This window comes from Argopecten irradians, chromosome 2, assembly GCF_041381155.1.
Source record: "Argopecten irradians isolate NY chromosome 2, Ai_NY, whole genome shotgun sequence".
Lineage (NCBI taxonomy): Eukaryota > Metazoa > Mollusca > Bivalvia > Pectinida > Pectinidae > Argopecten > Argopecten irradians.
The window spans coordinates 8,101,801-8,173,889 of record NC_091135.1 but is presented as its reverse complement, the minus strand read 5'-3'; the positions used below and the strand labels follow the sequence as shown (position 1 = coordinate 8,173,889).

General features: G+C 34.4%; 6 protein-coding genes across 7 annotated transcripts in view; 4 read left to right on the top strand and 2 right to left on the bottom strand.

The window, feature by feature from the left end:
- Positions 1–4,140, bottom strand: part of LOC138314338 (ceramide synthase 5-like) — a 73,005-nt gene extending 68,865 nt beyond the window's left edge. The window contains exon 1 of the mRNA XM_069254631.1: positions 3,938–4,140. Coding sequence (XP_069110732.1) covers positions 3,938–4,131 — 194 coding nt within the window. The 5' untranslated portion in view covers positions 4,132–4,140. The remainder of the gene's footprint in view (positions 1–3,937) is intronic.
- Positions 4,141–9,013: 4,873 nt separating this feature from the next.
- On the top strand, positions 9,014–21,613 carry LOC138314337 (retinol dehydrogenase 12-like). The gene is made up of 8 exons (XM_069254627.1): positions 9,014–9,161; positions 10,325–10,523; positions 11,150–11,318; positions 12,237–12,371; positions 12,830–12,988; positions 15,162–15,326; positions 15,909–16,172; positions 16,851–21,613. Exons 2-8 carry the CDS (start codon positions 10,344–10,346, stop codon positions 17,255–17,257), a joined length of 1,479 nt encoding a protein of 492 aa, XP_069110728.1. The 5' UTR covers positions 9,014–9,161; positions 10,325–10,343; the 3' UTR covers positions 17,258–21,613.
- A 5,857-nt stretch (positions 21,614–27,470) lies between these two features.
- On the top strand, positions 27,471–37,894 carry LOC138316414 (caspase-1-like). Its single transcript, XM_069258108.1, has 8 exons — positions 27,471–28,177; positions 29,453–29,889; positions 30,620–30,691; positions 31,295–31,384; positions 31,781–31,974; positions 32,771–32,899; positions 35,126–35,294; positions 36,022–37,894. Exons 2-8 carry the CDS (start codon positions 29,478–29,480, stop codon positions 36,270–36,272), a joined length of 1,317 nt encoding a protein of 438 aa, XP_069114209.1. The 5' UTR covers positions 27,471–28,177; positions 29,453–29,477; the 3' UTR covers positions 36,273–37,894.
- Positions 37,895–40,879: 2,985 nt separating this feature from the next.
- Positions 40,880–55,983, bottom strand: LOC138314336 (WD repeat-containing protein 75-like). 2 transcript variants are annotated; one of them, XM_069254626.1, is made up of 19 exons: positions 55,774–55,983; positions 54,968–55,097; positions 54,462–54,527; positions 53,955–54,045; positions 53,506–53,618; positions 53,113–53,186; positions 52,107–52,196; positions 51,629–51,720; positions 51,297–51,452; positions 50,749–50,942; positions 50,080–50,267; positions 49,620–49,786; positions 49,048–49,228; positions 47,507–47,598; positions 47,233–47,319; positions 45,002–45,222; positions 44,537–44,674; positions 42,325–42,416; positions 40,880–41,905 (listed from the first exon to the last, which is right to left on the bottom strand). In XM_069254626.1, the coding sequence occupies exons 1-19, from the start codon at positions 55,875–55,877 to the stop codon at positions 41,653–41,655; spliced, it is 2,529 nt and encodes an 842-aa protein (XP_069110727.1). In that variant the 5' UTR covers positions 55,878–55,983; the 3' UTR covers positions 40,880–41,652. The 2 variants fall into 2 exon arrangements, with proteins under 2 accessions (XP_069110727.1, XP_069110726.1); XM_069254625.1 differs by having other exon boundaries at positions 40,880–41,908; positions 55,774–55,979.
- Positions 55,984–58,525: 2,542 nt separating this feature from the next.
- Positions 58,526–61,340, top strand: LOC138314334 (uncharacterized). Its single transcript, XM_069254624.1, has 5 exons — positions 58,526–58,812; positions 59,244–59,369; positions 59,881–60,034; positions 60,261–60,333; positions 60,761–61,340. The coding sequence occupies exons 1-5, from the start codon at positions 58,554–58,556 to the stop codon at positions 61,118–61,120; spliced, it is 972 nt and encodes a 323-aa protein (XP_069110725.1). The 5' UTR covers positions 58,526–58,553; the 3' UTR covers positions 61,121–61,340.
- Positions 61,341–63,549: 2,209 nt separating this feature from the next.
- LOC138316874 (uncharacterized) lies at positions 63,550–70,761 on the top strand. The gene is made up of 6 exons (XM_069258523.1): positions 63,550–63,658; positions 65,653–65,774; positions 66,361–66,486; positions 66,685–66,779; positions 67,240–67,305; positions 68,996–70,761. The coding sequence occupies exons 1-6, from the start codon at positions 63,632–63,634 to the stop codon at positions 69,907–69,909; spliced, it is 1,350 nt and encodes a 449-aa protein (XP_069114624.1). The 5' UTR covers positions 63,550–63,631; the 3' UTR covers positions 69,910–70,761.
- The last annotated feature ends 1,328 nt before the right edge of the window (positions 70,762–72,089 follow it).

Sequence of the window (72,089 nt, the reverse complement as noted above, 5' to 3'; positions counted from 1 at the left end):
TCAAGATCCGAAAAAGACTTACGACACTGTTATAGATCATATAAAAGAGTATTAGATGACCTTTAAGACACAAAAACCTTGACCTAGAGCTTGTCTGTGTGTTGTCAGCTGTTTCAATACCATATACTATATATACAATCGGTCACTAAATATCTACTTAAACAACAAGACTTAGGACATCTCCATAGCCTTTGGCCGACCCTGACAGGGATTACCTGGTAAATCCTATATCAACAGGATGTTCATCCACAAATATTTGAAAAGAATAATCTAAAAGAAAACCTAACTTTTTTTATAAAAGCCTCATGAATGAAATTCATCTAAAAAGAAACCAGTCAGTGCATCATTTAAAGAGCTATATATATACAGAGCTTCTCAAAGTTTCATTAGTTGTACTTGGTATATTTTTGCAGACTGCTATATATAGGCCATGGTTCGCTAAGGTATATCCCGTCTGTACTCTGACAAAATAGCATGGCTTTAAATTTAAAGCATATCTCCGATAAGAAGTGTAGCAAGCTTAAGGTGTATGCCTGTATGGGATTAGGAACAAAAGCTTCTATAAAAATATTGCTAGAAGAAAGCTTATCACTCTCTTCAGTTGTTTCAACACTTTATTTTTATAAAAATGTTTATTAAAGAGAACTTTTATTAGCTTTGCCATTTTTCACAGAGTTCTATAGATATATTTTCAATTTTCAAGAAAATCGTACAATCTACAAAAACAATGTAAATACCAATAAAGCATAAACAACCTGTCTTATGCCAAGAACATATGATTGATTGATGGGGCTTATAACTGAGCCTAGGACAATAAGAGCATATGAAAATCTGGTTATTTTAAGTTTGTAATTTTTAACTAGAAAAAGTTGACTTTTCAATATAACTCTGTAATATGCAAAAACAGACATTATCAAAGACCTTTTGACAAGGACAGTACTAGTGGTAACAATGTTAAAGTTCTGACCGACCAGATGTGACCAGCTGAGTGAGTTTACATACATTAGCAGATACTCCATAAATGCCATTATGACATACAACTTGATATGAATAATGTAATACAATGATGGCTGTATCAGAATAACAATACATTGTATTTGATAAAATGACACAAGTTATAGACTATATCCTGTATATCAGAAGTGATTTAGGGGAAGTTTGTACTTTTCTCTCATCTTACTATACTTTGATGTTATTTGATCAAGTAAAAGACAAACCATATGCAGTTTTCACTTGTATTTGGACCTGCCTCATATTTTACTATAGCATTTACATACACTACACATATGTAATGGAGCCTTAATTGAATATAGTGTGCTCTCAAAATTAGTTTCAAAATAATCATTTACCATTATAATTCAACAATTATTTGGAAACTAATTTTGAGAGAACACTGCATCACTCTAAATTAAAGATTATATCAAAATCTGTTGGTTTTTTTTTTTAACTTTTTTTTGTCCATATACCAACAATTAAATTTGAACACTATATATGACCAAGTTCTTTGAACTTCGAAGCCAAAGTAGATCTAGTTAACTGTTCCCAGCTGTACAAATGTTTTACAAAGTCTGGTGTACAGTGTCCTGGTGAGCTCTGTATCAGGACCCTGGACCTTATATATATTATTAGTATGGAAGCAGGATAAACATTAAATGTAGGTCAACTACCAACAAAAAGCAGAATGTTTCAAAACCTGGGGAATGTATTAGTACTATGTAGCGTTATGCCATATGGTAACCTCTTTTATGAGTATGGAAGGGCTAACAAGCAGACTTTTTAGCCATTCTTATATAATTAAATGTTATTCCCAAGCTATTAGGAAAGGATAGACAAAATGGCAAAATCTTAAAAGCAAGCAAGCATTGAAGAATGTCTTGGGGGGGATTGCTGAAGGATAATCATCATGATCAGCAACTTTCCATTTTTGACATCGCATTGAATTTACTGCCCAATGCTTTTCCTCTGATCTGTACTAAGGGCAAAATTAATATTATATAACCGTCAGAACCAATTGCATGCTAGCATTGATTATGAGATTGATCAAAACTTAAGATTAATCAAGGCTAAAGTTTGCAAAAATTAAAAAAACATATGTGTCTCATAATTACCAGGTAGGAATGACACTTTTTAAAATTTGCATAAATTTATATGTTTTTAGTATTCTTCATTTTCCTAAGGTCATACTGATCTTGCTGACGACTAGATCAGTGATAAATCTACGTGCGCATCCCGAGTCCTGGACTCACAGAATTTTAAAAGGAACCATGAAATTTCTGGGAATGGGTATCTATAACACTGTGGGACCCATTGTTTTCACGAAAACCATTGAAAAGGACCCACGAGAAATAATCGTAGATTGAACAGTGCTAGATTTGTTTCTGTAATTACACACATTATGTATATTTCATAGATCTATAAAAAGCATTACTATATAATTCTAGACAGTGAAAGGAAAACATCTCTTATTAATTATTTTTGATCCAGGTGTTAATATCAGCTGTTGAATGTTCAGCAGGTTTATATGGCTAATTGATTTACACAATACATTGTACATACCAAGGCAGATGGGCACACTTATCAAGATACAAGTTTACCACAAACATGCTGATGTGTAAAATAAACAAAAGATTAAGCCTAAATCTGATCATATGACATTATATGACCCCAACACGTTATAGGAGGATGAACTAGGATGGGGTCAAAAGGGTCAAATTATATTAAAGTTTGGAATTTCAAAATTAATTTGCATACAGTGACAATCTTTAAACTACTTTTCATGGGTCTTTTTTATCTATATCGCCAAAGACACATGTGCTAGTGGGTCCTACATTGTTCAAAAGACACATTTCCAGAAATTCTGCAAGTCCTTTCAAAATTCTATTACATTACAATATGTTGTGTACGAAACTGCATATATTACATTTATCACTTTAGGCCTACGTACTCATCTGACAATTTTAATCAAATATTTTCAGGATTTCAATTTATTTATCCATATTTTTACCAGTTCCACAGATATTCCATGTGTTTTCTTCAAAAAATTATCTCTTAATACAGATTAGTACAGTTGCTAATGATAAATGAAATTTAGGATTTCATAGTCATCATTCTCAAGGCCTTTGTATGCATAACAATAGAATGATGCTGTTATGTAGATAAATGTCATACGTACATGTAACAACTATTGAATGAAAAATCAACAAAGTAAAACAATGAGAACATGTTAATGATAAATAAAGAATACAAACAAAAATATGCACGTTTAATTAAATCAATTGGTGAAATGCTGTTTGATAAACAAAGAAACGTCCCAGTCAGGACAGGTGTGTGTACAGTACACAATACCCCTTCACAAAAGGCTAGTTATATAAATATAATTACGACCCAACACGAAAAATGTCTGATATTTAAAAACCTCTATCTGGCCTACTAATTGATTTGGTCTCATATAATTTTACAATGTAGCTCCAATATACCTAATCACTGGGTCATATGAATATTAAATAGATCTATGCACTTAAAATACCTTTGACTTTGTCAGATATAAATTTTAGATAAAAAGCAAAAACAAAAGATCCCGTTCTCTGTAAACATGTGTAAACTAAGATGGAAACAGAATGATAGATGATAAAGTTCTCCCATTGGTGATTGATTCTGAGTCGCGGGAATGAATCATGCAGTAGCTAGAGGGATGGTGAGGCATTTATAAACGAGGCGCTGCCAGTTTTTAAATGGCTCCATCGAATGTATCAACTAAATGAATGTAAACAGATCTATTACATCTAAGATTTGATGAAACTAAGTTTAACTTAACAATTTTATCCTTTATATATTCATAGCAAAAATATACATTTGTAATATTCAGATATATGAGTAAACTTTATCGAAACAATGCGTATTCAGTCAGTACCGGTGAAATGGAAATCCGGTCACTCACCTTTCATACAGCTTCCGAAAGGCGAAAAGCAAACAACCACACAATATCACGTATTTTAAATCTGACACAACAGGGTGATAAAAATCGTCACTGACATTTTCAAAGTCTTTCCATGTTACACTCTCTGGTAACCAAAATTTTTCATCCCAAAAGAAGGCATGAAATGCCTGAAACGCTTCGCGAAGAAACGCCATCTTGTCTGGGTCCTGATCTAATGAGAAACTCGGCAGGCTGGTTAATATATCCGGATTGTAACAATGGTTGCCTCCCCATCGATAATCATATTTGTACTAAAAATCTCGAAAAGTACTATATAAAGCATAGGCCTATAGATAAATAAAGAAAAAATGAACAGTTAATAATTAATAGAATAAATAAATAAATAAATAAATAAATAAATAAATAAATAAAATAAATAAATAAATAAATAAATAAATAAATAAATAAATAAATAAATAAATAAATAAATAAATAAATAAATATAAAGAAATAAAAAATAAATAAATATCTTTTCTTTTATCGCTTTCTTCGTCGACATCATCATCATCAGCAGCAGTCTTAAAGTCAACTAGCCGGAAAAAATTATCGCAACTGAAAATATTTTTTTACATTTTTAAAGCAAAACATGATTTTTCATTTGTTTGTACGTTTAAAGGGACGTACCTCAACCGAAACGACTTTTAATCTAAAATTGCTATTTATTTAAGATATAAATATAAATCATACCTTTAAAGCGTTTCGGGAACCAAACAGGAACTATTCAGGAAGCCTGTAATACAAGTTTTAAACTTTTTTTTAATGAATGCTTTTAAATGACTCAGATCATCAAATGCTCAGTCAATGATTTTTCTGATATTTATGTGGGCACTCCTTGTTTGTATCGAAATCCTATCCTTAATATTCCAGCGTGCTTGCTGATTTTTTTTGCCGTATCTAAACATTTATTATTTGTTATATACTCATTATTTTATTTGATTCTTGCGTATTGCCAACACATAGTAAATTGAAAGGAACACACCATAACCCAAACGTAATTTCAAAATGTAAATAAAAAAATGTGGGCTTTCTAATTTTCTAAGGGTCGCAAAGTTATAAGCTAATCTTTATTGCTACCACTTATCATCGCTTCATGAACAATGAAAACTATGTTAATTTCCACAAGAATTTATAAGTGATACGTCATCAACTTCATTAATTTCCATAACGCGGGTCGTCTTGTGTTTACATGTATGGTCCACAACTAGTTGATTATCACCGCATCACGCGGCAAAAAAAAAGTGAAATTATCCTTCCAGCTTTACTATTAGAGTTTGAAACCTCATCTTAGGCATTCGATTAAGACGTTTTCATGTCTCTTTCTCTCTCTCTCTCTCTCTCCCTCCCTCTCTCTCTCCCTTTCTCTCTCTCTCTCTCTTTCTTGTTATTTTTTTCCTTTGCCAATTGCATTTTTGTTTGGTGAGGGTTATGACACTCAATGTGTATCTAATCCACATTATTGCAAAGTTCGTCAAGCGCACAAGATAAGCACAAGGACCTGAGAAGTAGATCTACATTTTATTTGTAATTCAGGGATCAATCTAGCTCTGATTTATTACCGTTTATGGGTAAATTTCCCCTCAAGGAATGAATTCCCCTCAGGCCTAAAATTCCGCTGAAGTTTAAAAATTCCCCATTTGAAGCTAAAAATGACTGTTTTTGTAACACAGTTTCCCCTGTGACTTATTTTTCATTAATTTTTCATACTTTTTTTTTTTGCAAATTTCTTCATATTTATCATATAGCTATTGCATATTTTATGATAAACTCAAATTTTTCATTATTGAGCTTAAAATTTTGCTTTACTAAATCTAAAAATAAAATTAGTTGTTTTACAGTACTTTTTCGTCAAAATGAATCTAATTTTGGACATAAATTTTGGCCAAACTTTTCCCCTATTTTGAAAAAAAGGGTAGTTTCCCCCAAAACCTAGATTGATCCCTGAATATTTACTGATGGTTGGGCCCGCCTGAGTGTGCATGGATCATTAACATGGATTCAGGGGTCTGTGTTTACTGATCTTTGTCCTAGCCCCCTAAAACCTCTAACCATGGTCTTAGGAATTCTGTTCAAATATATATGTATATGAATAAACTGTAACTTATTCTCTCAGATCCATGTATACATTGTAAATTGTACTTACAAGTTTATTGTCCTCTTCGAGAACACAGGTGATGTTTGGAGTAATTATATGGTGTTACAAAAAGATATACTTGTATACTATTGTAATTTAATCAGCAGACGGGTGATACGCGCGAATATAACTGTTTCCAAATGATATACAACTGTAGTGAAATTCCAACACACCTCAAACATGTTGATGCGAGCGAATATTTCAGACAGATTTTTGGTCAGTTTTAGTATGGTCATAGGTACCTGGCTCGTTTTTTTAAAATAAAATGACATGTTGTAATACATAACATATGGGATATGGTCTGGTTAAGAGTCTAAATTCATTCCAAAAGGTGTTAAGACGTCTTATCGACAAGAAGCAAATAAAAACTACCGCCAATAATGATACGCAATTTCACATAACTTAGCTACATACATAGTTCTGTTTACCTATCTGTGCTCGATTATATTGTATTCATTCGATAAGTGAAGGAACTGATGCGATTGTAATTTAAATAATTATATTTATCTAGACACCGACTATTGAATACGATCGTGAGAACCACAGAAAGAGTGACTTCTGGCTAACACAAATATATGTATCACGATACGCAATGAGAGCATCCGGTTCTATTATACTTGTATAAGCATTGGGAGGAACCCTATAATCTTCTGTTGGAGTCTATTGTCCTGTATATTTATACTAATCATTATCCTGTTGTCAGTTCAGCTTTAAAAAAAATAGATTTTTATATTTGCCCCAAATTTCGAAAACGGTGTCAATATCTTCAGATAATGTTTAAAGCATTTTCATATATGTATGAAATTAATCAAATTACCCTTTTCACCTACATTTTGTACTTTATTTTAAAAATCATAATACATAAAGCACAACGGATACTATCCAAGCCTTCAATGTCTACACTATCTACAAAGTACCGAGTTTGATGTTTTCATTCGCACAGGGATCTGAGAATTAGTAACAGATTATATAATGGACCCACAAGAGTGCACTAAGACTATTTTATGCGTTTTAAGGGTCTAGATAGATTGGGGGTCTAGAAAAATTGACCTAGACCCCTTAAATGTGTAAAAATAGACCCCTGTTTTCATTCGCCCATAAATAAAATCATGAATGATACGAACAATAGAATCAATAATTTATTATCTATTTGCATCAACAGCATACTGACCAAATAAAAATCCTTTCTTATAATCTCAAAACATCTTACTCTACTGTCGCTTATTAAAGTTATTTGACCCAATTCTAAAACTATGATGGCTGGGAAAGGACATGAAAAATAAAATCTTAATGCGTGTGAACGTAATAGTATTGCGTGTATTGCGTTACACAAAATATTTTGCTTTCGCACGCAAAAGTATTGCGTTCACACGCAAAACCTTTCTATTTTCTGTGTCCTTTCCCAGCCATCGCAAAAAAAGTAAAGTGTGAGAGGTTCACCTTGACGACAGCCATGTCCAAGTGTAGAGAAAGATCGCTGTATATGATCACTGTTATATTAACTTATATTGTAACGTTTGGATAATTTTTTTTTTTTTTTTTTTTTTTTTACTTTACAATAGATTGAAAAGCTTTCCCGAAGCCTTCTAATATTTTCATCAAGGTATCATTTTATTATTATCAAACCACCAATTTCTACTTTTTTTCGTGTCTCCTTTCTTCTTGTATTTTAAGTCAATCAAAAACATAAGCTCTCATAACAGGAAAATAATGATTATGGAACTCAACTCCATACAAAATTTCTTGGTCATTTGGGGCGAACGTGAACTGTTTCGGTAACAGATCTATCTCAACAACAGTGATCAGTGGCGTATTTTGTAGTTAGTTATATTAGAAACATGAGACGTCTAAAGATCTGAACGCGATCTGAATGAGGGTTTAGGACAATAAACATTTACATACATGTGCTTGTGTCATTTTGGATTATAGAAAGATTTCGAAAGCTTTATTTGAGCTAAATAAGAAGGTTGCTGTACGTACATTGATCGAATTTAAATAATGGGTGATCAGACCGAGATTTAATGTCTTGTCTGAATTCGAATTATAGGAGAGATTGCAATTGAAGATATCATTGTAATTTATTTATCGGAATGCGCACAACGTATACATTACTATGAAATTGGCCTGGCCCGTAATACAAATAAACGATTGCTTCTGTATGAACTATGTATAATCTTGTATTATAACAGAACTCTAACTTGAATGCTAAAATGTGTAAATATATATATATATGAAATTAAAAAAAAAAAAAAAAAAAAAAAAAAAACATTTGAATATCTTATTGTTGTGTTCAAGAACGCGTCGTTATGTTAACTCTACTAAATGTAAAATAAGAGTGATGTGGCCAACAGTATTGTAAGAACTTCGATGTTATAGATAAATAACTTATATTAATTTCATAACTTAAATTGAAAGATGAATCTACTGAAAGAAGTATTACCCTATCGTTCAGTGATTTGAAAATTAAAAAAAAAATAGAAGAAAAATGTGGAACAAAATAATTGAAAAATACTATTTCCTTTTTGAAAACTGTCGTTCAAAAATATAGGGAAAAACCAATGTATACCAAATCATTTGTCTCTTTAACTGAATCCCTAGTAATATTTTATTTTATATGCTCTTTTTAAATTAGCATAAATAAATGTTGTCTAAAATCAATGTGATATAACCTTTGATGGAAGGGAAGTAACTTGATATACAACGGAGAACAAGAGCACCTGTTGACCAGGGGAAATAACTCTGATATGATCAGTGACGCGTGAAACCCACCCGGAAGTGTCTTGCTTTATAACCTAATCACGACTTCACGTGTAATATAGTTCCATTTAAATATATGTTTTGTAATCAAATTAAGGATTATGTTTTTACATGATATGACTTGGATATATTTTTATTTTGAATAGGCCATGTGAAGCGTAAATACTGTAAAAACAGTGGTGCGATTCTATTGTTTTAGTGTAGTAATATTGGATCGTCGCGGGTCAGTCATCGCCCTTTTCACTTCCTGTGTCGCGCCAAAACCGAAAAGAAAAAAAAATCACAGATTTTCTTCAGGTAACGATGCATGCAATTATGATTGTGTTGCAACATGTGTTCATTGAATTAACATAATCAGGATCAGCTGTCGTTGCATGCTCTGTTTAACACTTTAGTACGGATAGGGCTGTATATTTATCGATAACGTTGATGCTTAGCTGGACTCGAAATAATTTCACTTTTTTTATTGCACGACGCAGTTTTGTAAATCATTGTTTATTTTACTGTGTTCAGCTTTTTTCTACATTGATTCATTGCTGTTCAACAATAATCTATGTATTTTAGATTTGAATATTACTTTAGTAAATGTTTGACTTAAAAATGTGTTGATTTGTCAATAAAAAACGCCAAAACAGAAGTCGAAGAGAGATGGGCGGGGTCGAAATGGTAATCCGATCGCAAATGAATGAAGCCATACTGTTCACTTGATACATTATCGTCATATTGCTATTAACATAAACTTACATTGTGCACATGTATTTTTGTAATCTCAGTTATTGTTAAAAAGTAGTATTTATTTAAATTTCTACAATAACCCTAAATTGGTAGCATTTTCAAATTTATAATTGGGTAGTAATCTTTACTAATATTTGCATGAATGGAGCTTGTTTTAATATCAATAATCAAGAATTCAGACTCTAGACTCTAGACTTAATATTAATATACTTGCAAGACCGTCACAGACCTTTGAGTGCATATGATTTAATATTCACATAAATTTTATTAATAGAGCAATAAGCAAAAATTTCAATATTGTTTCTATATATAAAATAGTAGAAATGCAGTTCAGATTTTATGTTTCCCCTTCAAAATATGAAAACAAACTTGTGACATTGTGCATTGATTGTGATGTCACAATACATATCTTTATGTAATTTATGATACTTCTAATAATTATAACATGACTGTATGACATTGCTGAACAGACCAGTTATATGATACTTGAGTTTATCATATATTTATTTAACATCAATGCAACCTCCAGGGTCTACTTATTCCTGGTTTTCACTCAGAAAATGGAGGACTTCATTTCCAGAAAGGCAAATTAAGTCATGATTAAATATATAGTTAATCATCAAGCGTAAAATGAATATTGATTGATATAAACACATAGTGATTCGCTTTGTAACAGTTAAAACAAGTTTTTATTTTTAAATAAGAAAAACCTTGTTTTTTAACAGACTTAAAACTGAAATAGCCATGACGGGGCGAGTGATTATTATAACTGGAGCAAACTCTGGCATAGGATACCGTGCTGCAGAGCAGCTGTGTGAAGCTGGGAATGATGTTATCCTGGCGTGTCGTAGTGAAGAACGGGCCAAGGCTGCCATAGAGAAGATCTTCAAACGCTCACCAAATGCACTGGCCACATTTATGCAGGTAATAAATTATGTGTATCTGATAAAACATGAGAAGCATTATCATGTGTCAAGCACCTTGAAGACCTCCACAAAACCTTGACTATTGATCTATAAAATGAAATGGGATTCAGAATATGGATTATTAAGGATTTCAGTCCAAATGATAACTCATTGAAAAGTAATTAATTACAATGTTTCTTCTGTTTATACATTTATATGTTGTATTAATTTATTTTTGAAGTGGAATTGTCAGCAAGCATTAAGAATATGTTTTGCAGATTTCTACTTATACTAAATTTACATTGGAAAATCTTATATACCAGCTGGTAATAAGGACCAGTTTGAATGTAAAATGTGCATGCCTTCTGCATATGGGGCTAAAACAGAGTAACTATGAAATTTTGCAAACTTTATAAACACTACGTAACTATATCATGGAACGCCAAATAACTTCAATACAATAGTGTTTTATGACTTGTGGAGAAGTTTTCCATACTGATAAAGTATTTAATTAGAGAACTCTATAGAAAGAATCAGAGTCAAATGCTCTCAACACTTTGAGCCTGAATCTTGATCTGGAAGAAGAAAGAAGAAACTAAGAACTTGGTTATTTTGTTTGACCTTTAAACCTATCTTGTCTTGCAGTGTGACGTGAGCGACCTTGCCTCAATAAGGAAATTTGTCGACGATTTCCATGCCACAGGGAAGAAATTACATGTTTTGGTGAACAATGCTGGTGTATATCTCTCCAAAGACAACCGCAGACAATTCTCAGCCGATAACTTTGAGCTCACCATGGGAACTAATCACCTTGGTATGGTTATCTAATCTTACCATCTTATTGATGAGATGATTGACAAACAATCCACTGATAAATCTATTTTTTTATATCTATGAATTCTGTGAAATTCAGAAATGGAGAAAAAAATTCTTTATTACATTTGGTAACAATTATACACAATATTATATCATAAAAAAATAGAAATATTCAAAATATGTATATACATTTCTGAGATGTCCCTACTATACCTTGAATATAACAAGGAACTTACTTTTGCTATCTTCAATAAAAGTGATCTTCTCAGAATAATATAAAAAGTCTAAAAAGTTAACACGTATATGGAACTGATGTGTTAAATGATACGGTCGAAATTGATGCTGTATGATAAAATCAAAGCATCAGAGTATCAAGTTAAACAGTTTATTAAGAATATTAAAGTGAATAGTTGGGCAAAGAAAACCAGTCTAAATGCGTTCATTGGCCTTCCAAAAGTTCTCACATATTAATACGACGGTCAAGTTCTGTTTAGTTTCCCAGTTCTGACCATTAAAGTAAAGAAAAGTTGAAAGCATTGAAAGCGAGGCTGCGTGGGAATGTAACCACGGACATAGTGAGCCGGGAGGATGTTTTAGAATTTCCATACTTTAAATTAATTTCTTCGTACGCAGACAGATTTTGACGAGAGATTTTATTTTTCCATTTCATAAGAAGTTATACTGGATACATTCACACCATTTTTACCGACTTTAGCCATTCTTGCCCGACTGTTCACTTTAAGTTTAAGGTTTTGCTAGTAATATATATCATAAGGGAATGTATCTAGATTCATTTTGTCTCCTGTTATTCCTGAGATTACTACAATCAGTTCTGGTACATTTGGGCACATACCGTCCCTATAGAATAGACAAAAAAAGAAGTACATGTAAATAATCGTGTCTTGTCATGTTTTAGGGCCATTTCTGTTGACACATCTATTACTGGAGGATCTGAAGAAGACCGCAGCAGAGGGCGAGGCTGATTGCCGTATCATCAACGTAACATCGTCCCTTCATGATCCAGCATCTCCCCCAAAGAATGCTGCAAGGAGTAAGTTGATATCACAAGAATAAAATCACAGTTAATTCAACGATAAAGATTCACCCATACACATTCTGTGTGATAAAATGATGTTACGATGTATTTTATTGCTCAGTTGAAACTTGTTATAAAGTGATTTTAATTGGTTGTCTCTTAGAAAGCCCAAGGTTGTTTGAAAGGTCTACTAAATCTGAAACATTGATACCACTGATTGCAGTTTTGTTGAGTTGACCATCATGAGCAAACTGATTGATGATTTCTGAAAGTTTTAATATGCTCTAAATCTCGTTCAGAGGCAAGAACATTCAGTCACAGATTTAACAGATCTTGATACCAAATTTCATATGAAATATTTAACAATTCTCTCGTGCCGCCACCATAAAATGGGAATTTGACATTAATTAGTTGAACTGAATGTTAGTCCACGTTTTACTTTATATTAACAAATTGCTTATTTTGGTAATCAGGGCAGGCATTTGACGTGGAGAATTTTTTTATGGAGAAGGAAGGTACCTACAACAACCAGTTGGGATACAAGAACTCTAAAGCTGCCATGGTAATGACTACATACGAGTTAGCTAAGCGGCTACAGGACACAGGTGTAACGGTCAACACAGTCTGTCCAGGTAAGTCATCAACAAACATATCAGATATTGAATTGATGGTTCTGATTCTTACAAAGTTTCTATTGGCTGAGAGGCCATCATAAGAAGCTAGTGTTCCCAGTAATATCATGGCATCTAGTCTGAATTATTCTGTCGTTCTATTATCTTTTTTATATAGGTTCTATTATCTTTTTATATAGGCCTTGAACAGATGAATCAGAACTCTATATAATCTGTTGGAAATATGTGATTAAAACTGTTCATTAGGCCAAAAAAATAATTTGTCTGTTTAGGGTTACATTGGCAAAAAAAAGGGTCGGTAGGTTGGCATGTTTTTTTTTTTTTTTTTTTTTTTTAGTGTCTTTCACTCTAAAATAATGGCCGGAACCGGAGTTTGATATTGAAATCGCGACTTTTAAATTTTTTTCATAAAAAAAGTGGGGGGGGGGAATTAGGGTTGGTCGGTTAACCCTAAACAGATATATTTTTTGTTTGGCCTTGAATAAAAACAAAAAGGTATGTTAATAATCTATACAGTGATTATCATAGATATTAACTTATCTCGTAAGTAATTGAAATTGAAAATTACATGTCATTAACTCATTTATGGCTACATTCAGATACGAGCAGGAATGATATATAATGGATTTCTATATATGTTTAGTTAGATATTAATACTATACATCATTAGTACTTGCTACTATCATGCAGATAAGAAGCTGAAGTTTTGATTTCATAAGCATAGTTTTAAAGCCTATCAGTATGCAAATCCCTTATCTCTCAGTTATCATAAGGACACAGTTCTGACGTTCTTCAGGCCCATGAAGATAATGGAACAGCAGAATAAACTTTACAGTGCTCATACCAAGATATTTGCTTGATAACAAAATAAATAATTATCAGTCATTTATTTTTAACAAACATCCTTGGGGGAGGGGAAACAGAACTTGTATAAAATTTTGGCTTGACCCCCCGGGGCAGGAGGGGCGGGGCCCAATAGGGGTAATAGAGGTAAATCCTTTAAATCGCTACTTGTCATAGAGCTCTGAATGGAATGTAACAAAATTTGGCCACAAACATCCTTTGGGGAAGGGGAACAGAACTTGTATAAATTTTGGCTCTGGTCCCCCCGGGGCAGGAGGGGCGGGGCCCAATAGGGGAAATAGAGGTAAATCCTTTAAATCGCTACTAGTCATAGAGTTCTACATAAATTGTAACCAAATTCGGCTTCAAACATCCTTGGGGGAAGGGGAACAGAACTTGTACAAATTTTGACTCTGGTCCCCTGGGGGCAGGAGGGGCGGGGCCCAATAGGGGAAATAGAGGTAAATCCTTTAAATCGCTACTAGTCATAGAGTTCTGAATGGAATGTAACAAAATTTGGCCACAAACATCCTTGGGGGAAAGGGGAACAGAACTTGCATAAATTTTGGCTCTGACCCCCCGGGGGCAGGAGGGGCGGGGCCCAATAGGGGTAATAGAGGTAAATCCTTTAAATCGCTTCTTGTCATAGAGCTTTGAATGGAATGTAACCAAATTTGGCCACAAGCATCCTTTGGGGAAGGGGAACAGAACTTGTATAAATTTTGGCTCTGACCCCCCGGAGGCAGGAGGGGCGGGGCCCAATAGGGGAAATAGAGGTAAATCCTTTAAATCGCTACTAGTCATAGAGTTCTGCATTGATTGTAACCAAATTTGGCCACAAACATCCTTGGGGGAAGGGGAACAGAACTTGTATAAATTTTGACTCTGGCCCCCCGAGGGCAGGACGGGTGGGGCCTCCCCCCCCCCCCCCCCCCCCAAATAGGGGAAATAGAGTAAATCCTATAAATCACTTCTTGTCCTAGAGTTTTGCTTGGATTGTGACCAAATTTGGCCATAAACATCCTTGGGGGAAGGGGAACAGAACTTGTATAAATTTTGGCTCTGACCCCCTGGGGGCGGGAGGGGTGGGGCCAAATAGGGGATTTAGAGGTTAATATTAAAATTCCTTCAGAAAAGAAACAATGAGACCTGTATTCAGAACATTACTTGGCATTTTAAACCAGGTGAGCGATACAGGCCCTCTGGGCCTCTGTTATCATTTATGACAATATTTTATCCATCATTGAACTTCAATGGGGGGAAAAAAACAACATAAATTACATCTTACAATGAAGAAGAAGTCTATAAATAATAAGTAAATTGGTTTCAGGTTTCATACCGAGTACAGAGCTATGTCGACATGCTGGCAGTGGCCAGAAGTTTTTTATACGATACATTCTTGGTACCATGCTGCGCCCAGTGTTTAAACCTGTCAGGACCCTAGAGGACGGTGCTAAAGCTGTGGTGGACCTGATTGTAAACGAAGAGTTTAAAGGTCAGTTATGTAGATGTATATTACTGTGTTTCTCGCAGACTTTACGATTTCAGCAAATTCAGAAATTGATTATCACTATTATTCAGAATTATTTTCCGTATTAAAGGCCCAAACTATCTGTGTCTGTCTGATTTTCTTCTTGATTCAGAAGAATTTTGAAAAAAAAATCCTGTTGTAAATCTTGCAGAGATAGGACTAAATTGAAGTCAAGATGGACAGTAGCGATTCTGAAATTTTGATAAAAAAAATCAAAATGAATATTGAACAAGGCTAAGTGGGTCCCACTTTTCAAACAAAGCGAAGGTAGCAGACATTGTATCATTGTTGCCGAGAACACCAGGTGTCTACCTTAACTACGTAATGTCTTTTCAAACTCTTCCAAGAATGGATCATGTTTACATGCATCGACTTTCAAATGCTGTATCAAATTAATTGAGAAATCATTATCAATATTCTTTGATATAGCTCAATTTTAACTACATCTACAAATGCCAACAATATCAGGGTCAAATCTAACTTGACATTTTGCTGCTAGTTAGGTATAGTGTGAATTTAATCACTTCTTTACGTAATTAATTTCAGGTGTGACAGGTAAATATTACAAGGATATGGTAGAGACCGTATCCTCGGAGGAGTCGAGAAATGAAGAGCTACAGGCGGCAGTTTACGAGCTGAGTGCCCGCTACTGTCACTTGGAAGGTTATGAACCTCTTGATGCACCTGTCCCTCCCCCTGAGGAACCCAAACCAAGCCCTAAAAAGTCAAAGAAGGGAAAGAAAGCTGTGGTTCCAGAGGAAACAGCTGGCCCAAGTGGAGACAATGAGGCAGCGACGGAGGAGAACAAAGGTGAGATATATAGATAAACATTAACTTACTATTGATCAGCCTTTTTTCAGGTATTTAAAATGAAATCACCTAGCTTGACTTTGAAATCAATAGATATTGAAACCATAAAATCTGAGGTATCAATTTTAGAGGATTCGGCAAAGTTTACCTCAGAAGTTCAGCTACTTTTTTTCTTTATGCCAAACTATATCTGGAAAGGGTATCTAGAAAAAAAATCACCAACCTTTGCTCCAGTTTGGTTTCAAACCTTCATTCCGGAATAAAATAAAACATCTGACATTTCAACCTCTCGGCCACTAAGACCCATGATAGGCAGAAGCTTGAATTCATCTACACAATAATTCAATAGTTGGTATTCATGAAGTAACTAACCTAATGACCTCAATAGCTAGAACTCATCACTTTTAATTTTATAAAAAAAGCTCAAGCATGTGTTCAAACCAAGTTCATATACTATTCTTCATATGAATGATGTATTCGACCCAATAAGTACCCAGGGCGTTTGGCGTAGGCACTTATTGGGTTGAATAAAGTACCACTTTTAAAAATGATATACTGTTGTAAATTTTAACTAAATGATGATGTGACTTTATGACAGTTCTGAAAGGGAATCGGTACACAGGCATTCAAGGATATTCGTTTAAAACTTCAATATTTGATATTTGATTTCTTTTCTAGAACCAGAAGATAAAACTGATGATGAAATTAAATTTGCTGACGAGGACGACAAACCAGAAGAAGTTACTGAAAACAAGACAGAAGAATCAAAGGAAGAAGTGAAGGATTCTGGGAATGAGGAAGACGTCAAGGATACAGGGAAAGAAGAAGAGGTGAAGGACACAAAGATAGAAGAGGAAGTGAAAGAAGAGGTAAAGGAGGTGAGTGATGCTGTCAAAGAGGACGTAAAGGAATCTGAGAAAGAAGAGGAGAAAGAAGTGGAGAAAGTAGTTGAGAAAGGTGAGGAGAAAGAAGTAGAGAAAGAAGTGGAGAAAGAAGTAGAGACAACAAAGGAAATGGAACCTACAGAGGAAGGGAAGAAAATAGCAGAATCGTCTCCCATCACAGCGGAAATTACTGTAGCTTAGGTATCAACTAGGTGACTCTAGTTATCAATGTTTATAGGGGAATAGGGGTGTCATGGTTTGTGCAATACTTGATGCAGTGAACCAAAAAATTTCATTTCGCAATATTTTGATATTAATGAAATATCAGTTAACCAAAAGTTGTTTCCTGGATTGTTATATAGCTGTTGACCAAAAATCTGGCATTTAGTTATTGCCTTTAATATTGTTTCATAACCAACTACCTGAATGAAAATTGGAAAATTTTGATAATGAAATGTTGCAATTAACAAAAATATGTGAATTTAAGCAATGTCTGATATTGTATTATTTTTACAAACAAAATATTAACATGTTTGATGAATCATGATGCAACTTAAATGTAACATTTTGTTGTTTGATTGTACCATTTCTTTAAGAGATTTACTAAATATTGCAAAATATTGATGATTGAACAATAAAAATGAACACTGTTTTTATGGACATATAAATGCAGCTTTTGTGGACAATTAAAAAGTTTCTGTATGCAGTCCCATGCTACTTATAAACTATGATTCTGAAAAATATCAGAATATGAATTAGAATCCACACCAGTTGCAGGTTTAGAACTTTAGTGCATTGCTTGTAAAACTGTAGTGTCTGGTATGAGGTAGCTATAACTAGTCAACATTTATTTTTCTTCAACAAGCAAATATGATAATGTCTCGGTGAAATACCAATGTTAGATTTAGGCTCAGTGAAATAGCCTTCAAGGTTTTTGATTTCAATTTTGACATCAATACAGGGAACCTGTCTAAAAATAGATTTTTGATTAACATAAATTGAGATATACCCATTTAGCACAGAAAGATATGATCATCTTAGATGAACTGGGTTTTGTCACAGACACTTTCTTTATATGATTTAAAACGATATTGAAGTTGGATATGGGTTCCGTGAAGCGTATTGTATACGGTTGAGTGGTTAGTGAAATATAGTGTCTAAAGGAATGAAATCTTATATTTTGATGAAGAGACCGGACCTTTAATATGTTGTCTGGTCAAAAAAATACCAAATTTTTATATGATTTTATTTTGTAATGTAATATTTTGCTTTGCTACATGTATTTTAACACAGCAAAGATATTTATATATGGTGTTGTTCAGTGCCTATATACAGTTGTACTGTGGAATTGATGTAGATGATATTTATATACATGTCCAACATTAATTTACATGCAAATTCAAATGCTGAAGAAAAATTGGGCTTCAATAACTACTTTCAATATTTACCCTTTTTTTTGGAAAGTATATCATCTTTCGCTTCTGAAGTCATATGTCATACATAAATATAGAATATTATACACAAAATGTAACCATTTTTATACACGAAAAGCATTGATTTAAAAACATTTTACACATTGTATGCTATTCACAAGTATATTCCACTTTTATTTGTATTTTTTATATTTAAGCCATTTACCTTTATACAGTTGATATTTTGTTGCAAAGTCTACCATTATTTTACAATGCATAATGTTTTGTTAATGGACTATATATCATCATTTCACCCTTATATTATCAACATCATTTCACTAGGCTGCACTGGTAAATCAGACGTTAGAGAAATGTTTGATAACTTAATCTGGAATATTTAATTTCTCACTTGACACATAGAGTGAATCTGGAATTCATGAACAAAGGTAGATTTAGTAATCATATCTGCATTCCTGAAGAAAGATATTTCTTTATTATGTGAACAGAATTAAGCTACATAATTTGACTAGGGTACTATAATGTAATCTCATTTTGCCAGTGCAGCCTTCACCATAAAGCTACAGTATTATTTTTGTACGCAGACTTTGAGAATTTACTGCTTGTTCAGAGACAATCTTAACTAAGATTAGACTTGTAATTACGGTACTCTATGTTACGCTCCAATACAAGATCTAACAACTCGCTGTTCGGGGTCACCTCGGCATGACCCCTATGGTTAGCCAATCTTTGTGTCTCCTATGAAATCTTCAGTGTGGTTGCTTCTCTTTGAAGTATAAACAGCTATTAGCTATATATTCCGTCTTTGCATATTACAGAGTTAGCTCCCTTGCGGGTAGGTGTCGATTGTTACGTCATTATTTTGTGAACGCAACTCACATCGTTTTCTCCGAAAAGTATAACTTTACGCTCGCAAACACATGACGTCACAATCAATACCTACCCGCAAGGGCAGATAATTCAGTAATATGCAATTACGGAATAAGGATGTTCCGATTCTTGGCCAGGGGTCATGCTGAGATGACCCCGGTCATGCTGAGATGACCCCAAATGGGGTGTTGTTAGATCTTGTATTGGAGGTTTATGTAGAGTATCGTAGTGGAGTGGAGTTACAAGTCTGATTCTAATTAGATTGGTTCAGCGATATACCCAGACTGTCCAAAATGGTCTTTACTTCTTTAAATATCAAGTATTAAAGAAAAAAAATGAGATTTTATTCATGTTTATACTTCAAAAAACTTTTGGCTCCTATTTCTGAACAAGAAAAACTATGGTTCAACTACTGCACGATGAATACCTGGTAAACACCTATTTCCATGACATAGAAGTTTAAATGCTAAAAGTTTGTGGGACTATATTGTATTATATACTTTTTTCATAATTAACACATGTAATTTTTATCAATTAATGCAATTTTTATGTTACACTTTTGTTCAAAACAATATACTCATTTATTGATAAACCAAAATTTTTATTTGTTTTATCTGTTTTTGTTGTTGTTGTAATATGTATTGTTCAATAATCAACAAAAATGTATGCTTGTAATTCATACAGGGTTTTAGTATAAGGTTGTATTATCTTGAAATATTTTTTTTAAGATAATGTTAATAACATGAATTTTCACATGAATGTGTACTCTTTATTTGGGAGGCAGTTAAGGTCCGGGTTTACTTGTGACCACTATTTCTACCTGTACTTAATTAACAACTTATTAATTAAAGCAGACTCATGATGCATTATTATTTTGAAGAAAACAGCTTTTAGGACCTCCAGGAAATTCTGTTTTCTATTTCATTGCACTACAAAGGCTTGGAACATATACAGCTTCTAAAAGGGCAAAATCAAGTAAATCTTACAAATATACTTAGGATTAGTTCCAATAAAAGTATGACGTTTTTATAATATTTGCTGTTTGTACGCAAGTACATGTTCTGTATACATGTACACATGTTGTCTTTATTTTACAGAGTTGGGAGTATCTTAGGATTGTTACAGCATTTGTAAATGAGAAGAAATTGTGCTACTTCTCAGAGAGATAAATGATACAATAGTCAGTACAAAAAAAATGTCCTGAAATACATGTTACTGTTAAGATAATCAATAAATGCAAATTTAAACATTTTTGTTCTAAATATATTACAGATTAGGCAGAAAAAAAATTGTCTGTTTAAGGTTACATTGGCAAAAAAATAGGGTCGGTAGGTCGTGATTTTTTCTTATTTTTGTGTGTGTCTTTCACCCTAAAGTAATGGCCGAAACCAGAGTCTGAGATCGAAATCCCGACTTGTAATTAAATTTTTTAATAGAAACGTGGGGAAAAATTGTGGTCGTGTGTAAAAAATGAGGGTCCGTCAGGTAACACTAAACAGACATTTTATGTTTTTTTTGGCCTTATAGAGAATTGTTTTCTAGTCCCATCTGGATTTAGTGCCCAGGGTTGATTTGAAATGTTTTCTATAATAAACAGGATGAAATAATTGATATTATTGTTAAACAAAGTATACTGTTATCAGATGATATTGGGAGTTATTCATTGACTTTCTTGTTATGTAAGATGGTTGTTGATTGGTTGCATTGATTTAAAAGGACATTCCTGATTGGTTGTGGGTTGAGAATGATCTGTTCATGATGGTTACCTTTTGAATGTTTTTCTTGTTGACGCCTAGAATCAATTTTCTGTGATTTTCTGAACATGCACAGCTCAATCACAGCAACTACATGGTTTGTTACCAGATCCGTTTTAATTCAGATGGAGCTCAAGTCTGTTTAACTCGTCCACTCCTGTAATTCCACAATGGACTGTTCCAGTATTTGTACTAGAAGAGTCTAAATGATTGTTTCAGGTTAAATAGGGTAGATCAGTATTTTAAGTACTATATTCCATCCATAGGATTGGAATCAACATGTTCAGTGGTGAATAACTTAGTAAACACATGATGAAGATGGTGTAACTTGTTATTGAAAAAGACATAATTATATTTACAGTTCAATATCACATTTGTGTTCAACTGAAGCTTCAGTCAAGGATGATGAGCACATGCTTTGGTCATGGTTGATTTGTTGTCAATGCAATGTACTATTTTGTAATATACTTTTACCAAAATTTTAATAAAATGTGTATAGTTAGCCATTTGTGTTCTGTTATCACTTACAGCTGATTGATTTGACCTTTTCAGATCATCTGTCCTGAAGGGTCAGGATGATGACCTATTGACCCCGTCGCCCGCCATTTGTAAACCTTTCACTTATTCTGAATAACTGAAAGATCCATGGTTCTGATATGGGGTCTGTGCTTGGGTGAAGGGCAACCAAGTCTATTCAATAAATTTACTTGACCCCATTTAAGGTCTAGGGTGAAAGGAGAATAGGCTTGTTCCAATGAATTATTTGACATTCAATCAACGTCACACGGTCAAATAAGCGAACCTAATGCTGGGGTAAAGGGATACCAAGTTTGTTCAAATAAATTATCTTGACCTCTGTTAAAGATCGCAGTTTAATTAATTAGGCCAAGTCTAAACTTCTCAATAACTAAGAGGCTTAGAGACCTGTTATTGGGCTGGTAGAATTCTGATAAAAGGCTAGCCTGTGACATTAAATAGACTAAAATAGTTACAGGTCTTCCTGTCGATAATTAATGAAACGTAATATTTGACCTGTTCCATGCTGGGGTGAAAGACTATCCTACTTCTGAAAGGTACAGTGGGGAATCAACATCTCTATAGTTTAACGGCCTAACATACTCAGACATTGGGTCTTTTGCATTCTTGATAAAGCACTTCCAAGATTGTTCATTTTATCGACATTAGTAGTCAATTGTATCAGAAACGAAACTAACATTTTTGATGAAGAGTTCTTGATATAACGTTACAATCTCTGAATTATTAGTAAAAGGAATGCGAGTATCTTTAGCGTATTTGGTCTTTTGGATTTTGTTACAAGGCATACTTCTACGTTGTTGCATGTACCAACAACATCATCAGATAACCGAGAAGGCCCATGGACCTCTTGTTTAGATCTGGCCTGGACATCAGTATTGTTTAGATTAAGAGGACATGCGATAGAAGAGTGTAGAGATAGTAAGTGATCGGAACCCATGGAGTCTCAAGGATGCATCCGGTCACATTATACTGACAACGGGCAAACCAGCCGTCCCACTCACAGGGACCTGGCACGAAAATTTTTAACCAATAGTATACATGTATATATTATAGATACTATTTTTTAATTTTATCGGGGTATGAAAAAAAAATTTGTTTGCAAACTGTGTGAATCCGCGTAGCGGATTCTCACAAAAGTTTGCAAACAATTTTTTTTTCATAACCCGATAAAATAAAAAAATAGTGACATCAATACTTATAATTAATTTTATACTCTATTTGATAAAATGAAGTATGTTTAAATGTAACATTATAGTGTTTTTTCAAGGGATTCTTTTTTCCGAATCAATACGCAACGTCAATGTCTCTATTGTGACGTCACGTTAACGTCGGGGTTTCGCGCCATTCTCGGATTTTTTTTTCATAGTGGTATGCAAAAAAAATATTGGCCAATCAGAAAGCCAGATTTGGTATGAAAACAAAGAAAAATTAATTATATGTATATATTATAGATACTATAATATATATATATGTATACTGTTAGTTTAAAAAAAATCGTGCCAGGTCCCTGTGGTCCCACTCCCTTTATGATGAAAGCTAAGCAAGAGTAGAGTAACTATTGTAGACAATGGTGTGTCTTGGCCATGGTACAGAAATCATAGCCTTCTTCAAAGGGGCGAGCGCTCAACTGAAGACCAGAATTGAGGCGATGTCAATGGAGACGTTAGGAAGAGAAAAGGTAAGCTCCTAAATATAATCGCCTTTTACGAACAGGCACAATTCAGTTATTGGATCCTTGAAAATACCTGCCAATTACTATAGCTTCTAAAATAATGTTAACATCATTGACAAAGGTCTGGTCTTAACAAGCGACTTGCTAAAAAGGCATTAATCCCTAAAGGCTAATACCATATCACAGGACCATTTATATCTGTATCTCTATTCAGTGCTTAATACTTATATGGGTACTACAAGGATTTCTCATTGGTCCATATTTTTCGGGACCCCCATGCTATGTCACAGGGTCTAGCAAATGCCTGTCCGCTTATTACAAGTTTCTCTCCTTGGTCCATGCTTCCCGGGACCCCCATGTCACAATTAGGCTCTATTTCTCGTATGATTTTTATCGTTTTTTAATCTAGACCTCTTAAACGTCTAAAAATGGTCTTAGGGCACTCTGGTGGGTCCATATGATTATATAATCTACTAATTCTCATATCCCTATGGATTGAATTCTTTTTAGTGCGACTGTTATGATTTTATGTTTATTCAGATTGAATGCTACTTTAACCAATCTTTACTCGATTGTTCTAATACTTATAAGCTATATACAGTATAGTATTGATGTGGTGTTTTTGGTGGACGTTCATATGGCTATTTAGAGAAATGGAAAATTCAATCTTTAAGGCAGACAGCCACGACAGAGCCTTGTGGATGTCGATGGATCCTATCGTTGATGATAAATTAAAAAGATTTATGTTTCGCTCTTGTGTTTAAAACAATTCCATATTAAAGAGGGGTCATAAGGTAACGTTGGATAATAAACATCTCTTGAAAATAATGTAAAATACTTGCATGCTCAGGGCACGCGCTGAAGGTTGTTTTGACGCTTGTTGAACGTCTCTATTGATTTTTCATTAGCGATAACAGAGATATAGATATTTAAATCTATGATGATGATATAAATACACTGTCCACACCAAACCCATGTATCTCATTGAAATAGTCTACCTATCATTTGAGCCCAGCCTGGTCATTTTTAGACAAAATCTGGTAAATCGGCAAAAAGATTTGACCGAAATTTGAATACATATTGTATGTTATATACTTGCATTGAATCGTATTTAATCAGTGCAACCAATTTATATATTTATTTATCTGTTTTTTAGATGTTACGTACGTTTCTGAATTTTGAATCAAGTCGAATGAAATATTTCACAAAGTTTTACCGAAGCTTTCAGAGTGTTACACTGTACAGAGTGTACATTATACAAAAATGTACAATATTATGTAACATAGTTGACAAATTATAATTATTATGTACAATCCCAGTGGGCACATAACGTCCGGACAACATTTTGGCAACGTTTTATTTAGGTTGCGACGTCGGGGACATTCTGAAAATGTTGTGAGAACGTTTTTCTCCAAACGTCCTCACGACATTAGCACTTGACGTCCTGAGAATGTTTTTATATGGTTAGGAAAAAAACTTTGACAATAATTTAATATATTTCAAAAAGTATTATTGTTGGGAACAACTTTTAAAGGAAGCGAATGAATCTATTCAAATAATGATACATACAAGTAGGCCTTATATTTTTTTTCAATAATCATTAACTAATGAAAAAATAATTAATCATTTTTTGTACTTTTAAATAGTTTTATTTTTTTAATTACAGATACTATAGGTATTAATTGAATAGATGAAAACAAAACAAAAAGTATAATTATAAATACCAAGTTTACATACCGATTATTACGTCAAATATGTAAACTACTACCGAGTTATGATAAAAGAGTTGTGTTACCTCCCTTTCATTTTAAAGTTTATCCGCTAGGGGTCGGTATTAACTATTTAAAACAAAAAATTAAAATCATTAGAATAAAGCGTCTTTTTATACCAATAAATTGTGATTTTATTTATATGACATTTTACATATTTTCCCCGCACACTACAGAAACTAGGAGTGGAAACTCGTAAAGATTTGTTTGGTGTTTGCGCGGTTATTTTCACTTCCGGTTCTTTGTTCATTCAAACTTTGTGTACACACGTGCTTCACACCGATAACATTTCTTAGCCTCGACAGCATCCAAACAGGATATATAACTTCCAGATATCGACAGATATTTCAAGGTAAGTATTTGTTGATTCGTATACAAACTTGTTTTTAAAAGAATGTGTTTATTATATTATATCGCGGTAAGTTATTTTATCTATGTGTGTAGTCAGTATTATGAGTATGTATACACATATACATGTAACTTATACAAATTCCCTGATGTGCCTGTATCCTATTTGTGTTTTTATTTATGTAATAACTTACCGGCATATGAAAAATATATCGTCTTTATCATTATATGGACGTTTAATGTTTAATTCTGTTTTTCTTTTACAGATGAAAATGCTTAAATGCTTACATAAGTACACACGGAAGTACGTGAAATGGCTCCTACACAAACAGTCTGGGTGGAAGTTGATGTGCCTCATTCATGCAGGATGAGCAGAAGACATTAAAATAATATATAAACACTATATTTTGTTGTTATTGTACTTCAAAATACTAGAATAATGAACATTAACAACGTAACACACAAACGTTGTGAAAACATTATATGAAAAAATCCGGCGGACGTTGTCAAAAAACGTTTCCCCAAACTTTCATTTGCAACCTTTTTGCAACCTAAATGCAACGTTGCGATCGGACCTATTAAAAACGTCCTCCGGATGTTGTGTGCCCACTGGGATGAGTAGGCCTCATATTATACACGTGAAATGAATATTATTATTGAATGTATTTTTACATAAAAGTTGTCCAAAACATTCATAAGAGGTCATTAGAATCCACACCGGTTGCTACGGGAAATCAGACACCCCAGCTATTGCTTTTTGAAAACGTTAAAGTTATTTTTAACTCGGTGTCGGCCCAATTTACAACCCTAATTCAAATGCCCTACAGGCTTAAGATCAATCTCTCCAAGAGTGCATTGCGGTTACCCTTCATAAATGAAGGTAACCGCAATGCACTCTGGGAGAGATTGGCTTAAGATACGGTTTCTCGGAAGCACAGGCGTCTGCTTCTGGTTTGATAAAAAATATAATAACCTACCCCTACTATATGAACATATAGGTGGGGTTAGAAATTGTATTTTTCCAAAACCAAATGCAGACGCCTGTGCTCGGAAGTGAGGTAATACCGGACTGAATTCAAACTGTAGTACATATGTGTATTCTTCAAAAATCGGTTAAAACGTGTGACATTTTGGCAACACCTACCAGGTAAACTTTCACATTCTAATAAGAGGTTGGCCTACATGTCTGTTATGGTTTTGAACGTAATTGTTGTTCAACGCGGGACTACTGTAATGTATATATAATTATGAGTTATGAAAATTACCCCCATATATACTATATAAATAATATAGAAGTAGGGATACTAGATATGTATACTATAAATGTATTATTGTCAGATCGTCAAGCTGCTGTAGTATTTCTAAATACTATAAACAAAACATTCATAAGAGGTCATTAGAATCCACACCGGTTGCTACGGGAAATCAGACACCCCAGTTATTGCTTTTTGAAAACGTTAAAGTTATTTTTAACTCGGTGTCGGCCCAATTTACAACCCTAATTCAAATGCCCTACAGGCTTAAGATCAATCTCTCCAAGAGTGCATTGCGGTTACCCTTCATATGTTTATGTTAAACCAAGGACGTATATGAGAAGGATAAGTCACACTGAGTTTTGGGCAAAGACAGCGCAGGCGCTTTTGTGTTTGTGCACTGACCGTGACGTTGGGCGACGACTGATTTCCTTTGATATCCGCCGCCGCAGCCTTTGATGTAGCATGGGGGTGCGAGGGTTACCGTCTTACTTTCTGAAGCGTGCTGCCATTTCATGAGCGGTCGTATTTTTTTAACGATAGTTTAAGACATTTCTTCTAAATCTTCCGTCTTTAAAGCAAGTTATAAACGTTGTGAAATTTAATTTACTTTACATTGACGTTTCGTTTGACTCGATAAGACAAGTATTTGTTGAGAAAAACGGTTTCTATTCCCGGTTCATAAGCGTCTCGCGTGGTGTTTAGTAGTGTAAAGAGACAGACACGAATCCTTCTCACTTATAAATCCTTGGTAAGGTAACCGCAATGCACTCTGGGAGAGATTGGCTTAAGATACGGTTTCTCGGAAGCACAGGCGTCTGCTTCTGGTTTGATAAAAAATATAATAACCTACCCCTACTATATGAACATATAGTAGGGGTAGGACATTGTATTTTTCCAAAACCAAATGCAGACGCCTGTGCTCGGAAGTGAGGTAATACCGGACTGAATTCAAACTGTTCGTACATATGTGTATTCTTCAAAAATCGGTTAAAACGTGTGACATTTTGGCAACACCTACCAGGTAAACTTTCACATTCTAATAAGAAGTTGGCCTACATGTCTGTTATGGTTTTGAACGTAATTGTTGTTCAACGCGGGACTACTGTAATGTATCTATAATTATGAGTTATGAAAATTACCCCCATATATACTATATAAATAATATAGTAGTAGGGGTACTAGATATGTATACTATAAATGTATTATTGTCAGATCGTCAAGCTGCTGTAGTATTTCTAAATACTATAAACAAAACATTCATAAGAGGTCATTAGAATCCACACCGGTTGCTACGAGAAATCAGACACCCCAGTTATTTTTAACTCGGTGTCGGCCCAATTTACAACCCTAATTCAAATGCCCTACAGGCTTAAGATACGATTTCTCGGAAGTGAGGTAATACCGGACTGAATTCAAACTGTTCGTACATATGTGTATTCTTCAAAAATCGGTTAAAACGTGTGACATTTTGGCAACACCTACCAGGTAAACTTTCACATTCTAATAAGAGGTTGGCCTACATATTACTCCCATAACATGAGAGTCGACTGGTCAGCTGTTTTTTTTATCGGACGTTACTTTGCTTAGACACGACGTAATGTTCCAAAAGTGTCTCGTCGTGCTATACCTCTAACATTGTTGGAGTAGCCTACATGTCTGTAATGGTTTTGAACGTAATTGTTGTTCAACGCGGGACTACTGTAATGTATCTATAATTATGAGTTATGAAAATTACCCCCATATATACTATATAAATAATATAGTAGTAGGGGTACTAGATATGTATAGTATAAATGTATTATTGTCAGACCGTCAAGCTGCTGTAGTATTTCTAAATACTATGTAAATAATGATTTAATGCAACAAGGAAGAGGTATGGACTCGTTATATGGATTATAAATATGTGTCTCAAGAAGTAACAATACTTGGATAGTATGCACATGTACAGATTCACGATAAGTCAACCTAAATGTACTGTGGCCTAGATATGTACAGATATGATTTATAGATACCAGAGAGTGTGGTTTTCACCTGAGACTGAGGATGCTTAAAATGAGAGGGACCCGTTTATAGTGTGAATAATGGGTAAAATATCATATATTTTAATAAGAGTATTAACAAAATTTACAAAATTATATGTTAGCACAGGGACCTGACACGAATTTCTAACAAATGGTATATACATGTATATGTGTATACATGTAGATACAATACTTTATACTGTTGGTTAGAAATTTGTGCCAAGTCCCTGTGTATATCAGCATACAATGATGTGTGCAGAATCATAGTAAGACTGGCCACCAGTCTCTAGAATATTGAAAAAAAACCACTAAAATATGGCTTGATTATTTTTGTCTCTACTACTTGTCTGGAACCTAAGTTTCAAACTAAGGGGAGATAATCTAGTAAAGAACACTGCCGAGAAAGCCTTATCAACAACTTAGGGTCAGGTGACCAGTCAAAATCATAGAGAATTTTAGAAAATGTTTGAAAAAGAGAAAGATTTAAAACACTTCCATGATAATACATTTATATCCAAGTACTATTAAACAAAATCAAAGAAGAAAGGGATTACTAACTATTGTAAATTAATGTGAAGATCTATAACACAGGGACCTGTCACGAAAATTTTTAACCCACGGTATACATATACCATATATTATAGTATATATATGTATACTGTCGGTTAAAAATTTTCGTGCCAGGTCCCTGTGATCTATATCTACTGACTTACGTTTCTTTACAATATTTGTTTCAAAGGTCATCTTGATTGACACACATCACCATGGCAACACGCATCCCGAGTGAAGACGAGAAACGAATCCATACAAAACTTCTCAATGACCTGTCCGACCATTTTGATGCCGTCGTGAACAAAAAAGAATTTGAACAGTTCTTGAACTCTTGTCGGGCCTTAGATGTTAAACCAATTGTTATCAAAGAAGCTATTAATGCATTATCAGTGTTTCAGAGTTTAGAAAAAAAAGGTAAAATTAGAATAGGAAATTATGATGCTTTGAAGAAAATTATAAAAGAATTTAACGTTCCATTGCTGGCTATAATCGAAGAAGCTGAAAGAGACATAGACAATATAAAACCAAAATCTGCCAATCAATCGCCCGAGGAAGAGACCCACAGTGATTCTCACCCGCCCAGCAGCCGTAAACGAAACCTTAATGTACCCGCCACTATCACAGGTAAAAAATTCTTATATCAGAAGTAGAAATGATAATTTTAAAAAATACTCTAATTAATTGTTACAAAACTATCAAGCTGGGCATTTTCAACCTTTCAAATAATTTAGTTTGTTTATAAATAAATTACATTTTTTCAAGTGTTTTCCTTAGTACTGTAGAATTCCTCTTAATGTCATAAAATGTGATATTAAGCAGAGTGTAACATTAAAAGTTGAAAGTATTTTCAGTCCCTTTTCATGCACCAAAAAGTGACTTTTTTACTATCATACATAATCAATTTGAATGTTAGATAACAATGTTCTGGTAACTTAAAAAATCTATTTTTTGAACAATGTCTCAGTTATAAATGTTGATAGGATGACATATTGATTATATAGGTCAGACATATCAACTAATGCCCTAGGGTATGGTTTTAGGAACTTACAACATTATAGTAAGTCAGATAAAGTGATATTTAGTAGTTTTATGAAAGAAGTAAGTGATAATGTCACTTGTGACAATACAAAGAATTAATATATTTAAATACACCAAATGGGTACATCAAAAAATGTGATATTAAAGAAAATGTGATATTAACCAATGTGACTTAAAGCAGATTCCATTGTAAAATGTACTCCACATCTTCTACAATGTATCTTACTCATGAACACCTGTATGTTTGTAACTTATGCCATCTATGTTATAATGATTTATGATATGTTGTTGTCACTATGGTTACATGATTTGACAGGTGGACAGTCTGGATCCTCTACAGGTATACCTGACTCACCTCAACCTCCAAAACGTGGGAGAGGAGTTCAAGGTGTGTATGTAACCAATCTGATGTGGCAATAGAACATTAGAATTTATCTCATGTTGAAAATGAGCAATTTTGGTGAAAAGCATGCTGGAACAAAATTTGCTTTCAGTTCATTTAGCCAGGTGCAAGAGCTAAAGGTTACCAAAATGTTACCCCAGATGGGAAATTTTCAGATCCTCTATAAAATCAAATGGAGTGTAGCGGACATTGATGACCAGGTAGCTCAAATGGTAGAGCATGGGGCTGGTGTTTGGAGGTCCTGGTTCGAGCCCTGGTCTGGCTGCTATATTATCATGAGTTAGTAAGAATATCAATCTACATATATTTTAATCAGGGTAGAAAATTTTTAAAAGCAACCATCATCGCTAATCTTTGAAAAACGGGATTGCAGAAGTGTGGTTGGATATTTTTAGAAAGGAGTCATTTACAAATCGGGTATTAATTATTGTTCTGTTATTAGTTTTCATTTTATTGACGAGAACAAATAGCGTAAGATAAAGCGTTTGATAAAAAAGTTTAGGACTTACCTCACCACACAGTCTCTGATATACTTGGTTAACTGTGTGATGAATAAGAAGGTATCACATCCTTTTTTTTCTTTTGAAGGTAACGAAAGTGATGACAGCACTTACCAGTACAAAAGTGACGGTAAAAAAGGGTTATTGGTGATTCTCAACTTCACACAGAAAAGAGCAGGTAATGTGACAACTAGTCTAGGATTCCTCTCAGAATTTAAATCCAGGTCCCACTTGTTTTCCTTATTATGTAAATCCTTTTTTTGGGGTGATCAGAAAGAACAAGCCATCATGATCAGGACACCAATGTTTATTTTGACAAATGTAGACTGTTACTGTTTTTCAGGGAATGCTGAATGAATATTAAATTTTATATGTAGCTATGGTTCTTAATTGAATATACTAAAGACTAATAGTACATTGTATATCTAAATTTCTGAAATTTTTACAGATTTGGTCAGCACTTATGTGTACAACTGGTATCATCAACTGTTTCAATGGAATTCATGGTGGCAGTATCTAAATTTTTCTGTGATTTTTTTTTGTTCAAATGTTATTCTCTGTTGAAATTGTTTAGGTACATTGGAAGATGAGAGGCAGTTGAAGGGATTTTTCAAAGACAATCTACATTGGGAAGTGGAAACTCGACAAGATTTGACATACGACAAACTAGACCGATATTTGGGAGGCTTGCAGGAACGTCTCTGTGATAGTGAAACAGCTGACAAGTATTACTGTCTGGTGGTGACAGTTATGAGCCATGGAAATAAGGTATCTTCTCAACTGTATCTTGTGAAGGATTCTTCTTTTTTCTTTTTGGCACACAAATAAACAATGTGTTGCCATAGCAGTTGTGGTGGCCGTTACGTAGAATTATCCAATCACAATTTTCCAATGACAGACCTATTTAAGACTTCTTATTAAGTTCCACTTTCTGGAATAATACTGGAATAGTCAAGCAGAGGAAGGCTTAAGTCAGTAAAAATGGCATAAAGATATCTACTATAATTTCTTATGAAATAGAAAAAAAAAAATCCCATCAAAATTGCTCTGCATGTGAAGAAACTCATTTCTATTATTCCTTCTTTGCATATTACAGAGTTTGCTCCCTTTTGGGTAGGTATCGATTGTTATGTCATTATTTTGTGAGCACAATTCACATTGTTTTCTCCGAAACGTATGACGTTATGATCACAAACACATGACTCACAATCAATACCTACCCGCAAGTGCAGATAACTCTGTAATATGCAAATTCGGAATAGGAATCCTAAAATACCTTCTCGGCTGGCTATGTCCTTGCTGACATTTCAACGCAGCCTTGCTTTTAAAGAGTTGTACAAATTTATAGTTATAACTGTGCTTAAATCACACGGGGCTTTTACATGATTTCAATGGTCAAAAGGAATATTCACTTTAAATGACCTAGGCTAGGATGTTAAAGTAATCAAATCAAACCATATCTTGTTTTATTATAAGGTAATGATGTTCTAGTATGATGACATTAGAACTTGTATAGACTGGCAGAAAATGTTATTCAGTTTGTTATCTCACTGTTCTGTTACAGGAAGGGATATACCCACATGATTCCATGAATGAAAAGGAGGAAAAACAAACATACCCATACGACAGGATTTTCAGCTTTTTTAAAAATGATGAAATAAATACATTTGCAGGTAAGTTTCATACAATGGGAGTATAATCACAAGAAAATTACGGTATGTTCCAAATAACAAGAGGCCCATGGGCCTTAACGGTCATCTGACTATTGGCACAATACAACATAGTCATTTAAAGATTTTAGCCATTTTGGCCCCTGTGACTTTGAATGAAGGTCAAGGTCATTCATTTGAACAAACTTGGTAGCCCTTCATCCCAGCATGTCAAGGGCCTAATATCAGTAACCTGGGCCGTCTGGTTCTGGAGAAGAAGTTGTTTAAAGATTTTAGTCTTTTTGACCCCTGCGACCTTGAATAAAGGTCAAAGTCATTCATTTGAACAGACTTGGTAGCCCTTCATCCTAGCATGCTACAGGCCCAATATGAGTACCCTGGGCCTTCTGGTTGTTGAGAGAAGTTGCTTAAAGAATTTAGCCTATTGGACCCCTGTGACCTTGAATGAAGGTCAAGGTCATTCATTTGAACAAACTTGGTAGCCCTTCATCCCATCATGTTGCAGGCCCAATATGAGTATCCTTGGCCTTCTAGTTCTTAAGAAGTTGTTTTTAAAGATTTTAGCTTTTTTGACCCCTGTGACCTTGAATGAAGATCAAGGTCATTCCTTTGAACAAACTTGATAGCCCTTCATCCAAGGATGTCAAGGGCCCAATATCAGGTCTCTAGGCCTCTTAGTTATTCAAAAGAAGTTGTTTAAACGATTTTTGCCTATTTGAACCCTGTGACCTTAAATGAAGGTCAATGTCATTCATTTGAACAAACTTGGTAGCCCTTCATCCCAGCATGCCATAGGCCCAATATCAGTGCCCTGGGCCTTCTGGTTATTGAGAAGAAGTCGTTTAAAGATTTTAGCCTTTTTGACCACTGCGACCTTGAATGAAGGTCAAGGTCATTCATTTGAACAAACGTGGTAGCCTTTCATCCCAGCATGCTACAGGCCCAATATCAGTGCCCTGGGCCTTCTGGTTCTTGAGAAGAAGTTGCTTAAAGATTTTAGCCTATTTGACCTATGATGTAGTTTCGTAGGTTGTTGCGTGTGTAGATGTAGAACTCCAACGCAGATTAAGTGAATGGTACGATACGTTTATTGGAGTCTTAGGAATCGATTCTGTACAGAGATTATTGGCGAGTTAATATAGCAGTACATCGGGATAAGATATGTCAATATTTGGGTATGATACCCAATACCTGGAACAGTTGATACCAATGTAGCTGCTGTATAACATAGTGAAACATGGTTAATCATTAGGACTTATCCTGTATCATAATTAACAACATGGCTATGTAATTAGTAGTTATACAATGACCCTAACAGAAGGTGGTTTCCAATAGACTTTACATGTACGTACATATACTATTGTAAATATGAAACACATGTGCTTGACCTACACTATGTAACATATTCACTTGAAAGCCGCACATGTAAATAATAATATATGAGTCCAAATTTCAAACTCTAAAATTCTTATCATTTATATATATTATACCACAGACCCTGTGACCTTAAATGAAGGTCAAGGTCATTCATTTGAACAAACTTGGTACCCCTTCATCCTAGCATACTACAGGCCAAATATCAGTACCCTTGGCCTTCTGGTTATTGGGAAGAAGTTGTTAGAATGAAAAGTTACCGCACGGTGGACGGCAGACGGCGCACGACGACGGACGGTGCATGATGAAAATAACTACTGAATGTGTATGAGAATTATGAATATTTTGATTTTATTTGAGACAGCACCATGGGGTTTCTGGTACAGGCTCTTAGAGGCAAACAAATAATCAAATAAAATCAATTTAATTAAATTAAAAGATAAATAAAAAGATTAAAGTATTGATGTGTATGGTTCAAAGAATCTGTACCATAGATGAAGTTATTTCTTTGCGTATGTTTCAATATCACAGTTCTTCCTATAACATGGTTCGTACAGTTGCTGGAGTTTGGGGTCCTAAAGTGCTTGAATGGGTCATTAAAAGTGCTTTTTTTATTTGTTGTCACAATCCAGTAAGTTTTTGACTTGTTGTTTGATAAGAATGTGTAATTGAATCTAATTACTCTTACAAATTGTACTAACAATTGCTTGCAAAATTGTAGCATGTTTTCTGAAATTCTGATTTCAAGTCCAATGTAGAAGAAAAAGTAGTGCTTGAAAATCTAGAAAAGGTGCTGGAAAAGTGCTTGAAAAGTGCTGAATTTGGTTTGAAAATCTGTGCGAACCATGTATAATGGATTATGTTGTTTTATTTAGACAAACCAAAGGGTACAGGCTTGTAGAGGCAAACAAACCCAAGGGGAAGTAGTTCCGGACGACGATCCTATGGAGGTAGAGCCCCAGGGAACAACCATTCCTCCTGCTTCTGTGAGAATATCCATCCCAGTAGATGCTGAGTTACTCATCATGTGGGCTACTACTCCTGGTCAGATCATATTCTACAATTGGCTATTCTATCTGTCAGATAAAAAGCCTTAAAATACATTATCATTGGCTTTTCTATATGTTGGACCAAAAATCCAAAAACCTTATAATATTCTAGAGTATTGCTCTTACAATCAAAATCCGATTCCAAGGGTAGGTAACTCTCTCACAAATACTGAACTTAAATCAAATTCCAATTCTAAGGGTAGGTAACTCTCTCACAAATATTGAACTTACAATCAAAATCCGATTCCAAGGGTAGGTAACTCTCTCACAAATATTGACCTTATTATCAAATTCCAATTCCAAGGGTAGGTAACTCTATCACAAATATTGTACTTACAATCAAAACCGTCCTCGATACTCCAGGGGTTCTGATCACTTACAATCTCTACACCCCTGAACTATTTCATAGTAAAACTGGAGGCAACAGAACAGGTAATTGAGTCTTTTGATGTACATCAAAAGAGTCGTATAATGGAACCCCTAGAGTATCGAGGATGAATCAAAACCTGATTCCAAGGGTAGGTAACTCTATCACAATCTGTTCCAGAGAGTAGGTTATACACTGTAAAACAAGAAGTGTAAGCCAATGACTCACTTAAATTTAATATGCCCATTACTTCTCGTTTCAGTCTAGGACAACTAAATGATGTTATTTTTAACAAAATTCTAACCAAGGATCAATTCTAAAATCAAAATTGATAGCAATGGTACTCTCTTTCCAGGTTTCCTGTCATTCAGAGACCAGTCCTCTGGCTCACATTTCCTCCAGGAAGTGGTCAGTCAATTCCAAGACAACTACCGGTCAGATTCTGTGGAGACAATGCTTATGAAGGTTAGATACACATTCGCTCACACAAACAAGTATCGTATGCCGAGATTATTGAGAGATAAAGATGGCAGTATGGTAAGAGAAACCTCCGTACAGATGCCATGTACATGGACAACTTTGACTAAATCTCTTTATCTTGAATGACTGCAGTTTTAAAATATACATTCAGATAAAAAGTCTGCTTTAAACAAACTTATTTTCGTGTAATATCAAATTTTGCATATACAATCTGATTAAAATACAGATTCTTATAACCACTCCGTTCAATAGAGCACATATTGCGGGCGATTAGAATTCGTGAAAATCTATCATTGCAAAACATATATTTCAGCTGTAAGGACAATGGAATTATTAAGCTGTAAATTGCGAAGTTAAATCAATTTTGAAAAATATTTAGTATACATGAAAATAAGTTTGTATACAATCTGTCTCCTTAGAGTGCTATGATATAAATGTACTGCTGATGTAAATAATCTACAATAATGATTTTATTCAAACGTTTACTGCTAACTTAAACATCCAGTTTACTCATCCAGAGGATGAAAAAGAATTTGATGTTTGATGTTAATGTTTGATGAAATCACTTGAATTCTGTTTGCTGAAGGCTTTTATGTTTTTCTTGTAAATATTCATAACTATTCTTAGGTAGTTAGAAAATTTCTCAAATCTTTAATGAGCAGGAAAAAATGAGATTGATTTTTTCAGCTTAGACTTGCAATGTTTTCTGAATTCTGGTCATGTGTTCTTTTTTTAACTACTTTTGTACTAGACATAGAACAATGAAAAACCAATTATTGTTAGTGCTAATAAAACTCCTTGTAGGTGTTGATTTTTTATTTTCGGTTTATTTTTTTAAGTAAAAATATATTTTTATGCTACTTTTTGGGGTTTCAATCATGTTAGTGAGATTCGAAATATTTTTTGAACAAAAGTGCTTGAATTATAATTTGCTTGTTGTGAGAATTATGTACAAATCAAGTCATAGACTTTTGTCAAGTTATGTTTTAATATATCATTGTTACAAAAATGAAATATTTCTACTCTTTTATCAATTTTTTATACATTTTTATATGGTGGAAATTTTAAGAATTTTGGAGTTTTTAGAAAATAAATCATTGTGTTTATCGTAGTCACGCGTATTAACATTTTCATCCAGACATTATATGTGGTTGCTCAAGATTAAGAGTTATGGCAGCTAGTGTTTACATTGTAACGGTGTAGGAAGCCAAACTTCCAAGACAAAAACACATTCCAATAGTCAGAGGCAAGCAATTTACATAAGCTTTAAAATATGTAAACACCCAGAATTTGCCACTTTGAGCAAGGAGGGCTAGGGGTACAAATGTAGCATGTCAAACAACTGTACCATTCAGACAGTCACTTATAGGTCAGTTGTATGAGTATTGTAATGTTTTTTGTTAAAATATTATATGTGTAAACATATTGAAGTTGGTACCTGGTAAATTACATTAATTAATATCTAAATCACTATTTCCTATTTTTTGTTCTTTTAAAAGTGTCAAAATTAAATTTAAAGGAACAATTCAGTCTAAGAGTACATTGAAATTTGCACATATTTCGGAAACAAACCAGTTCTAATAGAAATTAGATTAGTTGGTTTTTACTTTGATATGCCAGAAAAGCCCATTGTAGTGAAATGTATGTGAAATGTTCAAACTTGCTCGCTGTCCGCCATTACACATGGTGATCGGATGTCTTGTATGCCAAACCTTGACCCTTGCTAGCTATATATATAGTGTAGTAAAGGAATTTATGTCTTGAACAGCTCATATCGCTCTTATAGTATTGCGTTTACCTCATGTTTTAGTCTAAAAAATAATTTCATCAACTCCTTAGTGGTTATGTATTGCAATTGTTAAACGTGTGTGACTTTGGCTCGGGTATGGGTACAGCGTACATTTTGTACCTGCTATATCGTATTGATCAAAAATTTGGAATTTCAACGGTATCAATCAAAATTCTTACCTAGTGTAACCACATCGTGAAATTTATCAATATTTCTTGTTATATGTTTCATAAGGAATGTAGAACAATACAGTTATGTCATATTTGCTTTGTGGTTATTCAACAGAATTCGCCTCACTGAATTGTCTCTTTAAACCAATGCAAGGTTTGCAATCTAGTTATAAATCGGAGGGTTCATTTTTAAATAGATTATAACATTTTCAGATAATTTTTTTCTTACGATTGGAAACAATAAGAATCGTCTTCGATAAAAAAGTACTTCCCTTATGCAGTTTATATGCATAACTCCATTTGCATAACTGACCAAATATTGTATTGTTTCTTGTTTACATTTTGTTTTTATCAGAATAAGTATAGATACACGAAATATAGAACGAATATACGTACCCGGCCTACTATACCTTTCGGCCGGGTACGAATTGGTCCCTATGTGTTGTTGTGGAGCACTGCCTCCAAAAATCACTCGGGCACAGTTTTCTTTACTTTTTTGTGGGTTTCCAATTATTTTATGCGTATACATGCATTTATATATTATTTTTGTCCAAAACAAACATAACTACCATTCTTAATATCTACCGTACCCCTCACAAGACGTCAAATTCACAATTTGTAAACTTGCCGTATAAATTCCATATTTATCATATATATTATTTTCATATGTATTATGTAAAAAATAAATGCCTCGATGAGAATTTGATATTTTATGTGGTTCAGTTTTATTGCCTAGAAGGTAAGTGATATCAAACAAGTACGATAAAATGCAAACTAACGTTTTATAATGGTTTGCATAATCATCACTTTGCTCCATTAGCAGTAATATATAGGCACCAATTGTAGCTCTAAAGACTACAGCATTTTCTGTCTTAAAGTCTTTTGAGCTACAATATTGCAGCTACACGAAATAGTGACACCTGTTAGGGTCACATTGAAAAATTATTACCTCGTTGTAACAACCCAGTGTTTTGAAATAACAACTTACCGGTAGCTATCATTAAAATGAAATAACATGATATTTGCTTTCAATGTGACCCTAATAGGCTTTACATATAGGATCTTACATGGGTGTTCATTTCATATGAGATTTTATGAAGAAGTTTTTTTATTTTTTGTGAGCCTTGGCGAGTAAAAATTAAAACTTCGAGACGAGTTTCATAAAATCTCATATGAAATGAACACAAATTCAAGATACTTTTTTTCACATAACTACAATACCTACATAACAAAGAATTTCATGTCATAATGCATATGTATTTCAAAAATCTAGCAGAGGCACTCTGATGTCATGTCATTTTTCCCGCTGTCCTCGTAATCCTGATGTCATGTCATTTTTCCTGACGTTGTTTTATTGTTTCTGTCTGACGTCACAATGAATTTCCAGCCAATGAGAATCGCTCCAGGTCATATTACTAGTGACATACGCAAAAATATTACATGGGCGAAATCACTGGATATCAGGGGGATTATGTGATACATATGAACTATGTGCATTATGTTGAGTTATTAAAACTCTAAATCAGTAAATGTTTTAATTGTATTGTATACATAACTTATGTATTATGTAAACTGACCAATTTTGTGTTGTTACAATCATAGACATTTGTCCTCATGACATGAATGTGTGCCATACATATTATAAATTAATAAAATACTTTTTTACAAAAATATTTTACAAAAGTGATGGATGACATTATTTTTATATTTTCAATATTTGCTTACATATAATGATTGTGACCATGTATCGTGTAAAACTGGTCAAAATTGTATGTTTTGTTTTTCTCAGTCATTTGTATGCATAAACTGAAATGTGAAACTTGGTGTGAAATTACCATTAACTTGTGAAAAATACATGTAATCAAATCCATTCGTCATTAAATGTGTCTATATACTTACAGCCTCATTTGTCTAATTTGAAGAACCATTCTCTAGCAGATTTAACCATATACTCTACCAGAGATCAATATTCTCAAGGAAACCTGTGATTGGTTTTATTGGTTAAACGTCCTATTAACAGCTGAGGTCATGTAAGGATGTGCCAAGTTTGTTGGTGGAGGAAAGCCGGAGTACCCGGAGAAAAACCACCGACCAGCGGTCAGTACCTGGCAACTGCCTAACACGGGATTCGAACTCGCAACCCAGAGGTGGAGGGCTTGTGGTAATATGTCGAGGCATCTTAACCACTCGGTCATCGCGGCCCCAAAACCTGTGATGCCTGTGATGCATGTTTATTGCATAAGTACCTTTGTAAGAAAGGATAAGAACATGGTGGTTTTGAGATCTCAAAATGCTGTGGATAAAGTATGATTGACCATAGATTAGTCCCACCTTTTTGGTGACAACGACATTTGACAAAATCACATGAAAGTGTAACATCATAATCACTAATCGACGGTAAATCATACTTAACTGATGTCGTTTTGGGATCTAAACCCCATATTGGAAGGCACAAAATATTTGTAATAATGCAGGGCACCGGTATACCATGTATTGTCGACTGACCTCCAAGACACGATATGCTGGAGTGTTACATCATATACATAGAGGTTACACAATGAGTGGTTGTTCAATATTGAATTTATTCCACACGATTGAGTTATTTTTTAAAAGTTACAAAAAAACTTTTAAAAAATAACTTGCGAGTGTGGAATAAATTCAATATTCAACAACCAAGAGTAGTGTGACCTGTTTCTACCACAATGATATTCGTTTTTAGCCGATAGAAATACGGCGGGGATACGGTAACGTGTATTTACCGAAATATGCAAATAAGGTGTAGTAATATATATATCACAGTAAAAAGACACTAATTAGTATTCAAAAGTCATCGTTTGATAAAGAAATCATCGATATCAAATTCTTCTAATTAGGAATATCTATAGGGGGAAATAATACTCATTCAACGTCTTATTGAGTTCAAATCTTCAGTTGCTTCCAGAAAATAAAACTAAATGTTGGACTGCATGTATACATGTAAAAGCATTCGCACAACACAGCATCATCTATTTCCCGCCAGATAATCATCAAGCCATTACCATCAAGATCACCAAGTTCGTTTCATACATGTGAAATCTACGAAACTCATCTGTGAAATTCTTGTCCGTCAATATGTATTATCAGTACTTAGTGTCAATTTAACATGTAAATGTCACATTTTTTAAAATTTATATTTTAACACAATGACCAAGACGCATATGCTTTCCAACAGCAGTTTTGGACGTCAAGCGGCGATCACAACATAGAATAGCATCATTTGATTATTGATGGCGTTGACAATGATGACGTGACACTGAGAAAGAAGTTGTTCGGTCAAAGTTCACCATGTCGGCTAATCAGAATGTGTACAGAGTTTATACCACGTGTGGTGTTAACAAATTGTTAATCAACAGCTGCAGTGTATATTCAATGTCCTGAGAGTTGAACAACACCGCCTATTGTGGTAGAAACTCGGATGCACCATATGCATCTTAATACTTCACAATGTGAACATGATAGAAGTCATGAACAAATCGTTTAATCTATAACATATCACTTATTCCGTGAATCATGTTTTAAGTCCAGCAGAGTACCAGTCTAAGTTGGGAATCTCACACAAGTCCACTTGTTCCACAATTTTCTGTGTGTCTCCTTTTCCTTCAATTTTCTGTATGTCTGCTTTTCCTTTGGTTGTTTCATTGTTTTTTGCCACAGCTTCCTCTTTGTTATCAACTTCCATGTCCGAGTCTGAATCAGAATTTGTCACATTTTCTTCCTCATCTGATGCATCACCATCATCTTCATCCTTTCTTTCTTCTCCACTGCTGAAATAAAATAACAAATACAATGTAACATTTGTATACACACAGAAGACTGCTTTATCAGTCTACAAACTTATGCTGGAATCAAAGACAACATTTCACTACAATGTATAACCAAATCAAATTGCATTGTTCATCTACAGTGTGTACATGTTGTGTTAAATATTGAAATAAAATTGTGGATTTCAGAAATCAGGTTATTAGTAAAGCAAATTGAATATTTAACCCATGATCTTATATCAAGATTAAGATGCATTAAATAGTACTAAATTCTTTCCATGAATGATGCAAGATGAATATCTCACTAGGCCTTAATAAAAAATGAAACGACATTTAAATGACAGCTTACTGTTGTATTTAACATATATAAAGGCTTTATGCAGCATAAATACACAAATAATTTTGAATTTCCAACTTACCTGTGTGCATCATCACGGATGAGAAGTGAGTTTATAAAGGTGTGACATAAACTTGTCACAGGGGCTTGTACATGGGAGGCAGTCTCCAGTAACTGAAATAAAATATTACTACAAGTAATGCTCAATCTAAATACATGTATATGAAGATTGTATTCTTTACAAGACAAAATTGTTAAGAACAGTTATCTGGAAGCATTCAAGATGTGAAGTTTTGATTATTTTGATTATAATACAGTAAAACCCCTATAATTCGAACAACAGGGGACCAACATTCCGAGGAATACAGAGTATTCGACCCATCCGAAGTTGGTAATGAACGATCATCGACAATCAAAATGTCTGGTCTCAGTTTATGACAAACAATTTGTGTCAATGACATTTTAATTACCATGATTTTCAGCATTTTGAATTACTATAAAAGTGGTTTTTGATAGCAATATCAAATTGGAACAAGAGATCCCAGAGGGATCTTGGCACCCACCAAAGAATGATCTATGTCTGACAATGGAAAGAGGGATCTTTTCCCTGCTTTTCAAACTTTTTCAAACATACTACATACGAAATTTAAGACAGATCGCTTCATTACTTTCTGAGAAACAGCGGTGAAATCCAAGATAGCGGCCGGTTGGCCATCTTGTTGATCGATCAGTCCCAAAGGTACTATGCACAACTAGGGCTCAAGGGGAACCTATGCATGGAATTTGAGAGATATCCCTTCAATAATTTCTGACAAATAGTGATAAATATCAAAATCCAAGATGGCGGCCGGTCTGCTATCTTGTTGACTAATCAGTTACCAAATGCAAAATGCAAAACTAGGGCCCTAGGGGAAATTCCATAAGAAATTTGAGACAGATCCCTTCAGTACTTTCTGAGAAATTGTGGTAACAAACTCTAACTATCAACATCCAAGATGGCCGCCGGTCAGCCATTTTGTTGACCGATCGGTCCCAAAATGCAATATGCACAACTAGAGTCCTAGGGGAACTCACATATGAAATTTGAGAAAGATCCCTTCAGTACTTTCTGAGAATTAGCGGTAACAAACTTTAACTATCAAAATCCAAGATGGCCGCCTCTCGGCCATTTTGTTGACTGATCGGTCCCAAAATGTAATATGCACAACTACGGCCCTAGGGGACCTACATGTGAAATTTGAAAAAGATCCCTTCAGTACTTTCTGAGAATTGGCAGTAACAAACTTTAACTATCAAAATCCAAGAAGGCCGCCTCTCAGCCATTTTGTTGACCTATCAGTCCTAAAATGTAATATGCACAACTAGGGTCCTAGGGGAACTTACATATAAAATTTGAGAAAGATATCTTCAGTACTTTCTGAGAATTAGCGGTAACAAACTTTTACTATCAAAATCCAAGATGGCCGCCTGTCGACCATCTTGTTCACCGATCCGTCCCAAAATGCAATATGCACAACTAGGGCCTCAGGGGAGCTTACATGTGAAATTTGAAAAAGATCCCTTTAGTACTTTCTGAGAAATAGCGGTAACAAGAATTGTTAACGGACGGATGGACGGACCACGGACGAAAGGCGATTTAGCCCACCATCTGATGATGGTGGGCTAAAAATATGCATAACTAGGGTCCTAGGGGAACTTACATATAAAATTTGAGAAAGATATCTTCAGTACTTTCTGAGAATTAGCGGTAACAAACTTTTACTATCAAAATCCAAGATGGCCGCCTGTCGGCCATTTTGTTGACCGATCCGTCCTAAAATGCAATATGCACAACTAGGGCCTCAGGGGAACTTACATGTGAAATTTGAAAAAGATCCCTTTAGTACTTTCTGAATAGGCTAAAAAATATGCATTACATAAAATGAGCATTTGAAAATTTCTCGAAACAAACTTAAGTCAAAATTTGACTTAAGTCGATTTTATCAACATAAGTTACATAAGGAGAAAAACTTAAGTCTTAAGTCTGTACTTTTGTTTCGAGAAATCGGAGCCTGTTCAATGAATACATGATTTAAACACAGGGATATATTTCTGTTTGAGGAATAAGGGGTATTTGATTAAAAGGTGTTTGAGATATCCAGGGTTTTGTTACATGAAATATATAGGGACACGGTCATGACCATGAGATAAGTTTGACGAATGGGTGTTATTCAAGGAAAGCGGGTTCGAGTTAGAGGGGTTATACTGTATTATAATTCTGAATGTAAAGTAAAATTTATCTTATTTCCCCTTACCTGTGCCGTAAACTGTGCTGCCGTTGTGTACACTTTGCTATCTAAATCTTTATGTTCCGTCGGTTCAAATCCTCTCTTGCGCTCGCTGGACAGTAGGACACTGAATGGAGTTTGTGGAAGGTTGATTTTCACAGGTATCTAGAATTGTAAAACCAGAAAAGACATTAAATATCATAATGTATAATTAGGAGAATATGGCTACTAACTTCCTTACTGGTGCCTATATTCACAACAACAGAACAAGGGAAAATTTTTCGGTATAGAAATAAAAATCCAAAATACATGTAGTTCAAATGAAATGCCAAAGCATGGAACGGAAAAAAATTGCCTAAATACAATAATTTTGAAAGTTTTCTAAACACAATAATCTTATAATTTTCAGAGTAGAATATTGATACGTCCGTGTATTCTGAACTATGTGAATATTCATATGAAATAAGGTATGGAATGAGCAGAAGAATGTACCTGTTTTAATGTTGTTTCTTCGTCTGCTTCCCTTGTCAAGGTCATCAAGTCCTGGTTCTCTGTCATCCAGTACAACTGGGATTCTGACTGCCACGAAAGTTGTCCCCCTTGTTCAATGGAACTCTTGTTTTGTTGAGGAATAAAAGCTGCTCCTTCTATATCATCACCAATATTTCTTTGAGAATACACGTAGGTAGGATTGGAGGGTTTAAACACAAACACTGAAAAAAAAGGGGGAAAAAGATGTGATCCAGAGTAAAATTTTCATATTTTGATAGGATTACTCCAACAAAGTGTTTAGGGCTGTTCCAGTAAAACATATGGTAGGGGGGGAAGGCACTTTGAAATTGGGAGACCCACCGATAGAAGTGATTTTCAATTTTGTTGACCCACACACATATCTATTTTTTTGTGAACAAGACCATGGCATAGAAGCGATTTAATTTTTTATTTCACTCCGATTTGTATCAGGGCTCGGATTTCAGGCTGTTTTACTTGCTTTTTGCAAGACAGTAGATATACCAGAATAGCAAGTGAAAAAAATATGCACTTGCTTATTTTAGCAAGTGGTTTTTATCAGGGACAACTGTAAAAATGGCATAATGATTGTGAAAAATTGTTGTAATGGAAAATATGGGGGCCCAGTTCTTACAGTAATATTGTTGATATTTATTATGTACTTATACACCTCACATCATCATGCAAAAATAAAGGTTTTTATATATAACAAAACTGTAATTTGAATACGGACATTAATTATAAGTGAAAAATATATTTTAGCAAGTAAAAATTTATGGCACTTGCTATTTTTAGCAAGTGGCAAAAAATGTAAAATTCGAGCCCTGTGTATTTGGATTTACACATTTTGATTTCTAGCATCACCAAAGAGTCCTAGGACAAAATTGCACTGTATATTGTGCAGTGAACTTTTGTTTGATATGCTGCATCTACTACTAAATTTGTATAAGGGTACAATCCTTGTAGAACCAGCGTAAAATCTTCTAAACATACTGAAGTGTTTCGCAAGCATAATGCAAAAGTAGACATCTGAACATTCACACTTAAGCTTGTGAACTGCAATTTTTTCCTCGACTTAATACCAGTGAATTTAAATGAAGATCTGTTATTTTGCCAAAACTAATCTATTGTTTCTTTGTACCATTGTCAAATTTGAATGAATATAATATGTTTTAGATAAATAGTCTATCATTATTATATCAAAATACTCAGAAAATAAAATAATTGTTTTTTATTGAAGATGAACAACACATTAAATATTGTCAGAAATTAACATTTTTTTCAATATTTATTTTTGTATTTTTTTAGTCAGGATGACTGAGCAACATATATATTATAAAATATAAAATTTGCATTTTCTTTCAAAATGTTACAAATGCTTCAGATAGACCCACCCACAGAAGGGATTTTATTGAAACGCCACCCTGGCACAGAAGTGATTTTATTTTGAACCCACCATGGCACATACTATTTTTTAAAGTGCCTTCCCTGGGTGCCATATATGTTTTGCTAGAACAGCCCTTACTGGGATTAACTGACAGCTAGTTTGCACTTCTATTTCAGTTTAAAAATTGCAATATCACTCATAACATCATCAAAAACTTCAAATATGATGCACATTTCATGGATTACGTAATTAAGATAGAGAAATTGAATGAAAAATCTTACCATAAAATTATATTTGGTTCCAATCAAAAGAGAAAAAAACAATAAACTACCTGGTATATAATGGCTAGTCACTACACAGCAAGCTTTATGCTGAAAGTCTTAACTCTTACACAAGGCTTTAGTTGAGATTTATAGAATATTTCAACCACTCTTATAGTGAGAGTGGAATCTCAACTCAAAGGTAAGCTTTTTAAATTGTCAGTGTTTCAGAGACTAAAAATCTTTTCCGGATATGCTTTTTCTCTCACTCCAACGGGGGCAAGCGGTTAGTTTTCTCTTATCGTTTTCACTTGTTGAATTTACACTTGAAACTTAACAAAAATGTTAAAACATGGACAAAATGCACTGGAATTTTATTACCATGACCTCAACACAGAACATGTATTGCCTTGATGTCATCGCATAAATAATATAACATGACAATTGTAAAGTAGGTTCAGACTGTCTTCCCTAAGATTGAGATATCGTATTACCACCAGAAGTTCAGATATCTTTGTCCCGGATTAGAGTATCCGGACCAAAATTGTATTCTATTAATTACTTACGACCCCTATTTTCTCCAAACACGGCCATGATGTCACTGAGAGGGTCAGCCACTAAGTGTGTCGTCTTCAAACTGGCACTCCATACAACTGAAACGCAATCACGGTTATACATTATTTCCATTTGTTCATTTTATTTGTTAGAACAAGCACTCAATATTTTCTGATATCCCACTCTTGGCCCTGTTAGTACAAACACCAACATTTTCTGATACCTGTCCTTGGTATTAATAAGATTAATGACTTTCTATTTTAAATTTTGACTTTGTCAGCTCACCTGCACAGGTAATAAGGTTCCAGACCGTTACATTTGACTTTGTAGTGGTGACGAGGTATTGGCTACAGGACATCTTACCAAACTCCATAAACCTGTAAACATATCAAAATGCTCATGTCAGTATCATTAAATCAATACCTAGATGGTCCAATGAACAGCCTTGGTCATTACAGTGATGTTGCAAGATATGGGGAGGAAAGCTGGAGGTCAGAGTGAAATACTCTAGAGACTTCAAATTAAGGCTGTTCCAGCAAATCATACATGGTAGGGGGGAAGGCACTTTGAAATTGGGAGACCTACCGATAGAAGCGATTTCACCCAATTTTGTTGCCACCCCCCCTCCACATATCTATTGTTTGTTTTTTTTGTGAAGGAGGCCATGGCATAGAAGCCATTTAATTTTTTTATTTTGCTCTATCTCTTTTTGGATTTACATATTTAGATTTCTACCATCACCGATGAGTCCTAGGACAAAATTGTACTGTATATGGTGCAGTGAACTATTGTTTTATATGCTACATCTATTACTTAATTTGTATAAAGGTACAATCTTCCTAGAGCCAGTGGAAAACCTACTAAAGATATCGAAGTATTGCACAAGCATAATGCAAGAGTAGACATTTGAATATTCACACTTAAACTTGTGAACTGCCACTTTTTCCTTGACTTAATACCAGTGAATTTAAATAAAGATCTGTTGATGAAAACAGTATTTTTCCCAAATTAAACAATTGTTTCTCTGTATCATTGCCAAGTTTGATTGAATATAGTATGTTTTAGATAAATATTCTGTCATTATTGTATCAGAACACCCAGAAAATAAAACATTTGTTTTTTATTGAAGATTAACCACACATTAGTATTGTTAGAAATAAATATTTCTCTCAACAGTTAATTTTGTAGTCAGGATGACTGACAGCAACACTTTAAAACGCAAATTTTGCATTTTATATCAAAAAGTTACAAATGCTTCAGATAGACTCACCCAAAAGAGTGATTTTATTGAAATGACACCCTGGCACAGAAGTGATTTTATTTTGAACCCACCACAACACATATTATTTTTTAAAGTGCCTTCCCTGGGTGCCATAAAGGTATGTTTTGCTGGAACAGCCCCTAGCAGATAGACATCAAGGTGAAAATCTGATTTGTGAAATAATAGAAATGGTTTACATGCAATTCATTCCAACTGAGGCATTTTTGACCAAAGATGATCACTGGTCATAAACAGTACTCTAAAACATGTTTATAAAGAACATGCTTACACTGAATTTGTGGTTTTAATATAGTAATTCTCATTCCCTGCCAAGGATATTTGTAATATGTGTATCACAAATTATGCTTATAATAAAGTGATTTTTATTGCTCCCCAGAGGTTCGTTGTAAATGTATTTATTTATCTGATCAATCTTCAAATCTAACATTTGAATCCAGCACTTGAAAGACCAATGATAACAAGGTTCAACAGTACATGATTGATATGTTTTCAACGCCTATTTTTCTTCCAGTGACCGTAATACAGGGACTATTTATTCACTCACACTATCTGCCCTTGCTGACTTCTCATTGTCTCCCTCAGTACGTTATTGTCCGGGTCCCACAGTGTGATGCTGGTCCCGAACGCCACCCCAAGTAGAGATCCGTCCGCTGTGAAGGAACACGTCCCAGCCGGCTGGTCGTGGTAGAACCCTACAGACTCACAGCTCCATCTGGTGTTGGCTCCTAAAATTTACATATCAAATTAAAAGTGTATTATTGTTTGTTTGACAGCCAGAAGGCAATTAATGTCTGTTTCAAAATCCAGCAAACAACAAACAAAAATGAAAGTTTAAATAATGAATTTGTGCTTGTTTTCCTACTAAATCTCACTTTCTGATTCTTAAAGTAATAAAGTTTTATCATGTAATTCAAAACAATTAATCATGCATTAATTTATTTTGTTTGCAAACTTTTGTGAGAATCCACGGCACAGATTCAGACAATTGGGAAACAATTTTTTTTCATACTCTATGAAATTGATAAAACATCAACGCTTAGCTAAATTATTAAAACTCTGCACAGTGAAAAGAAATAATTTCTATATTGTCTCTTCTCTCTTCATGTCTACACTTACTGTAAATATTTGTGTCATCCATGTTGGACCAGATTTTGAATTTGCCATCTAAACTTGTTGTTACCACCATCGGGTCTTCGTCGATACCACTGAAGTCATCAGGACGGAAACGTAAACACGTTACTTTTTTATCATGTGGGACTTCAACTGTGGTATTCAATGTGTACCTGAAAGTAGACATATTTAAGATATTTAATCGCTTGTTCAATAATATACTTTTCCAAGATATTAAAAGCATTTAAATACAAACTTGATGTCCTATTAATTGAGCTACCTGGATACTGATGACCGACGACCATGCAGTCCAATCCTGCTACAGTACTAATATATCAGAAATGTTACATTTCTATTGCTAAACAATCTACATATGACTTGTCTTCTTTGGTAAGCTTTGAGGAGGAGTATAGTTTATCATTTCTACTTCTATACAATCCTTCAAACATACACATGATTTTTCTACCTTTGTGTTTCGGAGTTGTACAGCCAAAACTTGAGTCGTAACTCTGGGGTCATGACCTTGTTGTCCCAGTACTCGACAGTTGCTAGCCAGCTGCCCGTACTGTTGAATTCAGCTTTTACAACTTCAGTCACGTCCAATGGACGCTTCACATTTTCTGCAGAAATATAGTTCTGACAAACTATGTCCAACTGGAAAAGAAATCGGAAACATGATTAAATTAGTAAATACTTTTTTGTCTGCACATTACATTGAACAATGGCTTGTTGCAATAGAAACAGTTATTCTAATTGCTGCCATTTTAAGCTGTATTTCTATTCCAATTAACGGGGCCGCGGTGGCCGAGTGGTTAAGATGTACCGACATATTACCACATGCCCTCCACCTCTGGGTCGCGAGTTCGAATCCAATGTGGGGCAGTTGCCAGGTACTGACCGCTGGTCGGTGGTTTTTCTCTGGGTTCTCCGGCTTTCCTCCACCAACAAACCTGGCACGTCCTTAAATGACCCTGGCTGTTAATAGGACGTTAAACTAATCAAACCAAAAACTATTCAAATTCTTGTGGCAGTAATACCTTAAATCTAATTGGACTGATGTATGCTATGCCTTTTACCATTTATACAATTTATTATGATACAAAAATATAAACCAGTAACCATCGTAACAGCTTACATTGTATAACTGTTTGTCGCTATGGACTGAGTAGAACTGTAGATGTCCTGGTTTGCCATTCAGCACAAGAGCCTTGGACCTGGGGTCAAAGTTGAGTCCTGCAGGATAGCCATTTTGTTTATCGATGAGATTAGTTTTCGTGAGGCCTTGAAACACCTGAACTACAGAGAAGTTACTGGACAGCAGATGGATCACTGGAAAAATAAACAAAGTCAATAGTAAACACTCACACTAAAAAAATAACACTCAGTGTCAAGAATAAACATTCACAGTCAAAAATAAACACTCGTAGTCAAAAATAAACACTAATGCCCAAGTTTCAAGAATATTCCTTAGCTCCAATTTTTCCAAAGGAAACCATTACAGAAGTTAAAGAAATTTCTTTAACTTAAAGTTTTTGAAGAAATGAAGCTGGTAACATCAAACTTCAAATGTATGCTATACTGGTATTAGAGTTCATAGTACACCAAAGTATGCAAAACGATAAATTATAATTTTCTTATAGGTCAAAATCAATCTTAAACATTGCAAACGTTGTCATGACATACCGTTATCATGGTGACTTGTGGCATACAATAGGTTGTCTGGGGAGATGGTCACATGACACAGTGGGGCCCCGAGGCGGGGTCGGAAGTCACGGTACTCTGAGTTGTATTGCCATTTGACTAGCACACATTCGTGTCCTCCACTGAGTAGGTAGGAACCTGTGGACAGAGAAAATCAAATATTGGAGACGTTCAAAATATATGCTAATTATGTCCTTTTATTTCTCAGAAAAATTTAAACCCCTATTGTAGATCTATATCCTACCAGCTATTATCATGTGTAATTTCAAAATAATTAATTATCATTATTAAATATTGATTTAGTTTTTACCTACCTTCTGTTGTGAAGGTCAAATCAAGAACAGGAAGGGCATGCCAGTGAAGTGTCGTCTTGACAACATGGCTCTGATCACCAAGGAAACTCCACCTAAAAGAAGTACAAAAATCTAAAAAATGATGTTCCAAATTTTTTTCTACGTTAAGTGTATACAACACAAAACTATTCATTGTTTATTCTTTAATATCTCACTACTCATCTACATTTTGATTTCAGCACATAGTAAAAAACAAAGCACTATTGTCATAAAAATTTACAGAAATATATATTCATAAAAGACGTTAATCCCCCTCCTCAAGGACAAACAGTATGAGTTGTGGGGACAGGATGGAATATGAGAAAGATGCAGGTAACAGTGCATCCTCCCTTACCATTGCTATCCACAATTTTACTATAGAGACATAAAAATGATCTTTTTCTAATCTGACCACTATCTGTTTGATTCCCTAAAGTAAAAGATAAAATCCAGCACATACCACAGTATAATCTTGCCACTGTCAGTTCCTGTAGCGATACAGTAGTCAACAGGGTGACAGGCAACACAGGTGAGGTCCGGAAACGAATACCTATAAATCAAACATTTTATAAGACACAAATTTTTATCTGACATGAATATTTGTGAAATTATGTTATTTAAAATGAATAGTCGGGCAAAGAAAACCAGTCTAAATGCGTTCATTGGCCTTCCAAAAGTTCTCACATATTAATACGACGGCCAAGTTCTGCTTAGTTTCCCAGTTCTGACCATTAAAGTAAAGGAAAGTTGAAAGCATTGAAAGCGAGGCTGCGTGTAAATGTAACCACGGACATAGTCAGCCGGGAGGACGTTTTAGGATTCCTATACTTTAAATTAATTTCTTCGTACGCAGACAGATTTTGGCGAGAGATTTTATTTTTCTATTTCATAAGAAACTATACTGGATACATTCACACCATTTTTACCGACTTTAGCCATCCTTGCCCGACTGTTCACTTTAAGCTTATTGCTACAATAGACTTCCACTAATCCTATACGTGTAAATACAGGTAACATCAATGATTGGGTAAGGTCTCATCTTTGTTTCCATGGGTGATTAGGTAATGTTACCATATACAAGACCATTAATTTTCTTTACTAAATAAAAACACTCTGTCAAACCAGTTTAAATCATAAATGTCTCATGTGCATTATTTTAGTTTTCTTAAACATAAAATTTCCATTACTTTAATCAAATTACACATTCACATTTACTATTGCAAAGTACTCAGGATATTAATCCTAATGAAATCATATTGGTAGTATATTATGTATATTGTACATATAACATGAGATTTCACAAAAGAAATTAAATAAAGGCTAGTTCATGATTTTACCCAAAATGATTATTTCTTTGTAATAGTAAGACTTCTACCATCGAGATATCTAATCAGATATAAAGTATATCGCAGAAAAATGAAAAACCAAGTTCAACATTTAGGAGTAAAATTTATTTGTGTACTTACTTTTTCACTTTTGATGACTTTAATGTTGACTTAACATATAGCATAGATCCCTTCACTGCTGTGACGAATTTCCCCTAAAAATGATAAATCAAGGAGTAGATACCATGCCATACATGTAACTCTCAATAGCTAACACAACTAGATTTACCAACTACTGATCTATTATTCTGTCTATACTTTAAGCAAGAATTAATCAATCTCCAAATCAATAAGTAAACATTCAAACATTTTAATACTCTAATAGTTGTCTCAGCTACTAAGCTTGTCGTTCTAATTGTTGTTTCAGCTACTAAGCTTGTCGTACTAATAGTTGTTTCAGCTACTAAGCTTGTCGTTCTAACAGTTGTTTCAGCTACTAAGCTTGTCGTTCTAACAGTTGTTTCAGCTACTTACCTTGCAGCCAACAGCTGAACATCGTGGGTCTTTAGAGACCCGAGTTATGTCTGTGATAGATGTGACAGCCTCCCCTTTACTTGTGGTCAGTAAATCACAGTGGACTAGGTCATCTGTGAAATTATAGGAATAGATTATATCAATATGGGAATTATCAATTATTCACTTTAACAATAATTTAAATTTTCATATCAAAATGATGACTGGTTCACTGTAACCATATAACAGATGGTAACTATAGAACAAGCAAATAAAGATAATTTAAATGAGATCATAAATAATTTAATATTTTGTTCATTAAAGTTAATGCTAACACACCATAATACATCAGTTTTTTTATAACTTTGAAGTAATGGCTATATTATTGTATTCAGATTGTTTCCTCTTCTCTCTCAATACACACATTTCCGTTCTTTCAATAGTTGAGCTTCAACCAACCATAAACTTACATGCTTTCCCAGATTGCTGGAGAAGTTGTACCTTATCCTGTTCACCAGGGCGTGACCAGATTCCATGAAGGGGACCCTGTAGTCGTATCTTCTGTAAACAGTAACATTAGAACAAACAATTGTTAAAATCTGTCAATTATGTCACAAAAATGTGGCTCAGTATGGTATCATGTGGGCATTGATAATACATTGTCTTCTGTCCTAAAATTGACTATTTATTGTTTCTAAAGAACAAGAATTGTGATTTTCTAGTGCAATTTTCCATAATATAATTACCCTTCTTCTTCTTTATGGTTTTGCCATCCGTCAAAAGTGACGATTATTAGCGATACGACACAGTGGCATGGGGAGAGGGGTTATATACAGTGCATTTTTTTTATATATATATACTCTTATTGCACTGTTAATCTTTGGAAAGCTGCTTCTACAAACCTGATTTCTGCAAAATGTTTTATAAACCAGTACTGTATGCATGATTACACTAAAAATCTGACTAATTATATTTACCTTCAGCAGCACACAATCAGCATAGTCCCAAAAAATCACTGTTTGGTCCAATGAACTTGATAATAACTGAAACAGTATACATATAGTTATGTCTTGACTGCATAAAAATGTCCATTTGACAAACTAGACCAATCAGATCAGATTTAAATTAATAAACTTTGTCAAAAAATAGACATTCACGCAAAGTCTCAAAATCATGTCTATAAATTTTTTGTCGTAGCGTCTACATAGCAGTTAATTACTTTCAGTGACAGCTTACAAGTGAACATTTTATATGCTTGACAAGATGATACATGGACTTAGTTTACGGATATATGTGTCATCTGAATGTGACGAAACTGAGAAAGGTAAGAGAAACATAGCGGAATTTGACCAAGCACCTCAATTATATCATCATATTTGTCATTCAGGTAGATCTAGGGTCTGAAAGATTTCATGTTCAAAGCTCTGTTTGTATGGGCATGTTTCCTTGACCTTCCAGTTACAGATTCTAAAATCTTTTTCACCTGAAGTTTGTTGAGCGAGTTGATGACAAGTCCTGTAGTCGTGTCAGTGTGTCCTTTCAGATCATGTACACATTCCCCACTGGCAGTACTGTAAACTTTAATTAGTGTCTCAGCACAGCAGAATAGGAATCTGTTCAACAAATCAAATTAAATACATAGTAAGATACCACGCAAACAAAAATGGTTGGGCACATGTAAATTAATTGCTATTTTAGCAATATATAGCTATAATAGCTATTCATAGCTATACAAAACTAGCGAGACAACATTTCTGGAGATAAAAGTGCTTGCTCTCAAAACTGACTCCTGAAACTTGCAGGGAATGTGTATAAGGATCATTTGAACACTATGCAACCACTTTTCGTTCGAAACAATAGAGCAATAATTAACTTAATTAGCTTAATTATACCTTATCAAATATGCTTTCAATATGTTTGAATGATCTATCTGATAAATAGCTATTATAACTATATATCGCTATAATAACAATAAATTTACATGTGCCCAACCTGAATGTGTGTCACAATATACACATGTGATAGAATGTACACATGTGTGATAGAATGCTGTACATCAAGCTGCATACAATACACATATGTTATACAATCTAAAAGATCACGTCTAGGATCAGAATAAAAAGCTATATGATCAAATGACAATGATTGAGTTCATATATCCAGCTGATATCGTTATATTATCTCGTCCATGTTGACAACATGGTTTGATAGAAGAAAAACATTCCACGCATAGAATGAGTATGTTGCGTGTAACATAGACTATTAGAACTTCGTCTTTTCATATCTTACCTTGAATCGTGTGAAAATAGTGGCTTTGCATGAACCAGATTTGCTCCAGCACGCACAGATGCAACTATTCTCTTCTCGTCCACGTTTTCCGTGGAGGCTGACATCTTGAAAAATGACGTCACAACAAACGCACATTGTAATTTTTTACTCAAGCTAGCGTGCAACAAAGTCCGGATAATGATTCATTGGTGCGTACGGGTGCAAATATATATATATAAGTTATATCAGAGATCTAAATAGTTTATTATCAAAATTTCTGCTTATAAATCATTATTTTATTATCATTTACACTTTTTGCTTAAATTGTTTGATTTTATGAGTCTATATTAGTCAGTTAACCCTGCCTATAGAAGAAAAAAATAATGTTTAGCGGACTATGCCATGTTTAGCGGACTATGCCTAATTAGTTTCTGGGTTCCAATACAACATATTTATAATTAAAACACTAATTTTGGATGACTTTGCCTGTGTGGCATTTTCATTAAAATCTTAGGACGTTAAACTAATAAAACCAAACTAAACCAGCCCTAGTCCGCTAAACCTGTCTATATTATTAGGCATTTTTTTTTGCCTAATATATATAACGCAAAAAACAGAAAAAAAAAGAAAAAAAAGCCTCATAATATAGGCAGGTTTAGCGGACTAAACCAGCCCATGCGTTACATAGTGCCCAAGAATCACACTTGAAAACTGTCGCAGATGAAAATGCCACACCTGCATGTTGCTTATGATATAATTGTAAATGTTATTTATTCTGTTTATAAAATCATCACTATATTTGGAGGAAATAAAGATAATAATTAGAAACTTGTAATATAGCACTGGTGCAAATATATTTCGAACAAAAGCATACTATAGGCCTACTATTCTATATGTTTTGCTATGCAAATATTCACTCATAACGTGCATGAATATTTTGATATTTTTATAATAAATTTTAATACTTTATTTTTCAACACACTTAATTAAAATTTCACAGATATTTAAAAAAAAAAAATCACTTTGTTACACTGTACGAGATTTCACTTTTTAAAATAATGTTATATATTACATGTAACCATTTCCAAAACGAAGACTTGGCTTAATATTGAAGGGTCTTATTATGAAGCAAATGAACCGGAGTATTTTATAGGTGCATGTATGTTGATACCATCCCACAGGTATATAGTACATATGATATGCATATATATAACAAGTATGATTATAAATCCTCTACGCAAGTTCGTTTAATATGACATTTCTTTTCTTTCTTTTAACTTTCTATCCTATGGGTGAGGAGCTCTCAACGTCGTGTTCTTCTGTCACTGAGACACAGTTGTATAGACTGAGGGATAAAACAAAAATGAGTTTCTATTCCTGCATACAATGGTTTAACGGCTAGCCATCCAGTGGCGTAGCAAGGTCTGGATAGGTCTGCATGCCTGGGGGTGCAGCGGGCGAGAGCCCCCTGCTCAGGGTCCAGGGGCGACGCCCCGGTAGGGGGTATGGGGTGCGAAGCCCCTAGAAGCTGACGGGAAATTGTTACAATGTAGTAACCATTTTACTTCTATGGTAACTTTTAACGTACGTATATACCAATGGTTAAATGGAGGTCACGATATTCAGTTGATAACCATGCAAAACTATACACAAAATTAGAACTGTGGTGATTTTTTTATATACATATAATCTTATATACTAGACTCCCCTGACAAGTGCTCGAACAAAAAACAACGGATTTTTGTCTGTAAAAATTAAAATAGTAAGCAATGGGAGAATTTTGTGTTATTTCAACTGATGAAAAACTTATGGCGAATATTTTAAACAAAATTGAAATTAAGTTAACGTAATTGCGTAAGAAGGGACCAGTCCTCGACCACCTCAATAAAAAAATCAAACATAGTATTTATGACCTATTTTTCTACATATTCTGTTTTATTTCTAACAATTACAATAACAAAAATTATTTTCTTAATCAACAATCTGTTCATATTCTACAAAAATAAAAGTCAACTATTTCGTGAGTAGACACCGAAAATCATGGATTAACACGCGTTTTAACGGGGCGGGAAGTGAACTAAAATTGAAAAATTCACTTTGGCCAAGAACATATTGCAATTGCTATTTCAGTTGATTTGCTATCATTTTAATATAGTTATATGTTTTTAGAATATTTCTTACTTTTCATGCGATGTTGTTTATTTTGGTATTCGTAAGTGTTTCCCGATTCAAAATCCACATTTGCTTGAGGGAATTTGGTGAAGAAGTCTAATATTGTCTTCGACAAGATTCAAACAATCAAATTTAACAACTAAATGCACGTGGTAACCGGAAATATATAGACTATTCTAATAAATTTCCAGAATGGCCAATCTTCAAGTCTGTCAAATGTGCACAAAGTTATGTTAGGCATACAGTTGGACATACATGTATCATATGTATTTATACGTAATTTATATTCAGCAGCGTTACGTGTATTCAAATGTTGTGTTTTTTCTGACTGTACAAATATTTTTTGCATGCTTGAGCATGCAAGCATGCACGGGCGCTACGCCACTGCATCTGTCATGACTAATGGTATCTGTAATATAGACAAGGTGGAGTTTTTTGTTGTTGATTTATTTGGGAATATGCTTCGGCGATGTTGCACTATTTAGTCTGAATCATTTTATTGAACACACACACACACACACAAAAAGAAATATTATGTCGGGTTCCAGATTCAGTGCGGAAATGTAACGTCATTTTTCCCGCGCAACCATTATGACGTCATACGATCGTTGGTGAACACATAATGCAAAATGACGCCTTTCAGGAAGCAACACGATGGGATGGTAGCTATCTTTATGTGCTTTATTATTTGTAAATTTCTTTCATCTGTTGAATCTGTTAATTTGATCTCTGATTATTATACCCAGGATGGGTTTGGCTCTTGTTCGGAAGTTATTACAGGAGAGACAAGCGCCTATTTGCGTTCTCATGTTGGAGCATATCAGATCGGAAGTCTGATCGGATACCGCGCCAATGAGGACTGTGCAGTTGGATTTGACGCCGGACAAGGTATTCGTTTGCTGAAACTTGTTTTTGTTTACAATTCAGAGTTTGCATGACCTTCTGCTAATAAAAATATGGTAAAACATATTAAAATAATAATGAAATATTGGAACACTTCTTGACAGAACGTCAAACCGTTATGGTAGATGTTCGTGCCTTCATTTTCCAACAATGTTTCATATTTGTTTGGAACTCGACGTTTATTTTTCAATGCGTTCCATTAATTACACTAAATACTAAAAAAAAAACCCATCACATTGAGATAAGTACTCGCCGAATGCAATGGATAGATATGGATCCACCAAAGTCCGATCTGTCTTCTAAATACACACAGTAATTATTTCTACCAATATATTTTATTGAAACGTAATAATCTATATTAAAAAATGTAATTGGGTGTTTTAATATCCATCATTTTAATTTATTTTACTCCAAAGATAAGCAAGTTTTGGTTCAGTTCTTGCGGTTTAACCTCCAAGAGCCCACCATAGCCGGATGTCAGGATTATTTGACAATCGAGGAGATTGGAAGGGATGGCAATTTTACATGCTGCGGGAACCAAGGTAATGGACAAACAAGCGAATACTTCCGTTTGTTCTTCAATGTTTAAGAATCTACTATTTTGTAAAATTGGTATAAGCGTAGTACTTACTAGGGCTCACTTCTAGTATTTGAAGAGTCTTTTATAACAAATGGCATTTTGATACTAGCAGGCAACCAGTTCTCGCCGAGTACCAATTCTAGTCATAGCATGTATATTTGTACGTTCACCTCAATAAAGTCATCTTCTGATAGAATACACATCCATGTTGAAATGGTACTCGGCGAGAACTTGTCGCCTGCCACATACACCGCCGTCTGGTACAATTGGTACTTGGCAAGAATTGGTCATCATTGCAGTATTTTGCGATCAGTTAGAATCTAGTAGTCCGTCCAATACTGACAGGGGTACCCGATTTCTGATGTATTTGAAGAGGGTTTACGTTTTTTAACAGAAATAATGAATGTCTTTTTTCTCATAATATATAAACATTAATACATGACCTCTTGGTGTCTCTGTTGTATTTCCATCAGCGATATCTGCGTATGTATCGGATTCGGAAAACATCACAATAATCTTCTACAGCGACGGGACAACAGAAAAGGCAGGCTTTAAACTGCTCCTGACGTCATTCCGGACAACCACTGGGGCATGTCAGGCTGGGGAATTCAAGTGTGACGTCAACAGGTAATATCCGTCATAGCATTGTAAACTATGTAGCAATCATTGATATTTATTGTATGGCGGTGACTTACTACACTCAGACGATACATGTTGAACCATACCAAGCTGTTGTAAAGATTATCTCTTTGGCTTTCCGAGATGTAATTTATGTCCCGTAACATTTATACATTTCTTTTTACATTTTTACAGCGTGAACATTAACACCATGAACTTTATTTTGTCTTTGTAGATGTATTGACGATTCGTTAAAGTGTGATGGCGCGACCCATTGTGTCGACGGCACTGACGAGGAAAATGAGGAGGTGATTATCATCGAGATCTTTTAGAGAAATACTATTTTAATTTAAGCATCAGTCAGTCTTACTAAAATAAATAATATTTCGTAGTGAGATAGCAAGGGGTATGTCCTGTAATGGAGGTTTCATCAATTATATTCTCTACCTTAGCACTTATTACAGCCTAGAAAAGCACTACAGAAGTTAAGGAAAGTAATTTTAGAGATTCATTTTTCCTTCAACTATTAACCTTTCTTATAAACAATTTTAACTTTAAGTGTTTGCTGTACCTGGACCCAATTCAATCAATGCTAATTTATCAAGAAACTTGAAGATGAGGCATGCTATGATATGTTGCCATATCCAATGCCGTTCATGTAAGGTTGGATTTGCACCCAATTGATTCTGAAATAATATATTCCTAACATATTTTCATACGTTCTGCTTTTTCTAGGCTGGATGCACATGGTTTGACAAAGTCGTCGGCGCTGTGATGAGTCTTGGAGAACACACCATTCTCGCTATTGGTATTTTGGTGGGAACGGCAGTAGTGGCTGTCATTACGGCAGTAGTTGTATACCACGTGGTCATCAAAAAGAAGAACAGAGTGACACCTATCTCACCAACCATCAAGCCGAATCCTAAAGCCAAAACCTCCGACTCGACCGCCACGACATCTGACGAGCCGAAATCCAACAAAACGGCGTCAACTTCTAAGTCATCTGACAAACATAGGAAGGCCACGTCTTCTTCATCGAAAAAGACGACGACGAAAAAACCGAAGAAACCCGTAGAATCAGACGTCGACTGGTAGAGAATACGATATTCGTCAAACGAGGAGATGGACTGGTAGAACACGACGTTGGACAGACAGAAACGTCGACTGGTAATGTCAGAAGCGTTGACTGGTAGAGGATACGATATTCATTAAACGAGAAGATAGGCCGGTAGAACACGACATTGGACAGGCAGAAACGTTGACTGGTAGAGGATACGATACTGATTAGACAGAAATTAAAGTGTCTACGTTTACATTGATGTTTGACGTGTTATCATTTCGTCAATATGGATGCAATTGAGATATATTGAAAATCATAACAATAAAATGCGTGTAATGTCTGGAAGCAGTCAACACAATAATGCTAATCTCCTGTTAGAGCATAGCACTGTGAAACACTGGCAACAAATTTTGGATGTCATCTATTGACATCACAACTATCCTGGTAGAGAATAGACAGTTTTCGGCTTTCTTAAGCCAGTGCTTACAGGTTTCTCAATCGGTTGACACAATAAAATGTAATTTCTAATGTCGACTTTTAACGCCTATGGATGAATTTTCATATTTCCAATGCTTTGCAACGCGCCAGGTTCCATGAAGCAAATGGATTACGTATATACATTTGACAGGGCTTAAAACTATTTCGCGCACCTTGCCGTTTTGAAAACTATATTCCATACATACATACTTAGTTAAACATTTTATGAAGGACTTAATCTATTTATGTTTATTTGTCCTTGATACTATTATGCCCATCGATATATCCTTTTTAATCAAAATATTTTGCTGATCAAAATATCTCTTAGGCGACGATTTGCCAACACGAAAATCTTACTGCACGTAAGGTTCATCACTTTATGTGTTCTAACAAGAATTTCATCTACGTCCTTGGTTCGAACTATCCAAATAAGATTGATAAAAAGCCAATATTTAAACAGTATATCACTAGCTAAGAAAAATAGTTTTACTGGGAAAATGCGGACTTGAACTATCCTTTGATGAGACATAACCAGTACGTGATTTACCGTAACAACCTTACGCAGTTAATTTGCTTTTATAACTTCTATTAAACGTCCTTATATAAATTAAATTGTATGGTAATATGTATTGATACATTTTACTTTATATGTATCAATTCTAATAAACATTACAGTACGAATGATTTCCAGTAATTAATGGCAATTTTATCTTGCAATAAATATTATGTTTCTGATCGCAATAAATATTTCCATCTGTCAAAGTCCATATAGATTACAGAATAAATAGATCTTTTCTCATATCTCTGTAACACATCATCTAGTCTGTCTGTGGTCTGAATGTAGTGGACATATTACCTGGATACGATTTCCACCTGTAGTGGACACCGTGTTTCACACGTAGTGCACTCCGTGTCTACCTGTAGTCTAAACCTCGTGCACTCCGTGTCTACCTGTAGTCTAAACCTCGTGCACTCCGTGTCCACTCGTAGTTCACACCGTGTGCACAATGTGTAACCTTTAGTCTACTACCAACTGTAGTCACGAGTCTAAGATTCTATTGATCACATAACTTTTATTAATAGAAATATAAGTGAAACTTTAAATTTCGTCAATATAAAAAACAATAGAAATCCTGCTATAATGAGACAACCATGGCCGTATGACATGACTGGACGGCCTAGTTATGTGATCAAAACACATTTGATGCAAAACACAAAACAACAGTAATTCAATGATACCAGAAACATATATACATAGATATTGGAAACTCCTTCTTTGTCTTTGTTCACAGGCAGACGGACCTCCGGTTTATAGGCATTGTGCCTTGTCTAACTACTGTTAAGTGTATTCTTTTAAACATTATATTTTGGCATCAACACAAAGTTTGAACATCATATCATGGTTTGATGTGATCAGTGTTCCCGATTGATGTTATTTAATATGATTTTTGAAAGCACAGAAATAATGAATTTTAATCAGGCGTTCAAAACCGGAAGTGCGTTTTGTTTTATTAATATATAAGTTAAAATATTATTTTTTATATCCAAAATCGTACTCAAACCATCTGAAAATTACTGAACTTTTACAACATATCAAAGTTATTCTTTTATATTCAACTATTTAATAGTTTATCTAAAAAGCCCAAGCACATACAGAGGTACATCTGCCGATCGTAAAATTGGAGGAGTTGCCAATCTCTTTGTATATATCTTTCTGATGATACCTCATTAACACATCCTGGTGTGATGCAAGGAGGTCCAGTACGACTACTACTGTCAGAAGCACAATGCGCAGGTTTAATGACTGAATCATATTAATGCAATTAGGATTTAATGTAATCAGAAACATTTTTATACCCTCCCCCTGGTATTTACGTTTTTACTTATTTACCTGTTGAGAAAAACAAACGGATTGTTTATTCTATGTTTCTACTATATAAAGCCGGATTTACATGTATATATCAGCATGCTTACTCCAATTTTAACACGAAATGTAAACATCCGGCCATAATCGGCGGGCAACACAAATTCCGCCTTTGAACAGGCGCCGGCGCTTCTACTTATATTTAATGAAAATGGATGAAATACATGGAAAGGTAATGCTATGTATATATTTATGTTGTATCATAGATAGTTATTTCCACTTATTTACTGCAAGAACACGTTGTCATTCTCCATATAGATCTAAATTCATATTGTTTTTCAGGAGATCAACGACAAAAGTTGGATTGCTGGCAAAGTGAATACATGTACATGGTGTATATAATCTCAAATGTAACTTAAACTCTTGTTTTATATGTATGATGAATTGAAGTTGATATGGAAATATAATATAAGCTTATAATAATAGGAAACATACAGTAATTATTTATGTATATGTAGAAGAACAGGGAAAATACACATTCCTGTCGAGTGCCCCGACCAGGAATCGAACCCGGGTCTCCGGCGTGGAAATCTAGTTACGGCTCTACCGACTGAGCCAAAGAAGCATGCTCCGTCATCTGAGTGACAGAGACCGTATTTAACACTATTTACAAACCACACCGACCCGCTCCTTTTACACTACTCTCCCTGTTTTTCTTGAGATTTCCTAAATCTCAACCCGAGACTCTTTAACCACCTACCATGGGTTATTTTAGTTGGGCGCCAATGTAGAGAACAGGGAAAATACACATCCTGTCGATGTCCCCGACCAGGAATCGAACCCGGGTCTCTGGCGTGGAAATCTACGGCTCTACCGACTGAGCCAAGAAAGCATGCTCCGTCAGCTGAGTGACAGAGACCGTATTTAACACTATTTACAAGCCACACCGACCTGCTCCTTTTACATATATACACTAGGTTCATCATCATCATCATCATCATCATCATTCATCATCATCATCATCAATCTGAGATCATCATATCCTAATAATCTTTATCTTTGTCAACGTTATACGTTATACAAATACTTGGAACAGTCTCCCATCAAATGTTGTTCAGTCTAGGACAGTTAAGCAATTTGAATATGAACTCGATTCACATTGGAAAAATCAGCCACTAAAGTATTTATACACTGAAAAAATAAATCCGTAAATTTCTAAGAGCTGACTATTATAGGATTATAAAAAATCCTGTACATGTTAACATGTATGTTGTCAGAATAAATTTATGTATCTATGTTATTATATATACTTTATATTCAAATTAAGTTTCAATAAGTCACACTGGGTTTTGGGCAAGTACGGCACAGAAGCTTTTGTGTTTGTGCACTGACCGTGACATTGGGTGATGACTTATTTTCCCTTGATATCAGCCGGCGCAGCTTTAGATGTAGCTTGTGGGTGCGAGGGCATCCTCGATACTCCAGGGGTTCCGATCACTTACAATTTCTACACCCCTGGACTGTCTCATAGTAAAAATGAAGGCAGCTCAGGTGAACAGATCTGAACCAATCACAGACCTGCAAAGATTTCCTTTGAAGACTACAGAGAGAGCGACGCCCAACTTCAAAGCCACACAGTCAACCACAGTGTACTGTTATACGGCTCTTTTGATGTACATCAAAGGACTAAATTACCTGTTCTGTTCTGTTGCCTCCAGTTTTACTACGAGATAGTCCAGGGGTGTAGAGATCGTACATGATCGGAACCCCTGGAGTATCGAGGATGGTGCGAGGGTAACCGTCTTACTTTCTGAAGCGTGCTGTCATTTCATGAGCAGTCGTATTTTTAAAGAAAATTTAAGACATTTCTTCTAAATCTTCTGTCCTTAAAGCAAGTGCTAAACGTTGTGAAATTTAATTAACTTTACATTGGTGATTCGTTTGACTCGATAAGACAAGTATTTGTTGAGAAAAATGGTTTTTATTCCCGGTTCATAGGCATCTCGCGTGGTGTTTAGTAGTGTAAGGCGACAGGGATGAATCCTCCTCACATATAAATCCTTGGTCATGGTATGAACCATTTTCAGAGAATGACAATATTTAGTTAGCTTACTACATGATATATTTATTTTTCATATCTCTTTTATTTAAAAAATGTTTATTAGTCTCTGATAGTGAAGTAAACTGACTGCTGAATATGAGAACTCCTCTCCCTTTATCTTACAGAGTGTAGCACAGAAATTGAAATCAGAATACGCAATGAAATCCAGTCGTCTTTCCGAGCTCAAAGAACAAATCACCAGCATCAAAAAGGAAATTCTACGAATGTTACATGTAGGACAAGAAAGGTAATGAATATTTTTGTATTTTTTTTTTTTAATTTTATGAAACTAGAAACCTTAATAATTGCCTTATTCAGATTTTTATATTGTCTTTTACAGCATTGATATTTTCTTTTCTTTACCAAAATTGTGTTTGGGCTTAAAGAGTACATAAAGACAGTTTTTGCAACAAGCATCAAGTAAACACTGTTCAAGGAGAAACCTTTTTCAAAGCAACAATACTGTTTGTGTACATGCATATTCCGTCTTTGCATATTAGAGGGTTAGCTCCCTTGCGGGTAGGTATCAATTGTTACGTCATTATTTTTTGCGCGCAATTCACATTGTTTTCTCTGAAACATATGACGTTAAGCTCGCAAAAACATGACGTCGCAATCAATACCTACCCGCAAGTGCAGATAACTCTGTAATATGCAATTTAATTTGTGACATTGCATAGAAAGAAAATCTATGAAATCACACTTTATACTATAGATGAATACAAAAGCTGTTATTTTTTGTAACATATGCTATGTAACTTTAATCTTAGAAAGAAAAAAATGGAAAACTTACAGGAAATTATAAACAACCCTTTTCTTTTATATCATGACAGCGGAGAAGAGTGTCAGAAAAGATTGGAGGTTACCTCCCTTGTGGAAGCTGTAGAATGGAGGAAGAAGCTGCATCAATTGACATCACAGCTACAGAATATACATCTGGATGATAGTACTGAACATAGGTATAAATACTACTTATTAGTCTTATAACCGTCAACAATAAGTTTGGAATTTCCTCAATAATTAATGTTAAGTTATATTTCAAAATATATTATTTGCCTGTAAAAATCACTGATGAATTCCTTTAAAAGATATAATCTCTTGGCTCTGCTTCAATCCAAGTCAGTTTTTATTTGACCATGATCTTTCTTTTCAACCAGATCCCTGAAACAGTTACAGAGATATATACAACTGTCCTTGCTTTCTGGTCCACAGCTCGACACGGAGGTCTATGAGTTGTTGGCGTGTGTCGCTGGTAAGCAGCTCATAATTATTAGTCCTATCAATACAGTCAATGTTTAATACAAGACTTTAATCTAGTAGACAAACATTAAGAGTCATAGGAAGATTTCACAATGTACCAATTTGAAGTGAGAGAAGGTTGAGCATGTGATTTACCTTCATATTGAAGTTTAAAGGTGTGGACATAGTTTGTCTGGATCTATCAAAGTGCTTCCAACGAACACGGTAAGACTATTAGATACAACAAGCTTCATCTATACAAAGTTGCAATAATTATTTGGGTATTTTTGTAAAGAACATATTGCTCTAGTTTTGGTGGTTGTTTTTCCTTGTTCCATTGGAAAAATTATGTAACAGAATGGTCTTGTGAGAAATATTTGTATACTTGTGTCCTGACTTCCTTAAGAAGTGTATACATACATATATCTCATATTCATTATAAACTCAATACAAATAAAAAATTCTCATTTCAGATCTGAATCTCATCCATAGAAATCTATGTGAGGCTAAAGAGGAAATAGAAAATGAAATTAATACAGGTAACTAATTAGAATGTTGTGATCATAACGCCTTACTGGCAAGTTATTAAATGACCCTGGCGGTTTATAGGTAAGTTATCATAATCAAACATGTAGGAGTGAGTGAACAGAGGTCCTTAAAATTGTGACCCATCTTGGTCCAAACGCTGCTAACATAAGGCCAAAAAAATGTCAAAGGGTTACATTGGCAAAAAAATAGGGTCGGTAGGTTGGGGAATTTTTTAAAGTGTTTTTCACTCTAAAGTAATGGCCAGAACCAGAGTCTGAGATCGAAATCCTTTTTAATTTTTTTTGTAGAAAAAGGGATAACTCTAAACAGACATTTTTTTGCCTAAATAATGTTAACCTTGATGACAGTGTCATGGTAAGTACAATAAAAGTTTGTCGTAAGGTTAATACTTGGTAAAGATAACCATCTGTACTTTACAAGACAACATGATTGGATAAAATTTGGATTTAACTGAAGGCTCTTTCATATGTGGAACTGAAAGATAGAGAAATTCTCCTCAGAGGATCACCAATAACAAACCTTTTTGAGAGTTTTATCACATTTAATTGTGTTCTTTAGGTTACATGTAGAATATCCTATTCTCTTGATCCGTACAGGTATCATTTTACTGATGTCAGATTTTTGTGCAGACACGATTTTTGACATGCTCAAAAATAGAAACAATACCATGACATTGTGGCAACAATGCCATGATGCCACAACAATACAATGTCGTCACAATATAGGTTATGGCAATTCAAGGTTTTTATAGAAATACAACCAGTCTGTTGAAGTTATTTTTTCAAATAAGAGGCTGTATTCCACAAGATAAACCAGTATTACACCGAGTTATGAGAGAAGATCACACCCAGATTTGGACACCACATTCCAGAAAAAATAAAACAGAAATTGTGCATGTTTTAGCTTATGCACGCCACACTTTATGTGTGGTGTTTTTTTCTTAGACGTAATCAGCTTTGCGTTAATGGTTTTAATAACAAACCAATGTTTTTTTTTGATACATAAAAAAGACCCCAAAAAAGTCACGAAATCATACTTCAATAGATAAGGATACGGTTGATGAACACAGTATATCCTGTATCTGTTTGATAAATACACACAGCATGATATTAAATACACAAACAGCATGATATTAAATACAAACAGCATGATATTAAATACAAACATCATGATAAATACAAACATCATGATAAATACAAACATCATGATAAATACAAAACATCATGATAAATACAAACAGCATGATAAATACAAACAGCATGATAAATACAAACATCATGATAAATACAAACATCATGATAAATACAAACATCATGATAAATACAAACAGCATGATAAATACAAACATCATACATATAGTTTTCAAAAATCACAAATGTTTAGACATAAATCAAATACATTTCTTAAAACTGTAGACAAAAAGTTTCCACCATCTTCAACGGTAATGTATCTCTGTCGAACCAGTGTCCTATTAGTTTCGTAATCAGATGTAAAGATGTGATAACTGTGATATTAATAAGACAAGACATAAACTCGGTTTTTACAAAAGAAGTTTTCCGATAAAATCACACAATCAGAATGTCATCAGTACATCTCTGTAGTCATCAAAATAGTTGCACCGAAAAGGTTTCTGCACATCACCATTCGCACACCTACAGAACAAATATTTTATGTTTTCAGCATTGCGAATATTGGCCAAAGCACTTTTGCATATAACAGCGGAATATGATCCATCCATAGAAGGGAACTGTACAGATTACATGGCGCATTTCGTCAAACAGCACGTCAGTCCGCATCGACGAAAACTTCCCCTGAGCGACCTGACTAATCGAATTGTCCCATCAGCTCCACAATCCGAAGGCGCCGACATCACTTATTTCACTCCACAAGCAATTGTATCTAAAGATAGTTCTAACATCACAACTGATTATGTCACGGACAAAACTAACTTGTTAAAGATTCAAGCTTCCCAAAACATCTGCAGTCATTCTTCAAGAGACATTTTGTCTATCGATAAGCAAAATGTTCATCTGCAGGAAATGCGCGAAAAGGATAAAGAGAATCGTCGTTTACCGCACACAAGCAATGGTGATCACAGCAATCATCTAAGTGCTAATCATTACAGAACGAACGGAGCATGTGCTGCCACGTACTCCAGAATGAACTGTAAACAAGGTGTAGATAAAGAAAACAGCATGTCCGTAAATGAGGCTACTCAAGGATTTAGTGTAAGAAGCAGGACAAGAACAGAGCCTGGTATCGGCATGGAGTGCCGTCTTCATGGTAGTTCTGGAGGTAATATAAAGCTATCACATTTCAGTACCCCAAGTAAAGGTGTGTTTACTCCAATAGCAGAGAATCGTCATTTCAGTAAGCCGAGCAAAGCCGTATTATCTCCACCAAGGATTGACTCTGCTTACGGTCGTCAGCAGATACAGGTACACGAAAAGGTGAGAAACCCCACTTGTGAGAAGAACCAGAAGCCATTATTGAATACACTCACAGAAAGACGGGATGTGAATGAAACTGCCGGAGATATTTCAGCTGGGGAACATGCTATGGGAATTCCTTACATTGACGACGATTCCTCGTAAAATGTTGCATTTAAATGAAATGAGTATGCATAAAATAATTAATTACACTTGGTGTCTTTAATATTTCATGAAAAGATTCAATTTTAGAGCCAAAATGTTCAAAACTTAAAAGTTTTACAACCCGTGATTGGTCATTTATATTATATTGGTGCTTTGTTGATGCGTATTATATATGCAAGGATTGAGATTAGTACTAAATACATTTGGCTTTATCAGAATATTAGTATTTTTGTTACAATATGATTGAATGCATCAACAGGACAACAGGGTCCGTTTTTCGACAAGATTTAACAATAAACATATATGTAGCTTACTATTCCAGTTACCGTGTAATCGTGAAAAATGCATTTCAATATAAACACTAATATACATGTACATTGACCGTCTCGTATTGCACGTCTTCACTCAAAGATATTTTGTTTCTTTTGCTGTTCTGAAGACAGGTTTTGCCCCAAATCATGCAGATCTGTAATTTCACAATTAACTGTAATATTGTATTAATTTTTTGACTGTGTATACGTATCTTCGCTACATTGAATGATCTACGTACGCTATCGCATCGAGACTGTGTTGTTATCCCAACACTAGCCCTGAACGTTTACCATTTCGAAACCATTGCCAAGTTAAAAATTCCACATCTCATACTTTGTTTTCAATTGACAGCATTACCTGATCTTTTTGTCAAATCATTGATAAATTTATCGTGAGTGTTTTTCGTGTAAGGACACAAATGATATTCCGACATTACCGCACGTAACATAACAATACGCGTCACCGCACGAAACATAACAATACGAGTCACCGCACGTGACATAACAGTACGCGTCATTATTGTTTTACGTACCATGTAACTTAAACTTTAACGAACAGTTTCCTTTCCCTTCTTTGTTGTTTCCATCAAATCAGTATTTTCCGTCTCTGTTGTTTTCTTACGCTTATAAAAGAATTTAACCATATTTAAATTTTGTTTTTATTTGCAATGTTTGTTTATTAGATAATTTTAATTGTCTTTGATGTTGTTGTTATTATTTTTACTTTGTATTTAGAGGTAATCATGATTTAGTGCTTCTCGTCTCATGTAGCATTCATAAGGAATGCCCGAAGTTGCCAATGTGCAAACGTAAAGAAAATGATGAATTGCGCCAAAAATACGTAATGGACGTTTACAGTGTTATATTTTTTTTTCTTTTCTTGTTGACTTGTATTGTTCTAAAGAACACTTACAGTGTATCTACTGTTATTTCCCCTTTGCCTTTGTTATCTTAACTTAACATTAGTTTACGTCATAAAATATTTTAAATGAGAAAAAATATAAAACATGTATGTAACAAATATCCGGACATCAATAACATCATAGATGTTCATTATGATATATTCTCCATCGAAAATTGAAATTTACACGTGTGATGGTCGAAACTGAACAAGAAGTGAATCTGATTCAAGCGAAGCGACAAACCGAAATTGATTTAAGTTTGATCTACAGTGTAAGTTATACTTTGACATATGTGTGTTTTTAGTAATTTTATTTCTAGAGCGTTATTAATTTTGTAAATACATCTATTCGTTAATTATTTATGACATATCGATATATATCAAGGTTAATTATCTGACTATCGTACCAAGCATATATTCATTTCTATGTTCTTATATATACTACATTATATCGTTTTGATTACTATTATGTGTACGTATATTTGTGCCATTATTCATCACATATTTCCTTGGTGCTTTTTCCTTTGTTTCTTTTTAAAGTTGATTTATATTTTATAGTATTGTTGTATGTTTTTTTTTCTGTTTAATATTCATGTACGTTCAAAGGGGATTAGCTTTATGATTTGATATTGAACTTTTCATTTCGTATTTGCTACAAAACCTGTGTTTTTTACTTCACTAAAATCAGTAAGTAAATAAAGAATGAGGTACTTAAATAATTTTTTGTGAGTTTAGTATTAGCAGACATTATTTCATTTCCATTTGAACATATGTTGTTAAACTGTTCAAGCACTAGTCTAGTCACATTTTGAACAACTGGGCCCAGATCTAAATTATATTAAAGTTGTTGCTGTAGGCAAACCCATTGGTCATGCTTTGGTATTGTTCTTATTCACCATGAGTATCAGACTATGCAGATATAAATACAGCTTGGATCCAGTACAGATATTAATTTTGGCGTTCACAAA

Excerpts from the sequence above, each read along its gene's own strand:
- LOC138316874 (XM_069258523.1), top strand. The coding sequence starts at position 63,632 with ATGAAAATGGATGAAATACATGGAAAG. Across the intron at positions 63,659-65,652 it reads TGGATGAAATACATGGAAAG|AGTGTAGCACAGAAATTGAA; the intron begins GTAATGCTATGT and ends TTTATCTTACAG. Across the intron at positions 66,487-66,684 it reads GATGATAGTACTGAACATAG|ATCCCTGAAACAGTTACAGA; the intron begins GTATAAATACTA and ends CTTTTCAACCAG.
- LOC138316414 (XM_069258108.1), top strand. The coding sequence starts at position 29,478 with ATGGCAACACGCATCCCGAGTGAAGACGAGAAACGAATCCATACAAAA. Across the intron at positions 29,890-30,619 it reads TGTACCCGCCACTATCACAG|GTGGACAGTCTGGATCCTCT; the intron begins GTAAAAAATTCT and ends ATGATTTGACAG. Across the intron at positions 32,900-35,125 it reads GTAAGTTTCATACAATGGGA|ACAAACCAAAGGGTACAGGC; the intron begins GTATAATCACAA and ends TGTTTTATTTAG.
- LOC138314334 (XM_069254624.1), top strand. The coding sequence starts at position 58,554 with ATGACGCCTTTCAGGAAGCAACACGATGGGATGGTAGCTATCTTTATG. Across the intron at positions 60,035-60,260 it reads TTCAAGTGTGACGTCAACAG|ATGTATTGACGATTCGTTAA; the intron begins GTAATATCCGTC and ends TTGTCTTTGTAG. Across the intron at positions 60,334-60,760 it reads CTGACGAGGAAAATGAGGAG|GCTGGATGCACATGGTTTGA; the intron begins GTGATTATCATC and ends TGCTTTTTCTAG.
- LOC138314336 (XM_069254625.1), bottom strand. The coding sequence starts at position 55,877 with ATGTCAGCCTCCACGGAAAACGTGGACGAGAAGAGAATAGTTGCATCT. Across the intron at positions 54,046-54,461 it reads CTGATTGTGTGCTGCTGAAG|AAGATACGACTACAGGGTCC; the intron begins GTAAATATAATT and ends TACTGTTTACAG. Across the intron at positions 51,721-52,106 it reads AGTGGCAAGATTATACTGTG|GTGGAGTTTCCTTGGTGATC; the intron begins GTATGTGCTGGA and ends TACTTCTTTTAG.
- LOC138314337 (XM_069254627.1), top strand. The coding sequence starts at position 10,344 with ATGACGGGGCGAGTGATTATTATAACTGGAGCAAACTCTGGCATAGGA. Across the intron at positions 12,989-15,161 it reads GGTCAACACAGTCTGTCCAG|GTTTCATACCGAGTACAGAG; the intron begins GTAAGTCATCAA and ends AATTGGTTTCAG. Across the intron at positions 15,327-15,908 it reads TGTAAACGAAGAGTTTAAAG|GTGTGACAGGTAAATATTAC; the intron begins GTCAGTTATGTA and ends AATTAATTTCAG.